Source organism: Phoenix dactylifera, chromosome 5 (genome assembly GCF_009389715.1).
Source record: "Phoenix dactylifera cultivar Barhee BC4 chromosome 5, palm_55x_up_171113_PBpolish2nd_filt_p, whole genome shotgun sequence".
In the NCBI taxonomy this organism is placed as follows: Eukaryota; Viridiplantae; Streptophyta; class Magnoliopsida; order Arecales; family Arecaceae; genus Phoenix; species Phoenix dactylifera.
Window position 1 is genome coordinate 7955275 of NC_052396.1, and position 72089 is coordinate 8027363.

The 72089-nt window shown below is 37.3% G+C and overlaps 4 protein-coding genes and 1 long non-coding RNA gene across 16 annotated transcripts; 3 read left to right on the forward strand and 2 right to left on the reverse strand.

Moving 5' to 3' along the window:
* Positions 1-9055: 9055 nt before the first annotated feature.
* On the reverse strand, positions 9056-19784 carry LOC103710351 (ubiquitin carboxyl-terminal hydrolase 2-like). Of its 2 annotated transcripts, none has more exons than XM_008796027.4 (6): positions 19650-19784; positions 18119-18166; positions 13446-13492; positions 10434-10480; positions 10237-10339; positions 9056-10152 (listed from the first exon to the last, which is right to left on the reverse strand). In XM_008796027.4, the coding sequence occupies exons 2-6, from the start codon at positions 18147-18149 to the stop codon at positions 9376-9378; spliced, it is 1005 nt and encodes a 334-aa protein (XP_008794249.1). In that variant the 5' UTR covers positions 18150-18166; positions 19650-19784; the 3' UTR covers positions 9056-9375. The 2 variants fall into 2 exon arrangements, with proteins under 2 accessions (XP_008794249.1, XP_008794248.1); XM_008796026.3 differs by having other exon boundaries at positions 18119-18169.
* Positions 19785-22799: 3015 nt separating this feature from the next.
* Positions 22800-23828, forward strand: LOC103710352 (cyclin-dependent kinases regulatory subunit 1). Of its 2 annotated transcripts, none has more exons than XM_008796029.4 (4): positions 22800-22911; positions 23031-23110; positions 23237-23297; positions 23439-23828. In XM_008796029.4, the coding sequence occupies exons 2-4, from the start codon at positions 23058-23060 to the stop codon at positions 23601-23603; spliced, it is 279 nt and encodes a 92-aa protein (XP_008794251.1). In that variant the 5' UTR covers positions 22800-22911; positions 23031-23057; the 3' UTR covers positions 23604-23828. The 2 variants fall into 2 exon arrangements, with proteins under 2 accessions (XP_008794251.1, XP_008794250.1); XM_008796028.3 differs by having other exon boundaries at positions 22805-22935.
* A 308-nt stretch (positions 23829-24136) lies between these two features.
* Positions 24137-25514, forward strand: LOC120110849. The gene is made up of 2 exons (XR_005511968.1): positions 24137-24497; positions 25048-25514. It is a non-coding gene; the product is annotated as an uncharacterized LOC120110849 (long non-coding RNA).
* Positions 25515-28288: 2774 nt separating this feature from the next.
* On the forward strand, positions 28289-35967 carry LOC103710353 (uncharacterized protein SYNPCC7002_A1590-like). Of its 4 annotated transcripts, XM_026805902.2 has the most exons (7): positions 28289-28543; positions 28639-28829; positions 28953-28998; positions 32498-32580; positions 32665-32781; positions 35629-35653; positions 35742-35967. In XM_026805902.2, the coding sequence occupies exons 1-7, from the start codon at positions 28360-28362 to the stop codon at positions 35747-35749; spliced, it is 654 nt and encodes a 217-aa protein (XP_026661703.1). In that variant the 5' UTR covers positions 28289-28359; the 3' UTR covers positions 35750-35967. The 4 variants fall into 4 exon arrangements, with proteins under 4 accessions (XP_026661703.1, XP_017699097.1, XP_026661704.1 ...); XM_017843608.3 differs by having other exon boundaries at positions 35629-35809; XM_026805903.2 differs by lacking the exons at positions 35629-35653; positions 35742-35967 and adding an exon at positions 35555-35625 and having other exon boundaries at positions 28290-28543.
* A 4585-nt stretch (positions 35968-40552) lies between these two features.
* LOC103710354 (silicon efflux transporter LSI2-like) lies at positions 40553-48088 on the reverse strand. 7 transcript variants are annotated; one of them, XM_039126704.1, is made up of 6 exons: positions 47922-48088; positions 47570-47793; positions 47361-47460; positions 45900-47216; positions 45494-45683; positions 40553-41115 (listed from the first exon to the last, which is right to left on the reverse strand). In XM_039126704.1, exons 4-6 carry the CDS (start codon positions 47070-47072, stop codon positions 40847-40849), a joined length of 1632 nt encoding a protein of 543 aa, XP_038982632.1. In that variant the 5' UTR covers positions 47073-47216; positions 47361-47460; positions 47570-47793; positions 47922-48088; the 3' UTR covers positions 40553-40846. The 7 variants fall into 7 exon arrangements, with proteins under 7 accessions (XP_038982632.1, XP_038982628.1, XP_026661706.2 ...); XM_039126700.1 differs by having other exon boundaries at positions 47318-47460; positions 47922-48087; XM_026805905.2 differs by having other exon boundaries at positions 45900-47460; positions 47570-47771.
* Between the last annotated feature and the right edge of the window lie 24001 nt (positions 48089-72089).

The window sequence follows — 72089 nt, forward strand, 5'->3', positions numbered from 1 at the left end:
ATTTATATTTGTTGCATTATCAAAAGCTCACAACACTTGTAATCCCTTTTAATGGAATGTATCAATTATTTTCTTCTTCGAACATCACATCTACCATTCTGTTAAGCATCTTTACTAGAACATATGATAGGAACATCATTGGTGGGTTGTGGTCCGTCAATCTGACATGCTCGTTCCTGTCCCATTTTTGAGGTGCTTATCTTTTGATTTTAAAAGTCCATATTAGGTGTTTCAACATATATTTGAGAATTGGGCTTGGAGGAAGCATGGCCGAAATTGGGTTAGGGCGGGATGTGAAACCAAGCCACTAGTACCAAGAACTGGTGACTTTACCAACTATGCCTGATGGCATCCTCTAGGTGTTTCAGCATGTTATAATCCAAATATTTGTGTTAATCATTGAGATTAAAAATCCAATATATAGAACAAGTAAATTGAAACCCTCAGTCTCTTCATGGAAGAGAGAACAAGTTGCATAATTCTTAACGGCATGTAGAAAGAAAAAAAAAGAAAAATGCAAGAAACAAGAAGGAAGGAAGGGAGTAGGGAATTGGGGGAAGAGAGAAGAGGGATAGACAGTTATTATATATGTAATCTGCTTATTAAAAATACTATAACTCTCTCCACAAGTGGCAGGTATGCCACCATATGCAGCAATATCAATTTTTTTAGACTTTAAATATAAGACCTGGCATAAAAAAAATACACCTAAATTATAACTACAATAAAGATCAACATTCTAATTAGCTACTAATCTTTAAGGCTCCCTAAGCAAGTGGGTAGATATCAAAGCAGCAGAGCTCGAAACATTTACTGAGCAAGTCAAACCCTCAATGGCAAACAGAAACTACAACTAGCCATTAATCATTAATATCGCCAAGAAGATTTCTAATACGGGTACCAGACCTCATATGATTTTTTGCAAAAATAGTACAATACCGGGTACCGACACAGTACAGAACTCTATCACGTACCAAGACATTATGTACCAATGCAAGAAACCAACCTAAACAATATAGTACCATTTGTACCGTCACACCCTGGTGTAACTGATAGGTTTCTGGCATTGGTACACAGTGTCTCGGTACGCCGAACCTTACTACACTGAACCGTGTACCGACACTGTATAGGATGGTATCGGTACAGGTTTCAATACCGAGACAGCGAACCTTGCTTGAAACCTTGCCCATCAACCTATCAATAGGTATTGAAGCAACAAAGCTTAAGATGTTTCAAGCAAGAATGCGCCAACAAGTTGATCTTTTGATTTCATGTATGGTATTATCTACACGATGCTCTCCAACCTCTTCAATATCCAATGAGTTTACTTCAATATATTGCATCCTTTCAAGATATATTGCATCCAACAACTTGCTTACCGATATATAATCTATTTATTTGATTAGAAAAATTGTTTTAATTAAAAATGTTGAGGCACATGATTCCACACTACATTATGTAACATGACATTCAACTTCTACACCGAGAACTTTTATGTTTTGTCTCTTCTCCAGATTTATTACATTTCAACCAATACAAGCACAAGGACCGTCGTATATACTCAATCAAATGATGAACATGCCCAATATACCAATAAGCACTTGTTTGTATAGAAGATACAAAAATTAAGCACTTTATAGATATGGAAAAATACACAATACAGCATCAAGATTTAGCTTTCTAGGTGAATTAATGAAGAAAATGGCAGTTGTTCCAGTGCAAACAAGAAGTCAAGATGTGCAACTATGAAGTCAGTCATTTTTCTTTCAATTACTACTCTTTAGTGATCATCAAATAAAGCTCTATAGTCTATAGTCCTATTTGTGTTTTACATGATTTAACCAGAAATCAATTGGTTTGACACCAACATCTTGATTTCTGTTAAAGAAAAGTACATTCTTTATCTAAAATATGTTTAAATGTTTTTCTACACATGGCATCTTCATCTGAAGAAAATACATTCACCAGAATATTTCAATTTTTCTATACCTTTCTGTATACCATGGCATTGTCCACATACAGAAGGAACTCAATTTGTTATTTGTAGCTTTAACTTCTTGTAATACTTTTGGTCAGAAAATTAGAATAGGCATTTCATCACCTAAATTTCCATTGCATCAAGGACCACTCCTAAATTAAACCCTAAAATAGAGAGTAGAGGTTGAAAATAAAGATGAGAGATGCAGATAACCCACATGAGAGAGAAAATATTTTAATCAATAATCAATACTAGAATTACAAAGTTGGTCAATCTGTGCAGATTACAATAAGAGCAAATAAGTTTGGACCTTTCTGATCTAATAAATAACTAGCAGAGGACCATAAAAAGACAACTCACAACCAAAACCCCACTTTTTCATTCAACAACTATTCCTTAACCAACTTAAAGCTGAACTCCTTATATTAAATGTTCTACCGAACTTTTGACTAAGCAATACTATTCCACACACTATCAACCCTTTGCTATCTGAAAATATAAATGTAGAAAAGAACTAAAAGTCTCCAAAAAAAAAAATCCAATTGACATCAACTCAATTACAAGTAAAGTGTTCATAAAAAACAAGCATTTTCTTAGACTTATTAGGCCTTCCAAATTTCAGGTATAAAATGGCTTCAAGAATCATAATGCGAGAAATATTTTTCCCTGACTTAGAACTGTTGCATACCATGAATTCTAGTGGCTCAATTTAGATAACTGCTCAATTTGTGCAAACAAGTAGCATTGATTTCTTGAGGAGATACCATTCTTGTTTTACCCCTTACCAACTAGCATTGATTTCTCGAGGAGATACAATTCTTGTTTTATCCCTTGCCAATCCTTTATTTTCCGACTTAAACAATTCTTTTACTGTAGAATTTCTGGTAAATACTTGGAACAAAGAGATAAGTTGAATCAATTCCCCCTTAGAGCCAGCACACTGCACTGTAGGAGAGTGAAGAAAGCACCAAATTTTATCCTCTCCTCAAGATTCCGACTAGCATCTAGATCTGTTTGCAGCACAAATAATATTCCCCTTCAATTTCTACGAAAATCCACCGCACCGTATCGATCTCTAAACACCATCTCCAACATTATCGACAACACATTCGTTATAACAACAGTAACAACGGATGATTCAGGAATAGAATCGAGCTCCAATAAAAGATTTCCATCTAGAAAACTTTAAAGATTTCAAGATCCTCCGGAACAGAATATGATCACTAACGGAAACCTCGAAGCACAGTTCAAATCCAGCCAAGAAGAGAGGATCAGGGTTCGCCTCACCTGGGGATGGGGTTTCCGGGCGAAGCCGGGGTCGGACGGGCGGGGCTTCAGGAGAGGAGACGGCGGAGATGTCGAGACATTCCATGGCGGAAGGCTGTCTCGTACGCAGACACAGAGAGAGATCACCCCATCTGTGGGGGTTTGGCGAAGGTTCTGTATTTATACAGAGTCTCGCCTTCGCAGGAGGGAGTACAGCCGAGAAGCCGCGCAAACTAGAAGCCTTTCAGGTTTCTGATTGGAAAACCATTTAAAAAAAGGCAGCAAATTTTAACCATGCAACCGCACCCAGCTTAGATCTCAAAGCCCTCCAAATCTCTACCAACCATCATAAAAATTGAATGGTTAAGTTTTAAAATAAAATATTAATTTTATTATTATTTTGAAAATATCCGATAATTATTTGTTATTTTCAAAATAAATTAATTTTATTAGATCAAATAAATTAATTTGAATCTTCACTTAGTAAAGATAAGATAAGTTAAAGCCAGTAAAAATGGCATAGTAAACTAGTCTTTGAACAAGCAATTCTATTTTAATTAGCTATATATATTTTCACATATAATATTTTTACATTGATGAATGCTTAATATAAGCTGACACTTTTATGACCTCGTATCAATATTTTTTTCATGAGTGCTTTAAAAGTCAAGCCCTTAGCTTTGAGAAACAGCTTTACTTCACACTCACATAAGTAGATTATCGAAAGTGCCCGTAACTAAAGCACTTCAACAAATTTCTGTTATAGGTTTATTAAGAGTACCTTCTCTTTATACATTACTGATACGAAGCACTTTCACCTTAGAATAGTACTAAAATCAAATTATAGTGCTTGCAATTACTCTTATGATGTACTTTGTCTCATTGAACTCAGACTTGACGTTGTATCAAGCATTGAGATGAGATTTCCTCATCGGTGATGTTGAAATATAGGCCCGACACCCATCCCTTTTGATATTTTAAACACCAAATCTCTAACAAGTCCCTTTATTAATGGATCTACCAAATTTTGACTTTATCTTACAAAGTCAACAATGATTACTTCATTTGTAATTAATTATCCTACATAGTTATGTCTTAGTCTAACATGTCTCGACTTTTTATTATATACTTCGTTATATGCTCTTGATAGCATGGCCTCACTCTCACAACGTATTGATATAGCTAGCAATGGTTTAGGCCATAATGGAATCTCGTATAAGAGATAATTCAACCATTCTGCTTCTTTGCTTACTGAAGCATGATCTTTCTTATTTATAATCAAACTAGCATCCTTCTAAAATAGAAGGATATCGGCTGTAATTAATGGTATAATCCATACTTCTTTAAATACTTTAAAATTCTACATATAACATGCCACTGTGTATTACTTAAATTACTTGTATATCTATTTAACTTTCCAATAGCAAAAGCAATGTCAAGCCTAGGACAAGTCATAGCATTCATTAAGCATCCAATAACTCTTGCATATTCTAATGTGCAACATGCTTACCAATATTTGGAAGTAATTGAAGATTAGAATCAAAAAGGTACAAATGGAGGATCACACTCTATATAATTAAATTTCTTTAGTACTTTTTCTATGCAATGAGATTTGAGATAAAATTAAACTATCATTATCTCTAAAAATTCTTATTCCTAATATAACTTCAACTATACCTGTATCTTTTATAGCAAAACTACAAGATGACAAACTTTTACTATTTTCTCAACTTGTTCTAAATCAGCGCTAAAAGTTAGTGTATCATCTACATACAAATAAATAATAACACCTTTTCCATTAATAAAAATTTACTATATGCACATTTATCAAATTTATTTATTTTATAGCCATTACCAAACATAATTTAATCAATTTTTTTATACCATTTCTAAGGAGCTTGTTTTAATCCATATAAACACTTAACAAGTTTGCACACTTCATGTGCTTATCCACAAACTACAAATCCCTCGTGTTCTTCCGTATATACTTCTTCTTTTAATTCACTATTTAAAAATACAGTTTTATATCCATTTAATGAATGACCAATTGATAAATGATGCACGTACAGTTAGTAATTTAATAGCTATGATCCTAGCTATTAGTGTATATGTATCAAAATAATTAATTTTTTATTTTTGTGTGAAGTCTTTAGACACCAACCTACCTTTGAATTTATCGGTGGTTTCATCTACTTTTATTTTCTTCTTGAAAATCCATTTACAACTTATTGGTTTAAAACCTGATGGGAGCTTAAGTAATTTTTAAGTATTATTATCCATAATAGAATCCATTTCTTCATTAATAGCTTCTTTCCAAAAGAAAGCATCTTGATATTTCAATGCCCCTTCATAAGTTGCAGGGTCTGCTTTTGTATTAAAACAATAGGGTATATGCTTACCAAAAGATTCTCTATCCCTTCCACTAGGAACATAAAGAAATCTGATCAAAAGGTTGGTGCCTTTCTAACTCTTTTACTTCTTCTAGGTTCATGGTTTTCCTTTGTCATTCTCTTCTAGAAGATGATTTTGTTCTAAAATAGGTTCTTTAGGTCTAGGATGTGAATTAAATCTATTTTCATCGAATATGACATCCCTTGACTCAATCGCAGTATTGCCAATGAATTGTAGGTTCTATTACCATGAACCTATATGCTTTACTGTTTTGTGCATATCCTAAAAATATGCATTCAATCTCTTTTTCCTCTCAACTTTCTTTTTTTGGGTTTATAAACTCTTATAATAGCTCTACATCCCCGAACTCTTAAGTAGTTTAGGTTAGACTTACTTTTCTTTCATAGTTCATATGGGTTGTATTGCTCAATAAAAAAACTTTGTTTAGTATACGACAAATTGTAATCAAAGCTTCACCCTAAAAACCTTGACTTAAATTAGAATTAGAAAGCATTGCATTAACCATTTCTATGAGCACCCTATTTTTTTATTCTGCCACACCATTCTGTTATGGTGTGTAAGGTGCAAAAGTTTCATGAACAATTTCAATAAATTCAAAATAACTAGGGTCATAGTTCTATCAATTTAAAAAATTTTAATAGAAGTTTCACCATCCAATTCTACTTCAGACTTTGTAAATTTTAAATTTTTCCGGCACTTCATTTTTAGAATGCAACAAAGAAACAACTATACCTAGAATAATCATCTATAAATGCTATAATATATTTCTTTCCTCCTATGGTTGTTGTATTATGCAAGTCGCATACATCGCTATGTACTAGTTCAAGCAATTTTGTACATCTTTCTACTTTAGGAAAAACATTTCTAGTAATCTTAGTAAGCATGCTTGTTTTACATTTATCAATATTTTTGTTAAAGTATGGAAATAAATCTAGTTTAACCATATCATGCATTCTTCTAAGAATGACATGAACTAAATGATTGTGCCATAAATAAGAAGAATAAACAATATAACACAAGAAACTTTATTTTTATTAATATTAAGCTTGAACATGTCCTCATACATATAGCCTTTCTCCATAAAGATTCCACAATTGGAAAGATTAAATTTTCTTGCCTCAAACACTAATTTGAGTCCAAATTTATTAAGAACACTATCACATACAAGATTTTTCCTAACTTCTAGTATATAATACACATCATTGAGAGTAATATTTTTCTAGATGTAAATTCAAGTTGTACGATTCCTTTTTCCTCGACATGTATAGTGAACTATAAAGAACACTTTCGCCTTTTACTAGTTCATATTTCTTGAACAGATTCTTATCCTTGCATATGCGACTGGTTGTGCCAGAACAAATCCACCAAGCTCCATCATCTTCAAGAGCATTGATTTCTGATATCGTTGCATCAAAGTTTACTTTTGTTGCCGGTACACCCTTCTTTTTCGGAAGACGACATTGTGCCTCATAGTGTCCAAGTTTTCCACAATAAAAGCATTCACCTTTCTTCTTCTTTTTGTTTTTGTGAGTAGTAGTAGATTAATAAGCTCTTTTAGGTTTGCTTAACTAATTTTCCTCCACCACGTGGACTTTGGTAAGATGAGCATTTTGCTCCGTTTTCATCTTGTTTACGGTATTCCTCCTCAATACGAAGATGGTTGACGAAATCCTCAAAAGAGATATCCTCTTTCTTATGCTTTGGACTTCTTTTAAAGTCTTTCCATGATGGAGGAAGTTTGTCAATAATAGAGGACACCATTATGATTTCATCCATACGTTTGCTATGCAACTTATAACCATTAAAAATGCTCTCTATCTCATATAATTGTTCCATAACAAATCTATCATCAACCATCTTATAATTATTAAATTTGCTAACAAGGAACATCTTGCTGGTTGCATCATTTGACATGTATCTTCATTCAAGCTTCTCCCATAATTCTTTTGCAGTAGCCACTTTCTAGTAAGCATCAAAGAGCACATTCAATATTTCATTCAGGTAGTCATCATTATCCCACTTCTGTCTGGTACGAGTTTCTACTACAATTTTGTCCTTATATAGCCTTAGTGCGTTGAGGGCATAAACAACTTTGAGATTTGTAAGGAGGAAGTGTATCTTTTTTTGCCACCTCAAAATTTCCTCCATCAAAACATTCCAATTTGAGGAAGTTTGCAGCTATCTCTCAAAGTGTAACAAACATCATTTGTTGCAACATAAAATAAAGCCTTAAGATTGTTGGAACAAAAAGGGGAGAAAAATGGAAAACTCAAAAAGAAGGATGGCTTCAAAATGTGTAGCACGGCCACTTTTCTTAAGGCTTTATTTTCCCCCACCAATCAAATATGCAAGAGGAATATGCGATAAGCCTTTAGGATACAATGAAGCCTAATGTTAGCTCACATTCTACACTAACAGGTCAAACCAATGAACATTCATCAGTGTCTAGAGAATGAAGTTAATTTGATAGAGTTGTGTTATAGTGTGTTGTATTCTGATACGGAAAGTTTAATTAGCTATTTATAGTGTGGTTATTGTTTTTATGATAGACGCTTTCTTTTCTCAACAGACATAAAATACACGTTTTTTTCAAAAAAATATACATGAGGATTTTGAATTTAAAATTGTAAACGGATTTATTTGACAAGCCAACCGGCCACCTATTTGAGTTCTAAAATAAAACATTAATCTTCTATTATTTTCAAAATACCCAACAATGACAAGAGGTGGGACCATCCCAACTACAATTCCAGAATAAACAAGGGCAATTTAAGTGACAAAATCAATGTATATTTTCAACAAACCTCTCGCCCTCATCCAATTCATCAAAGTACTGCACGGGAAGACTATTCTGTGCACGTAAAGGATTCATTACCCTCATGGCTCAAGGGGGCTGATATCACTAGAGGGACTAGTAAATTCATTGCCCTCATGGCTAAAGGGAGTTGGTACGCTAGAGAATTACTGCAAATCATGGAAAATGGTTGATCATTAGTTTCCAGTATGGTGGCCCAAACAGCCGTAACCATTGCCCGAGAGCACTTTCATATTCATTGGCAATGGCTGATTTATAAAGTAGAACATTGGCCGTCCTCCTAATTTGCTCCATATTTGGCAGGGCCGCCAGAACTAAAACTTGGTTTCACACCACTACCATGCCCTAGATCAAGGCTATTTCACTGAAAAAAATCAACTTCGACAGTGAGTCCTTTCCCAAAAAAAAAATAATAAATCTGCACATAATAATAACCTTTATGGCCTACCTGATAGTAAGCTATTCTTTATTTGTGATTCATTATAGGAAGAAAATGTACAAGTTGCGAAGCACACATGACAACCTTTGCATTTATGAGCATGTAAAATATTTTGAAATGTACTTCTTGTATATGAGGCTCCAAATGAAAGAATTTCCATATCAAACAATGGTCATTGTAACGGTTTTGGCGGGGTTCCATTAGGTAGTATACATTAATACCAGTTTCAGAAGCTCCTGGAATCAACTTGGAATGGCTTAACCAAGTTCATAGACCACAATTTGCCATGAACACAAAGTGATTTAGTTCTCTGAGTAGATAAATAAATGTTCGAACATGAATATCCTGCAATCTCGAACCTTTACCATAAGACTGCACAACAAAAAAAAAGGAGACACTGGTACAACTTTCCTAGCAACCATTAGTAACACTTTGTCATCTGGAGAATCCCACATCGCAAAATGTTCATCTAGGACTACATGAGTTTTGCTTCGCCTTCTCAATCAGAGGTTTCAATTGTTTCTTCTCTGCAAGAAGCTTCAGAAAGTTGAATAAGAACGGAATGTAATTGTGTTTCCTCCGTATGTTTTCTGTTTTCCATTTCTTGAACTTCTCCTCCTCCATTAGTATCTTCTCGGTTGCATTTTCTATCCCAGAGGCCACCTCCGCAAGTGCTTTATTTATTGCCTCGACAGCAGGGTTTTGCTTGTTACCTGTAATCATATGATCATTCAATTGCTGCAGAAGATGCTCCCTCTTCTTCTGGAGCTCCTTAAGTTCAGCTGTATACAACTCCTTCCTATTCTTTATAATCGCCATAAGATTGAATCTTATCTCATTTTGAGAGTATCGATCAATCCGTTCCTGTATCACTGGTTGCACCATCCGTAGCCAATCCATGTCTCCTTCTCCACCAGGGCATTGCCCAAGGCTGATAGGGCCTTCCTTCAGCCCATCAAGCTCATACAGAACTCCATCCACAGGTATGTAACTTATGAAATGGTAGACATCATCGTCTTTCCCTGCAGCTTTCTGCTCTTCAGGGACAAAAGGCTCAGGCCTTGCAAAGCTGTTGTGTGCTGCTCGAATAGCTTCACTGTTGTTGATAGCCAGGCCTTTGAGTTCTGGTGGAAAATTCTTGGTGAATTCTTTTAACACCGACAGTTCTGGGCCAATATCGATGTCTGGACAGTTCATCAGAATAGAAAGGATTGCTTGAGTTGCACAAGCATTGTTAATAACCTGAAGGCAGACTAAATCAGCCAAATAACACACGGGCGTAATTAGCAGATAGCCAAATGGCAACTAATGATTAATGCTGCTAACCTGGCTGGCGAAAAATAGATTTGGGTTTGGATCCTTTATTACGACCCGATCATCTTTTTCGCCAGGTCGCCATTTGAAAAGGAATATCAGCCCATAGACCGGCCTGCAAGAAATTACAGCAATTCAACCAACTGTATTGAGAGAACAAATAAAATTATAATAAACAGAAATAACATGGCACTGGAACAATTACAAACCGTAGATTGTTCAGAAAGTCAAGGTCCAGTGAATACAATTCCTCCACCTAATAGTCGAAAAAGAAATAAATCAATAAATAAATACAGGAATCAAGTTTTAGTATAATATAAAATCAGCAAACAGATTGCAGCCATCAAAGTTGTGAAGTTCGTAAGGGATCAGGAAGCGTCCATAGCAAACATGTTGCAGTGATAAATCAAGTAATGGTCAAAACGAACACAAAGACAGCCACTAAAAGTTCAACAATTATGAACCTCAAGATAGAATCGCATCCTTGACAATTTTTACCTGAGTGTTTTACCAACTTATGTCTACCCATGGTTGAAAGCTCAATGACAAAAGAATTTCAAAATTAAGCTTCCAATGCAAAGCAAAATAAACCATGTTGAAAGAGTTGCAACAGCTATTGCCAAAAAACTAGACCCACCAAAATGCTCGAGGTTTTATAGTTAAAAAGGAGAAGGAAAAAAAAACTGAGGTTGAACACTATATAAAACATTTGACTCGAAGATAAATAAGAAAACAAGCAACAAACCATGTAAATGTTGATTTAGTTTATCATCTGTTTGATTAATCCAGGGATCCATGTATATGTTTCATGATTCATAGCCAAACTAGTTTTTTAAGGGAACAAAGCTCAGAAAATTGCTACTATGTATAACGTAAAGGCCGGGGGTGTGGCCAACGTGTCTCCACCTTGCTTTTTATACGCAACCTCCACTCACGCTGCAGACTTCAAATTACTTCCACATCTCCACCTCTGTGACTTTGATTCCACTTTTCCCATTCCAAAAATGCCCCTCCAGGCCCAATCTTTGTGTTACACGGAGCCACTTCTTTTCCCCTGACATTCAGTCTAAGCATGGGACTGTAGGTCCAAAACATGGGGCCTTTCAGATGCATGACGTGTAAGGTTCTAGCAAGGATAATGAGATGCTCTCTCAACATATTACATCTTTCAACATCCACCCTAACTCTTATCACTTTTTCATACAGATACCACTACCGCTGAACTCATTTTCTGCCTAAAACTGACATACTTAAAGACAACAAATAATCAATCATTGTTAACAATCATCACATTAGAAATTTTTAAAGAAAAAAAAAATATGTTAAGAAACAAAGCAGATCTTAAGGAATATAGCTACAGTTAGCAAATAAATGATTTGAAATCAGGAATCTGATATTTACTCTTGTGTTGATGGAATGGTGTATGTACTCAGTATGATTTCTAAGATAGACTTATAAACAAAATAATGTTAACTTTTCAGAGTATTGCAAACATTGGTTTGTAACCCTTATACTGGATTGCACGGCCTTGTAAGTTTTTCAGATACATTATTCTACTTGCAGTCTAAGATAGTTCTCCTCTCTGACACCGTCAAGCTTATGACATGGATAACAGATATGATTGATGAAGTGGAACAGCTTCAGAAGACTCAGAACCCGGCAGAAAAGAGGGCTAGCATTAAATCTCAAATCTCATAGTTGGAGTTATCTCTAGAAGTTCTTTAATCTTCAATAGAATAATAATTTTTGCATAACTTAAATAATTTCGATATCCTGATTCTTGTCCACAAACTACTAGACACATGTTTTTAGTTTGCCCTCTCTTCGAGGGCATTGCTTCCTTTCACTTGTTTGACATGATTTAGTTATGTCAAGGAGTTAACACATCTATTATTTATAGTTAAAATTATTTTCAAAAGCCACTTTCTCAACCTAGCAGGATCTCAGAGCACTTGCTACACCTGCAGGAACTTAATCTGCAATAACGATGGTAGGCTGGCCTTCCAGATTGAACCCATTTAGCCTGGCAGATTGTCCAAAGTTCCCTTTTCATCCTGTCAGTTGCCCAAAGTTTCATTGGCAAAGAATCAATAACTGTATTCAAAGTTAGTCACCAGTGTCAAATCAGAGTCGGTCTTAAAAGGTCCCAAACAGTAACCTATCATACTTGAATACAGAAAGTAAAGTTAATAGATGTGTCTAAATTCAAATACATATATACATATATAGCATGCAGGTTACCTGAGTGCCATTCCTAATAATTCAGAACCATTTTAAGAAAAGACATTTTCTAATTTACAATGCATTAAATGAGTAATGATAACAAAAGCAATGTCATAGTTAAATTACACAGATGCCCCTTGTCTCCTTAAAGCACATGGGAATTAAATATATTTAGGTAAACAGCCTTATAATTTGGAAGAGATTGTTTCAAAAAAATTTTAGCAGAATCATTCACACACTGAAATTATTCATTAGCACCCCAGCAACAAAACAGGCAAATCAAAGTTACCAGGTGCAAATTGTTCACCTTGTTATAACACCACATGCATTTTTAAAAATAATGATGATGATAATGATGACGACGACGACTCTATTTGTTATCCAAAGGAAAAAAGGGCACAGTGTACTCCATTTTATGCCATGCATCGAAACCTAGGTTTTTGAAATATCCACCAGTCATTTTTTTAGAACTTGCTGATAATCCTAACCATCCAGACCTGTATAAGATTAACAAATTCTGCACATTAAGATTGTAATATGGTTTCAAGTCAGCACAGTCAGGCAGTACTCCTAGGCTCTCACAATAAGTGATATCTACATTATTGGGGACTAAACAACAGGATTTTAATCAAACATTCAGCTAAAAATTGGCATCTCAAAGATCCCATTTGATCTTTAATTATTTTTATAAGGCTAAAAGGAACTTAAAAGCAGATGAAATAATGCTTGCCACCCACTCCATGCATTATAATCGAATAACTACTACCAGGGTCCATGCTTTTGGATTACTTACAAAACACCTGACAACAACTAACAACTATAACATCAGTAACAACTAAGGGAGCTCATTACCATGATGCAATCAGTTCTTGATGTTAATAACTAAATATGATGCAGAATATTTATTTCCGATCAAGCACTATTAGATAATCAAACACCAATTTTTTGAAATAATTTAAAACAAAAGCACCTAATACAGAGGGCAGTAATGAACTTGCCTGAACACCTTTTACTTGCATCTGTTGTATCAGTTCAGTAAAAACACCTGGAAAATGTAATAGACTTATTAGTTAAAACAAAATCATACGACCATTTGCTCGTAATTGAGATATTATGCAAAAGATTAACTAACAAGATTTCGAAATTGCAGCATTTTAATGGAATAGGTCGAAATGCATCTGGATTCACTATCATTTATTTTGTTACTTAGGTGACTGCAACTTTTTTTATTTTTAATCTCTCAAGAGCAGAACATCATGATATTCCTATCAAGCCACATGCTCGTCATACTACTCTCACAACAATACACGACTTTTCCATAAACTTGTGATGATGGAGTCTGCAAATTTGAAAGACCGAACTAACAACTCCCATAGTATTGTCAATAAAAATAAGGCTGCAACTGTATGCTACACAGTGAGCCAACCAAAGCTCATCGAAAATAACTATGATGAATTTGGGAAACAAGCAATTGCACCTATGGATGCCATACAACAGATTTACATCCTAGTACTTGAATTTTTTCTGTCATTGAATCATTCAAGTGAATAGAGAACCTATGCCTAGAGAACTATAAACTCCATTGATGTTAATCCTTTAACTGTTTCAGTATAGTTTCATCCAAACATCTTGAAAAGTCAGGACACCTGAGCAAGATTAATTTCATATTCTAAACCTCTTTTCTTCATAAGTGGTTGCCAACTTGGTGATATTGATCATCCACCATCAGCAAACGCAACCAGTAAAATTAAGAAACAGAGGCAAAGAAAGAGACAGAACTAGAAAAAGTATAACATTGTCAGACTTGGTTGTCTTTGCATTGTAGTTTAATAACCATAAGCCTCTTGACTATGTAGAGGTTGAATGGGAGCCTGCAACATTGTGGGGTCCAGATCTTGGGATATAAAGAGGATCAGGATCCAGTCACATAAAAGGAGATTCTCAGAGAAGGAATTCAGGTGAAACTATGAAGAACGAGATGAAGGATGACTAAACCAGTGTAAGCATATGGTCGCACTAATTGAGAACAAGTGGTAGCGAATCGAGATCAAATGGGCACATGTAACAAAGTGAGGAGGTTGTGGCATGGATGTGCTTAGCTTGGCATCAAAGGGCTAGGAAAGAAGCAGGGGCGACCAAAGATAATTTAAATATAAGTTGAGATAAAGTCCCAATAAAAGATCTGTTAGTTGTGGACCTTGTGGTTGCACTAAAAATGCATTCTATTTAGGGCACTAGTTCATTATCATTGCCAGTAAAAATGCGTTCCATATATTAATTTTAGTTCTGCTATATTTCAGATCCACAACCTGCCAAGCTTTTCCGCCATAATTCTAGTTTGGCAACCTATCGGGACCTTATCTAATTAACACCATAACATTTTCAAATAACATAAACCATGAAACCTCCTAGATACCAATAGTTGAGTTGTTTGTTACAAGCCCAAAAGAGTATGAGCTTAATACAAGTCATTGGTGTGGGTCCATTGAATAAGAATTTTGCTTTCCTGGCTTCAGCTAATATTTACACTTCTGACAGTTACTTTTTACTTGGTGTTAGCAAGTCATTATACCTTCTTAAAACCTTTTTCCCACTTCATGCCCACCAAATTGCCTCTTGCAGAACTCTACCATGCACTTCCCAAGATAATGACGTGGCTCTCCTGTCATTCTGCATCTCACCTATCATATATATAAGAATTTAATCTTACTATGTCTTTTGCATCATTCCTTACTATTAAAATTGTTCAAAGTCCCAAGTATCATTTACTTTTGCCATATATACGAGGAAGAGTGTTTTTAAGATCAAGTTCTCAAATTTACTTTTCCACCATCAAATTTCTCAACATGTATATTCTTTGTCTTTATTGTCTCCATGAACTCTTCAAATCATCTTAAAAAGATATGCCATCTAATACCATGTGGCAATTGGATCAATTCTCAAGTTCTAATTCTTCTCCTTATTTTTTTTCTCTAGAGAATGTTACATTGTTCCCACCTCATTATAAAGCATGTTACAATTTCATTTCTCTTTTTCAAGATCTAGCATGCATATTCATTTATATTATGCAATGTTGTGCAGGATGACATTCTATTGGCATCACCGTATATTCTTTACATGATATATCTATTTTGGATTTGAACATATTATATTTCTAACATGCTCTATCCACTCTTCAAAGTAAAACTATTTTCTCATTTCTCTTCTCACAAAATGCATTTTAATCTCCTGTTATAAGTCAATTGCTGGAAACTTACACACATACCCTCTGCTATTCTTTTCCCATTTTGATAATGATCAAACCCTGCCCTATCCTTACTTACTGCTCCCTAAAGAACCAAAGAAGTCACAGCCTACAGATATCCTTTCTCCTTTTAGACTGCCTTGCAATGGCCCATCCATTTCCTTCTTGAATTACTTGTGCACATGGTACATAAGCATTGCATTAACAATTTCCATGCCTAACAGCAATGGGCTATTAGTCTAATTATTTTTCCTGTTTATAACTATACATTTGGCCTTTTTGCATCTTTAACTAATGTCTCATATTACGCTTCCAGCCATATAAAGTTGTAGCTATCACCAATATCCTTAAGATTCCCTCCCATTTGCTTTCTTATAAGCGTGCAAGTAATCTCCTTTTCACCATTTCATATTCACTTCCTCAATCTAAACTCATACATTCCAAGTCTTCTTCTGCATACATATTATTTTGACCTGTGGTACTTCATTTCATTTGTAGCCTCGTACCTCTTTCATAACTCCAATCAAGCACCAGGACAACACATTGTTTATTAGGTATCCTAAATCTAGCCATCTGTTGCATGTTTATTTCCATTATCAGTTGCAGATGCATGCCATCATTTGCCAGGGACAATCTATACACTCCTCCACTTCTCATATGTACTGGTATAAGTAATTGAAGCACTACATGGGGGTGCACAAGTCAGTCGTGCTGATTTTGCAACACAATCAAATTAAACTGCTACACAATGCTTAAGGAACTCCCAAACACTAACAAAAATCAAAGTAGGATATATTTCATAGTTTGACAACCTTATTTCAAGATTCGCCTTTTACTTGCACTTTGGGACCGACAATGATTGTGACTATGAACTTTCTAATATATAATAAAGACATCAGCTACCATCTTATCAAGGTTATATTTATGTCTACCATTTTTATGGAAGCATGTTTTTGAGATTACTTTTAATCAAATGTCAACCTTAGTCAAAAGCATTTATTATCGTATCCATAAACATGAGACACTATGATATGGTTTAAAGATTCCCCCAAATTACATTTTACGTATTAATTAAAAGAAACCTATTTCACTTGAATATCTTTTATATTATTGCCTAATTCAATCCTATAGTCATAGATTCAATGAGGAATGACTGATCTTATGATTGTACATTTATTTCAGGTCATTTGGGAGTTAAAAGAAATTATTAAGATCCCAAACCTCTAAATGTGTTATACAATATTGTGTTGGATTGATCGACATGCATTGACCAAATGCATTGCAACGCACAACAGGGCTTCCAAACCCTCCTCCCAGCTCACCGTTAAGATAAAAACCAAGGTTACTGGATGAGAATCTTGAAAATAGATATACCAGGCTAATATCACACAATATGTAACCATACAATAGAATAATGAAAACATTGGCCTTCAAGATTAGTCTGAACTATTCGGAAACATCTTTCAGAATATGAATCCTTCACCAATAATTCATGGTTACATCGATTCTAAGCAAGCTTTCCAATCCATTTTTCTCAACTCCCATCCATATAATTTTAAATACTTTATATCCTAACGACGAGGCGAACTTCACTTTCCTTACCAAACCATCCTTAGATCTATAAGTCACATGCTTGTTCCGTCTTAGTTAGATGATAACTTGGTTATCTAATTGGTGAAGTCCCTGCACTTCCTTTAGAGAACTCATTCTTTACTCCATCTGTCCTAATTTTGCATCAATCCATCACCACATTCTTTTCTCTGCCACGATCATCTTAAGTTTGGATCTATTTTATTGCACAAATATATGAACAATGTAATATTATGGGCTATTTTGCCATCAGATAAAGTGTTCCCTTGAAGCTTCATGGCATACATCAATTGCTATTTTTCCATTTCATAAAGTTTTCCCTTGAAGCGTCATGGCATACACCAATCACATGACACCCTCAAGGCACCTCAACACTTCATCTATTTGATTCTAATTCTGTTATATAATTTTCATCTGGATAGTTCTACAGGATAACAAAAAAACAATCATACTATAGGATCTCCACACTAGAAAGTGGCTTTGACCCTGGCAACAATAGAGATGTATATTAACCTCATGACAAAATCAAGATTCCACCTGTCAACCTCAGAATTTTAACACTATTAGCTGACAAAAAAAAACTGTGCATTTTCTTGTTTTCATCAAATGGAACAAATTTGCCATGACAAACAGGGTTTTACTTAGGTTTTCATATGTAATATTTCTAAGTTGCAATTACTCTTGGAAAAATATTTGAGAAAAGAAATATTGCCAGAAGGAAAATAATAGCTCCAAATCTTAGAAAGAATTGCTGCTTGAATTCAAATTTACAAAATAATAAGAAGACTCAAAAATAAAACATCAATATCAAAAATAAAGTTGATATGTACAACCTACCAGGATCAGATTCAATAGTGCACCAAGACATGCTGAGAAATCTTTAAACTGCTGCAAAGAGGAAGTCATGAATCATGCTCAGTTATGGATCATAAAACGCAATAATAATAATGAACATCAAAGATTAGACTACATTTGGAAAGATAAATAGAAAAGAAGAGTGACAAATTGCCAAAGCTCACAAACAATAGCTAAAGAGAAAAACCGTGGTCATGCCACAATGAAGTTAGCATGGATAATCCAGCAAAGGGGTGAAACCAAATAATTTCAATTGGACGGCTCATACACCACTTGCAATTATCTACTATTCTTTTGCTAGCAAGGAGAGGCTAAGACCCTCCAAGTATAACAAGAAGACAAACACACATCACAGCCAAATATTTGCCAAAATTCTCAATAACAGAGGAAGATTCAAATCCCATTCTCATTAGCTCTTAATGATATTCCACAAACAGACAGCCGTTCTGCTGATCGATTTCCCCTTTCTGCTGGCATGGGAAGCTGTGAATGAATCACATGAGTTGACAATAGTGCTTATATTGAATATCATAGGGCTGTCCGATCCATGATTATCATGAGGCCCATGGATCCAAGACACAACAGCAACAAGAACCACCTTCACTCTAACTATTGGATACTCGAAAAGCCTACTTAGCAGTCTTTAGACCTTCCCAAGCTGCCCCAGAAAGTTCAACCAGTCGAACATAATTGACTGCAAAATGCCTAGAGCATGCCGCAAGAACTTGGCCAATATGACACATACTGATGGGGACAATCAAGAAAAGATGAGATTGCAAGATTAGAGAACCAGTAGCAAAACTTGCCACCAGTTTGTTTCGTGCTTTTGTGCAAAAATCTAACACTTCTTTCAAACTCATTGATGCACTAGTGGATCCTTTTATATTCCTTCATTCATATACATATTATGCAAGCTGAAACATGAGTCCCTACATTGGTTAACACTGGCGTCAACTTCAACTTTGTTTTAAGGAGTCATGGTAGAATGAGGAGCAGATTTGATCTTACAAGTTCATTTTTAAGTTCCATACAGTCATACCTTCAGAAAGCCATAGAGTATAATTTCTGAATCTGTTTTCCAAGTAGAATTGCATGCTTGGAGAAAGCACGTCAAAAAAAAATTCTTTGGAAGAGTACAACTTATTCAAAAAGGTTCTCTTTTAGAAACTTATTAAACCTTCAACATCTTCGATGGGATTAGAAAACAGGCATCTTCAGTTTGTTTTCTAATCACCATTGATCATTTTCTTCGTTAAATTGTTCTTTATGTTTCTTCATCAAACCTTAGACTGAATTATTTTTTTCCCCGAAGAGTTTTATTCGCTGCAATGATTCTACTAGATTAGCTGAATTAACAAAACCCCTTCAAGTGCAAGAAGTAAATGATCTTATCAAAAATAACTGAAGAAAACTTATTTATTGAATCCAAAATAAAAAAGCAAAAACATAAAAAAGAGGGGAAACGATATGGGGAAGGAAAAAAATAAGAGGGTAGGAAACCGCTAGCGCTTACCTGATCACTGACCGGTAGGGCGTCGAGTCCTCCACCTCCGGCGAAGTCCAGGACCGCCGGTCGACCGCTTCCTTCTCGCCCTTCTTTCCACCGCTTTAGGGCTCCTTATAGCGGAAGGAGGGGAGAGGAGAGAGATCAATTGGGAAAGGATGAGCCCATGGTGGTATAAATAACGGGTCGGACAGGAGATTGAGAACAAATTATCCGACCCAATTAGACCCGACCCGTGAACAAACCCACCCGCGCAAACCCTAATGAATTGTGACGGGCAGGAAATCCCATGATCCGTGAGACCGTGACAAAACTTACCCCGGTCCGTCCCAAAAGCGGGTTCGGATGCAGTCTGAAGGCCACTCGGCCCGACTGAATGACCTGATGGTAGGGTCGTGAAGGCATAGACCGCTGGATCTATTAAAAAAAAATTGTACGATTAAACTGAAACTCTTGTAGAAATTGAATTTGGCCATTTAACATATATCTTCTAAACAATTGAGGTCGGCCTACTTTAAAAAAAAATTCTATGAATATTGTGAAATAGGCCTTCTCTATTTGTTGGTTTGTATAGAATTATCCAAACAAACCCTGCATCGGTTTATTCCTACGAGAATCCATGTACGAACAAAAAAAATTAGGGCATTAATGACCAAACTGTAATGATGTTTCTAAATCAAAACCAAAATAAACAAAGAAAAAGCCTTGGTAAGGAGTAAAGTTATGTCACAAATTTGTGCAAAATTTACTAATATTATGCTTATGAATTATCTATATAAAAAAAGAGCTGAGCTTTATTTTTTATATAGAGGTAAGATCTCTGGATCACAGCTGCACATCCAGTAGCCTAGTTCTTCCTTGGAGGTATCCTTTTACTAAATATATATCAAAATAAAGATTAAAAAAAATTTGTACATGTCTAATAAGAAATTATTGAACTGCAGTCCATGCTTATTCTTAAAAAATTTTCATGATTTTTTGTATTATTCAAACATTTCTTTCTCCTTCCTTTCCCTATAAAATTTGCAATTTAGATTTTTTTGAATAACTTGAATTTTAATTCCTTAACAAGCACTTATCACTTTGTAATTTTTACTAAATGTTTAATAAATGCTCGTCACAAAAAAAAAATGTTCCTATTTCAGCTTCTGAAAAACAAGTTAAATCTGAACTTTTTGGAGAAAGCATGCCTATAAGGGGGCGTTTGGTATGGGGTGATTGTCCCGGGATCAAGAATGATGTGGATGGAGGTGATGAAATCACCGCGTTTGGAAGGATAATTTTAAATTATAGTAGAAATATATTATTATATTTTATATTTATATAATGAAAATATTTAATATATTACTATATTACTCCTATTTACCTTATTTTTCTAATCAAAATAATTATTAGTATTAAAAAATCCATTATAAGTATAAATAAAAATATTAATTCTATAATGAAAAATAACATATTTTTATAAGATTAATAATTTATAGGCGTAATAAATATATTTTTATAGAATATATTAATAATTAATATATTGATAAATATATTAATATTTTATTATAATATATTTTATATGATTAATAAATATATGATAAGGGCTACTAAAAGTAGAATATATGACAAAATTATGGAGCTATTATAGAAATTAGCATATTGACTTACATTTTTAATTCATGAGAATTAAAAATAAATAAAAAATTCATCTAAGATATATCAGGGGTATTTGTGGTATTATGTGGTCAGTGATTTTGGATTCCCGTACCATACCAAACAATTACTCATGGATACTCAGGAATTTTTAATCACTGGACCATGGCCTACCAACACATTGATCTTAGATCACTAGGGATCAATTCACTCCAGTATTCGGATCACCAGGGATTTTAGATCACCATGGTGATCCTATTGGGGTTACCAAACACCCCCTAAAAATATCACCAAGCACAAGCTAGTAATATACTTTGACCATTAGCATTTGCTTTTGTTACTGCACTCTTTTTTTCTGGGAGGTTTTCATCTTTCTCTGTTCATGTTCCATCACCAAATCCTAAGTGTTATAGTAAAAATCTCATTTAATCACCTCTTCTCCTTTTGCAATTCAAACAGAGAGGCCACGGCAGATTAAGAATAAAATCAATGTAAGCTCCTTGATTGAACACAAAATAACTTCTTTATTATGGTTAAAAAAATAAGCAAAATATTTAACTTTTCTTTTCTTTTCTTTTTATTACATTGTAATCAAAATTCGCCGCGGAAGCGCAGGTTATCTTGCTAGTTAGGTACAGTAAGAGTCTTGACAGATCCAAATCCAACTAGAAGAGGGGATTGGGGATAATGAATTTTTGAATCAAAGACTGCAATGTAGATTTTTGAACAACTTTCTCTTAATCTGTATAACCATCTTCCTTTCCCCTCCCACATTTTTATTATTAGGTTATTTTAATCATTACAAAGGATTAGATGAACTTTTTGATGTTAATGAAGTGCTCTATTAAATTGATTTACACCACAAAACATATCTCCAAAGTGTAAATCAAGCATCATCACACAGTTGAGAGCCAAAAAAAAAAAAAAATAGAGAAAAAAATCCTTTTCGGGTGCATTTTGTTGCTTTTAAAATGGTGCCTATCACTCTAAAAATAAATCCAATGATTGACTATGTTATGATGACATGTTTTTATTGTCGATCCCAGTATTCAATATGTGCAAAGAATACAACGAGAGACATGGAAAATTATGATTATGTCAATGCACATCCCAGCTGATTATTTCCGCAAGCGGATCTATTTGAGTTCATTTTCCCAATTGGACCCGCGCATAAACCCAAATTGACTTTAGGTCTAAAATATAGACCCAAATCGGAGCCATTAACAGGGAAATCTGAGTTTAGGTCCAGTATGGGTTCAAGTTCTTAGGGATGGATTAGGATATGGTTCTATGGTTCAACCAAGCCCATTCGATCTGAAGTTGGGTCACATTGTAGGCTTGTAGCAGACCCATCCACCAATTAATTGTTTACCGTTACCAGAGGACTAGAGGAGTCACCGTGTGTGGCAGGTACACTGTAACCTGGCTACTCCGCAGCGCGACTTCAAATTTCAAAATGCCGCTCGCTATATTTTTTTTTCCCAAAGCCGGCCGCCCACGGGACCCGTCAACGTCAAATCACAGCCCTTAAATATCCCATCCCTATTCACAGACCAGGAGCAAAAACAGAGCCCCACTCCCGTTAAACGGAGCGTCCGCCCTCTCCTTCTCGGGTCTCTGATACGCTTCTAGGGTTTGGGCATCTCCTTTCGTGCTCGTAATTCCATTTTTTTAATTTCCTATTCTGATTTTGATTGGAGTACGATGGATTCGATCTGATTTTTTGCTCTTTTTTTTCCTTAATTTTTTCAGAGAGATTTGATCGAGGAGAAGAGAGCAATGGGCCAGATCCAGTATTCGGAGAAGTACTTCGACGATACCTATGAATACAGGTCCCCTCTTTCCCCCGCTATCTCCTCCTTTATCTCTTCTTTCTAGTACCACTAAAACACTAGAGGTTCCAAAAGATCCATTTCTTTCTCGTAATCTTCTCGATGCATGTCGTTCTTTGATCGCAGGCACGTGGTTCTCCCTCCTGAAGTGGCGAAGTTGCTCCCCAAGAACCGCCTCCTGTCCGAGGTAATCCATATCCAATCTCCACCCCGATCGTAGGATTTCTTTTGTTTTTTGCCCTTTTTTCTCCGAAATCTATTGGCCACTTGGATCAAGTGGCACTGACCTTGCCCATGCTGGGTTTTATGGGTGGAATCGATTGATCAGAACGAGTGGCGAGCGATCGGGGTGCAGCAGAGCCGGGGTTGGGTGCACTACGCGATCCACCGCCCGGAGCCGCACATCATGCTCTTCCGGAGGCCCCTCAACTACCAGCAGCAGCAGGAGAACCAGGCCGCCGCCGCTGCCGCCGCCCAGATGATACACAAGTGAAGACCAAGTCGCCTCATCCCCTTTCCTTCCTCCGATCGCTCCTCCTTTTCCTTAGGGTTTACTCCTCATCCTACCCTCCATCTCATTTCTTCCCTTCTGCTGCTCTTCTTGTGTTTGTGGAAATGTTAATCTCTGTGACTGCCATAGCGGGCTGACTGTGACTACGGATGTCACTACATGGCTGTTTTCCCTCTAAAAAATGTCTCTTTTCCCTACTCTTTATTAGTCGGTGGACGTTACCTTTTTTTTTGTTTCTGGATGATAATGGTTTTTATCATGAAAAATAATCAATCAGGTGCCTCCTAAGAAATTGACGTGAAAAGGATTTCATGTGAAGAAAACTTCAAGAAATGCTACTATAATTGTTCCTTTTTCCTCGAAAAAGGAACAAGTTTTAATATTCCGGAAGTGTTTGATTTATGTCCTGAGTCACAAGAACCTAGCAGGAATTATGGGGAACCGGTTTAGGTCAATCTGCTCGCGAAGGCCAGGGCATCACAGGGATCTAACGGCTACTGTGAATTGGAGGGGGGGGGGGGGGGGGGCGGGGCGGGGAGCTTGTTGGGGTTGGGTCTGGTTTGGATTTGTACTCAATTATTTTTTTTCCCCAAGGAAGTGTATTTCTGTGACATGATTAGTCTCATATCAATTTTTTGGGATTGTGTTTGTAATCTTTGAACTCTAAATGTTACCGTCAGCCTGTTTGTCCTTTGATTCATTCCTTCCTATCACTTCACGTTGCACCTTTTTATTGGCAGGGAGATACCATGCCGTTGGTCGGCCGGCCCGAAAGGCTACAAGTACACCCACCATTGGCGGCAGCGTAGCACGCACCCGATTAGGTTTGGGCATTCATGCCACTGTGATGCAAGTACTGGTGTTTATGGGAAATGGGTAAATTTTCTTTTTCAGCCATGGTTCCTCTTCAATCAATCAAAACGTGTGAAGCCAGAAACTTACAAGTTTTGAGTGATAAGAGGTTGTATCTTTACCTCGTGAATCCCCCATTGGATCATCCACTGCATAAATCTACCAGTGGGCAATCCAATGGTGGATTCATGCGAAGTAAGGTGGTGAATACCAAAAGGACAACCCCAAACCACTTTACATTAAGATTTTTGATTTAGCCTGTAAGGCATCACTTTGGGCAACAATATCTTTAGAGATGTGCCGATAGAAGTAATGTTGTGTACGCAGAATTCTCAACATTGTTTGTCCAAGCACATCCCATTTGCGAAATGATACAGTTTCTGATGTCTCTTTTAGAGCTAATCATAGGTCGGGCTTGAGCATAAAAAATATCAAATTTTTAAAAGCTTGGCCTAAAGTCTGACTAAAAATGAATATAGTTTAGGTTTGAGGTCTAGGCTATGATCAGCTCTAGGCTTTTCATTATATGCAATGCCATGTATAATTGGATGTGATTGCTTGGTTTATCTATCAGACTATCAAGGTTGATGGCGGGTCACGGTAGCATCACTCCAGTCTCACAAAGTGAAGTGAATAAGAGTATTCTGGTTTCATGTGGTAGAAAGACTTTTCATTTCTGCAGGGGATGCTAATGAGCAAGATGAAAGAGTTCAAAAGGACAGGAACCAGCGAAGGGTCCGTGGTGAGAAAGAGCGTTATTGAGAGAAGCATTTGATGTAGATTTATAGGTGAGGGATCTAGTGCAAACTGAATCACCATTTTATTTGTATTCCTGACCATCCACATATACATATGTTGTTCCTACACCATGAAAATTCCATGCCTAGCCCTTTTAACAAATTGAGTCCACAAGAATGAGATCATGCTCAATTGGTAGCTAGTTGGTTTCTAAAAGTCCTGATGATAATCATCTATTTGTTCAGCAAGGTGTTCTTTAATATTCAGCAGATGAGAACTTGTCAGAGTTTTGGATTGTTCAAATTTCTATCACTAGGGTGGTGTCTATGGTATTTGGGTGACCTGTCAAGTTTGCTCATGACTCCAGCAGATGACAAATTTTGATATATTTCAAAGCATGTTACTATGATTTTTCTCCACTTTAAATTCTGTATCTGTTGTAAGTATGAGTTGCAAATTCAACGCTTATACCTAGATTGTAGAAGTTTGTACAACTAGAATTGTAGAGGATTTACATTCATGTAGATTGCGCCAACTAGAGGTTGTAGGGACGTCTCCTCGATCGCTAATTTAAATTACAACACAGTGATTAGTAAATCTTGCAAGTAAGTTATGACATTGATTGGCAAATTTAAATTACAATATGTGGGAATACCCTTGCCTGTTACCAACGTTACAATAGCTATTTTTTTATTCCCATAATTGACAATCCAAGCTATGAGTATAATTGGGTCGATCTTGATTAAGCTTGGACCTAATTAAGATTGGTTTGAAATTAAATTCAAGCTTGAAAAGCTTACTTCAAGATTGCATTAACATTTAATTGATTCAAAAACTTTTAAAATTGCTAATTAAAATCTTAATTTAATGGTCTGATATTTATTCACATAAATTATTTTTAAATATATTCAGACTTTATCAAGTTGAGTCTGGATTGAGTTGGATCAATTTTTGGCTCAACTTAAAACTAATTTTGAGCATAGTTTGCTAGTTCAAACTGGTTTGTTTAGCTTCAAGTGGATTGTTTGAACTTTTTTTTTTCTTTCTTTTTTAATGTATGTAACGACTGTTAGAGAATCAAAAGCCACATCGATCATGCTTATCGATCATGCTGAGAGGGATATTTAAGCCTTCCGATGCACAAGTTCCAATGACTGTTGTTTGTAGCACTCAGAAATATCCCAATTAACATATACATTAACATAAAATGACTCACAATTAACCATATCCATCGGTAATTAATCAAGCATAAAAATAAGAGAACTAGAGTATTTTTTTAAATTTCTGTATCTATTAACCTGTGCGACCAACAAGCATGGTTATTCAAGTTGTTGACATTTCATACTGTCCTCTAGGGCATAATTAAGTGGATTCCTTGTACCTAATGGGTCCGTAGCCATAGATTACGATAAAATTACATGACTCTGTGTGATCATGTTGATGATTATAGGTACTGTCAATGTCATAGCACCTTGGGTGAATCACATTATAGGAATGGAGGTTCTTCTGTTTCTGTTGGATAGCTCTGGTATATGCCATCCTATATATGCTGGTAGTAATCTTACTTTTAGCTGCATTCTAAAGAATACTGCATCCTGTAATGGTCACCTGGATATGCTATGATCATGGGATTTAGTTCTTTTAATTTGGTTTGGCAGTTGCATTCAGATCACTTAATTAGCTGTGATCTATAAGGTATATAAGGTACAAGCTCTGAGCTTCAAATAAGGTGTATGATGGTGATATGATTGTGCTTCAGCCTCATGAGAAGATATTTCTTTCCAAATCCAAGGAGGCTTCAGCTGATGTCAATCAGCAGTAGACAAAAAATCACATCTACACCCACACTGGAAGACAGTTTGGTTGACACCCACTTTTTATTTATTTGGCCTTACTGCTGCTTCATCACAACTCACGTCTTTCATTTGTGAATTTTTTATGTTAGTCGATTTTTTTTCTGCCTTTTTAACTAACTCTTAGCCTTTTTTTTTGTCTTCCCTCCTGCAAATTATGAATCTTCCTCTTTATCGGATAAATTTTCCACCATAAATAAGGAAGTAAAATTGCAAATTTTCATCTTATTACCTGCAGAATTAATCCACGCATGCAGCATCTAGTCTCTTTCTCTCCATATTACTTGGCTACTTGCTACTCCAACAATCCGCAGCCAGCAATATCTTCGTAAGATTTAATCCAAGGATGTCGAATTTTTTGCAGCTACTACCATAGAGAACCGTATAATTTTGGATAGATAGTATATCATTTGATTATAGAGAGGGATGACAATTAAACATAACAAGGTGTATGGCATCCACAGTGCGTTGTATATAGCATGCATTAGCTATCTATTTGATGGCTGTCCATCCTCGTAATTGGATAACGTGGCGGCTATCCAGGCATAGTAGCTCTCTGTTGTGCGAAGCTATCCTCGTAATTAGGTACTGCCACCTATTGGTTATCTTAACGTAAATTTTGATGAAGGCACTAGAATAGTGTCTTTGGGGGCATGGGTTTTGTAATCAGGAACCATGATGGCAGAGTTATTGCAGCTAGAGAGCATGACTGTAGTGGAGCGGAGCTACGGACAACCTGGAGTATTTTGTATACGAGATGGATGCTGATAGTCGACAGCCTATTTCTTGAGAGTGGCTCCTCCATGATGATTGACTGGAGAATGGATAGATACGGAATAATTACCCGTTGATACGGGACATCCGTAGATTGGTGCGGGAGTTGACCTCCTGCCAGATAGCGCATGTGCATTAGGAGGCGAATAATGTAACAGACTAAGTCGTCTCTTATGTTGTCCGGCATTTTGGAAAAGTTATTGGACAAGCTTAGCTTGCATCCCACGCCTATTGTAATTTTACTCACATTATACTTATATAAAATGAAATGCGGATTTGACTTAAAAAAAAAAAAAAAGAGCAGCATAATTCGTGGAGAATCTATGCCCTCATGCGAGCATCTGGTGGGCCCAGCTTTACGTCTTGGATCCAAAGATTCCTCCCGGCTGCGGTAACAGCTGTTCCCTTGCACAACAACCAGGACATAAAAAGACTCTCCATTTGACCCAAAAAAAAAAAAGACTCTCCTATAATTCTTCCCCTCTTATCCTCTCTCTTTCGCACCTCCTCTGCTCTTCTTAATGGCGCTCCACTCTCCTTCTCCGGTGCGCCTGACCCCTGCCCCTCATCCCTCCATTAAACGCCACCGGATCTCCCCCCGCCCCGGTCCCATGTTCGCCTCCGCCGTCTCCTCCGCCCCCAAAGCCCGCTTCGTCGCCAAGCGCTCCGAGTCCACCTCCGTCCAGCAGCTCCAGCGCCCTCTCGGTAATTAAGTCCTCTGTACCTTCCAGCTTCCTTCCTTTTTCCTTACACTCTTCTTCTCGGAAAGTAAAATAGAGAGAAAAAAAAACACTTCGCAGTGGAGTACATGAGCCTACCGGCGAGCCAGTACTCGGTGCTGGACGCGGAACGGATCGAACGCGTGGATGATAACACCTTCCGCTGCTACGTGTACCGCATCAAGTTCTTTGCCTTCGAGGTCTGTCCTGTTCTTGTTGTCCGGGTCGACGAGGAGCCAAATGGTTGCTGCATCAGGCTCTTGTCCTGCAAGGTAATTCAAATTTACCGTCTTCTTTCTCTTGTTTTTTTGCTCTCTCTCTCTCTCTCTCTCTCTCTCTCTCTCTCTCTCTCTCTCTCTGTGATTGTGGTTCTTATTGTTTTGCATGGGTGGCAGCTGGAGGGTTCGCCGCTTGTGGAAGCTCAGAATGAGAAATTCTCAGGTACGGTGACACCTCTTCTTGTTGAATATATTCTTTTCTTTCTTTAGTTTGGATCAGTTTTAGAATAAATTTATTTGTGAATGCCCGTGTTTGGATACCATGTGAATCAAGTTGCAATCTGGGTCATCATCAGATAGATGCCTCTGGGATACTTTTAGGATAAATGTCAGATACTTTTTTCAAGTATCCTATTTTTTGAGATTTAAAAAGGACTCTGCATTTAACGATTAATGTTGAGTTTTGGAGTTTGTGATGTCAATATTACTGTATGAAGGATGGATTATGGTCTATTGATTTAAATAATTGAATGATGGATTTTATAGACGTCAATGCTACCATATAAAGTAGAGACTATGTTAATTTGAAACCCTCTTTGCTTTGTACATGTGTATTATGTATTTATTTGTTGTTGTATCATACTTCTCAAGATTATATATCACTGTATCCATGTCATGTTGTATGAATATCCTTATCCATATCGTTGCTTCTTAGTTGTTATGCAATAGGATAAATATGAGAACATACAAAGTCTGCTTGCAGCAAGAAGCCTCAAATAGAGCTGCTACCATCAGAATAAACCATTTGATTGATAGTGTTAACCAAGTAAAAAATCTCTATGAGACTGAGCAGTGCGAGCCAATAACAGCATGAACTGGATGTCAAAGTCAGATGTTATTAAAGCAGGTTGATTGGCAAAGTCGACTATCATGATGACCTAGGCTGAATTCTTAATATGTTCAACCACATTTGATAGGCATGTCAAATCCCAATTATATAAAACATCAAACTTGATCCCATTGATTCTGAAACAGGATTATGGAAACATGATCATATATCATTGCAACTAATAAATATTCAATAATTGTGTTGTGAAGACAGCATGCATTTTACAATTAAATCAAGTTTTAAGATTCCATTCGAGTGTTCATGCCTCTTGTCCTATAATTAATTAAGATAATCTCTACAAAGTTGGAACTTCGTGGCATGCTATATGCAGACCTGCCTATTATTGCATAACAATTGGATGTGATTTAAAGTGAATCCAGGAAACACTTGGGCCTTCCTGGATTAGAATTTGGCTGATCACTCAATCCTTTGTTCGCAAGGATTGCTCAAATCCACTTCAGCTAAAGCCGAAAACAATTAAAATCACGGTACCGCAAGATGCATGTTGCATTTTGTTTCACTATTTATGGAGTTGCAGTGCAGTCAAAATTTTTTAGGCTTGTTAGATGCTTTAGAAAACCAAAATATCTTCATGTATCAGAATGTTGAAGTCCATATCTAATTTAGCTAGGAAGAAAGTCTGTGATAGTTAATTTTTCATTTTCTAGTTAAAATTTTCATTTTCTAGGGAGTAATGGAAGGAGTAACCAAGCTTGGAAGTTGAAGGGCCACATTAGAGAAGCTGATGAATTGGGGATTGGATGACCAATAGTTTAGTAGGTTGGGCTTGGATAGGTGGCCTAAATTGATAGGTTAATGTTTTTAGCTATAAATGAGATGCAATTGTGATTCTTTAGTTGGATCGCTGAGGATTTTATTGGTGATGATAATTCATGATAAGTTGGATAGTTGAGCATATATAGGTTTAGTATGCTGCATCAACATCCATATTGCTAAATAGACATGCACTTGTTGCATTGATTCAGCTGGTCAGCCAGCTGAGCTGCATTGCATCGTCTTGAGTCCAAGACAATCATGGGAGTTTCTTGATCTGATTAGAGAGAGAAGGAAGCATTCTTCCTATCTGCTCATTTAGAACCTTTCAAGAAAAATAATTAATAAAATAATGGAGTGGGGAAAGTAGGGCTCTAGACTCTTTTTGCATTTCATACGATATAGCTGATTTGCAACACCTCATTTTATACTAGTGGGGACCGAGTCCCTAGTTTGAGTTGGATTTTTTTTTATAGTTACAAGATAATTTTTTTACAAAATAGTAAGTTACTAGGATGAAAAAATATGTCAAATTAAAAATTAATTTTGATCTAGATCTGGAGTCCTGCATCAACTATTTTCTTTGCCATGTTGCCTAACTCCGTATTAGGAGATACATCCAGTTAAAGTTTTAAACGAAATGAAAATTTGTACTTTGATTGGCCTGTGTCGAAGCCCAAATATCATCAAACTCCTATTTCATCACGGTGCCACGAACCCCTTGGGGTAAGTCGCACCCTTGTAGATCTCACAGAAGCACTGAATTTCAAACAAAAAGCACTAAAGTTGGACGCCGTATGAGGAAGTTATGGCCTTCGGAAATTTTGATGCACAATTTTATCTCAAATGTGGTTGATCTTGCTTCCAAACCTTATTTAAAGTCTAGACCCTTCCTGAGGTGCCCAAGCTGATTCCCAAAGGGTCTAATGATCCTTTTTGTTGTGCCTCCTCTATACGTGCTGTGTCTTTTAGCTCTCACTTCATCTCTTGCTTTTAGGTTTTTTTATTAGTTTGTTGCACCTCCTCTATAAATGCTCTGTTGTTTAGCTCTCACTTCATCGATTGCTTTTTGGTTTTTTTATGGTTGTATTAGTTCTACTACAACTGTGAATATGTAAAAATATGATTTTACTTACTTTGGCTCATTTGGATAGAATAACTCATTATCTTGTTGAGGAAGATAATTATTTGTTTGCTTATTCACAGATAGTTTTTCTATAAATGTTTCTATATCATCATTTCTCTGAACTGCCATTATGTGGTAGGTGAAATCAGTTATCTCCTAATTTTTTTCTTTGCTTACTGCAGCTATAGTTTTAAAGAGACCCTTATAGTATATATATTATTTTAAGCTACATGCTGGAGTTCATGGTTATTGTTCCTTTTTTTATTGTGGGTTGTGCTGTAGTTGCTGCACATTTTCAAATTGGTCATTGACTTTATCATTATTGAAATACTTAAACTGGAAGTTTTATTTTGGTAAATTTCATATGGTTTCTTTATATCATCAATGTCTCTCTTGATCCAATTGAATATCTATGTTAGCCAAATTAGATTGAGAATATCTGCATGGTCATGCGACAAGATTGAAGAGAAGAAAAATGCAAAATATATCTAAGCATCAGAAAGGGTAAGCTTAAGTCTATTGGATGGGGACTGAAGCTTTCCAATCGAGAACTCTATCTACAATCCTATATCTTCCCAAGTTTAGTTGAAAAATCAGCAGTTTTTTGTGGCAACTTAGGGATTGTTACATAAATGATTTAGTAATATTAGAAGTTTCTGGTTGGGTTTAAGGGTGATATTTTGCTTTAACAGAGACTTAAACTATAAGATAATGTTGTTTAGTTGTCTACATATTAAAAGGAAGCCAGAAGTCATATGTTAGAAATAATTTGTTTTGGAAATATCTTACTGCCAATTTATGTGAATCTGAACATTTCTTTTTCGTGTTTGATTTATCATGTTCTGAATAAAGTTTATAAGCTTTAAATCTGAGTTGAACTATTCAATTCCTTTTCAGGACTCCTTTGACATTGATTTGGTATGGGAAATGCAGCTTCGATGGTGAATAGAGTTTCCTGCAATGGTGGTATGCGAAACTCGGGAATGCAGGGGATTACAACAGATACAACCATCGAGGTTTCCCAATCACTTTGACTTTTATCATTATCCATCATCGAGATTTATACTCTGAACTCGTGTTATAAATGTCTTGATACTCAGGTCTCTATTGAAATTCCTTTTGCATTTCGAGCTATACCAGTGGAAGTGATTGAATCCACTGGCACCCAGGTCCTTGAACAGTTGTTAAGAATAATGCTTCCACGATTTTTGAGGCAGGTCAGTTGAAGTTCTGTTAATTGTTTGTTGCACATCCTCATATGGTTCTTAAAAGAATGCAGCACAAGCCACTAACTGGAAGTTTGGCTTTACATATATTGTCTGAAGAAATGTGATGTCTGTCCAATAGTTTTCTACTCCTTTCATGCCATTGCTTCTAGCTCCAGTCACATCCAAGAATCACCATGGTTCTGCAAACAAATAAGAAAATGTGGGAAAAAATCAAAAAGGTCACAAACCAAGTGAAAAGAGGACTTCTGCATGCCTCTTCCTGAATTCGCTTACATCCATAAGATAAAGGGGCCAAAAGATTTTGCTTCATTGAAATAGGTGGATAAGTTTGGGCCTCTACAAGACTTTCCCTATTGGAAAATGTAACCCCTTCAGGTAGGAAAGCTACTTTTTTTTCGGTGAAAAAACCACTTGTTTTCTGAAGATCATAAAGCCTTTGTAAAGAACACAACATAGTAATTAATTAAGAAATGACATCAGGAAGTTACTGAAAAAACCAAGTAAAATACCTGCTGGAGACTGTAAGGATCAGCCGAAAGAGATTTTAGAAAGCACTCAAAGGCGTACCTATGAAGAGCCACTATGAAAAACAAAACAAGAGTTATGATGCCATTTTCCTTGTCATTTCCCATTCTGTTTAGAAAGTTTCATTCTTTTACCCTTCCTCAAAACCTCCCTTTTGAACACATCAAGGATTAATATCACACTGTATCAGTCTGTGCTCTATGACATATACCATGCCAGACAAGTAAGAACATGATACGGAGGTATGTTTCTCATTTGCCATATGTTACTTTTCAAAATGACATAATCCATCATTGTTATATGGATCTTACACCCCATTTGAATCAAAAATTGCCATCAGGGGTGCAGATAGGATCCTTGGATGGGATGAATTTGGATTGTGGGAACCACATTATGTACTATAAGATCTGGTTTGGGGATTGTACAATCCTTTGGATTGTAAGATCCAAATAAAGGTCATAGAGTTACATATTGAAACATTTCGATTGCCATCATCAAAGATCCATTCATCTCTTGACTTTTACAAATTCATCTCCACTCTTACAATAACCAATTGATCATTATTAGGCTCCCAAAACATAAACTCAGCTATCTCCTTGGAATTTTCAACTTTTAAGAGTAATGAAAAGATTTAGTTCTTTTGGAGCCAAGACATGGGGTTAATTTTTGCCTCTCTTCTACTGCTATTAAAAATCCAATTCCTTCTAAAATCTTCTAAGCCAAATGAGAATTGATGCATTTGGAGGAGCAAAACATGCTTTGTTGGTTATATTAAAAGTAAAATTAATTTGCTAGTAGGGGCAAGAAAACTTATTATCAAAGTGCTGCATTACATTTCAAATAGTAGATGATGAAGAAATTTTTGTTCAAGCAAAGGAGGCAATTTCATATCAGTTTTGATGATGATGGTGCTGGTGGTGATAGTGGGGAACATATCATGTATGGTTTTCTTTGTTTTGCAAGCCTATGCGCATGTATACATTTTCTGGGACAAATTTAGATACTATGTGAACATATATGGTGGCATATAGCTGTATTAAATAATTAAATATGGTTTTTTTTTTTTCTTGAGCAAATTCTTTGTGAGCTTATGTTTGTTGAAAAGTGAACTTCTTATGTCCTGACATGGTGATTTATTTTTATTATTCATTCGCATTAATGTTTAATCATGTTTCTTGTCATATAGTTTAACCCTTTCTAATTATTGCTTGAAGAAATTGGAAGAAATCTTAGAATCTCCGATCTGATCTGATCCGATCGAGCCCCATCTATGATTTACAATATGACCTTGATCTTCATGATATTGTGATCCACATTTGCACTTCTCAGTAAAATTAGAATAAAAAAAATACACACATTCCTTTCATAATATTAATAATAAATGATGAGCATTAATAGAATAGTCAATAAATGTCATAGTCTGAAATCTTCTGATCATGGTCTGTCTCTTCCTTTCTCACCAGATTACTGATATTAGGCAATGACTATGTGTAATATCTTTCTAACCCCTGTAAGGTAAATATCCTAGTTCTGCCCCTATCACACCCTCTTGCAATCATGGTGATGTTAGGACTGTGTTTCTGTGGTGAAAAGACACTCTTGTGCAACTCTTCTTTCCATTTGTGTACTGTTTATACACTGATGTAGATGGATATCAAAATCAAATGATTCTTCTTTACCACACCAAGACCTTCCTTTATCATTTTTTATCATTAGATTGCTCTATCTTTGCAAGGTTTCAATCGCATAATTACTCTACATCATGTCTTTCTAGTGATGTGATCTCGTTATAATTTGTTTCATTGATGATTTTAGGACATGATTACTTGCAGTAGTTACCAAGATGCACTGCTTTTAGATCTGCATACGATATCATTGGTGATTAAATAGATCTGACACTCATTGTTGGAAATTTTCCTATTAATGACCATTTGTGAAATTTGCCTGAATGTTAAACAATTATAACTGCAGCATATCGTTATTAAGAAAAAAAACACTATTACTAAATGAGATAGAGCTAGCTTCCCATCCATGTCACCTAGAACACAAATCACTAAATATGAAAGACTCAAAACTTGTCTATTTTCTTCATATTGTTCTGAATCTTTTGCGTGATATGGTATTCCTTTTTTGAGAAATCCTTTTGTTGTTATTTAAATTATATTCAGCCAAAACTGAACTTGTCTGACCTGGCAATTACTAAAGGTTAATTTATCTATATATTTGTTAAAATCAGTTTCTGCTGCCTTAGTAGCTCCTCAGTTGTAGTCGAACTATCTACTTCATATTTGATGGTTCTCAATATATCAGGTGTCTAAACTCTTAAGTGATACTGGTAACGAAGTTGCTGCAACATTTTTCCACCTCATTATCGTTTAAGTGTACTAGAAATCTAATGGCGATACTGAACTGTGTCCAATCAGCTTGTTAAGGACTACCAAGCTTGGGCTTCAGGCGACACCTCAAGGCGGCCTCTGGGAACAGGTGAACTTTGAAGCAGCTAAAAGAAAATGGTGGCAGAACCTCTTATCTATAGAATTAATTTGCTCTTGTTCGGTTATATTGTCTCTTTATGTAGTTAGTTATCTATGTATTTTAATGACCTCCAACTGAAATTGAAATAAAATGGAAGTACTCGGTTTTCTGGGCTTGGCTTTGGAGATGAGAATTTGCAGATTTTTTTTTTTTTTTTTTTTTTTGAGAAATGAGACTTTCCCGAAATCAGCAAATTAAAGTTACTACTGTGGATTTAGCTGTAATTATTTGTCTAGCCATGAACTGTACAATAAGATGACCCATACTTTTTAAGGGCTGGCATTTTAGTTCAATTTGTGCCCAGTCAGTTTGGAAGCTGTACTGTGATAACTCTAGCTAGAAGCTCAGCTCTGTTGTCAGTTGACATTCTGTTCAATTATTTTATGGACGATAACCTCAATGTTTGTTCAATGAATGCTTTCTGCAATGACAGGCATTATTATGCCTTGAAGCTAGCTTGATAAAGAGTTTGTACAGGCCGTAATATATCTTCAATTGCTTCCCTGGCAGTCAAGACAATCTGCAGTCCAATGACTTCGCCATTGCAAAACTAAATATAAGTGCCAGAGTACATCTGCTATATGTTAGGAGTATCTTTCTGGTGAATTAGAGTTCAATGAATTCCCACAGATCACACTAATTATTGCAATTTACGAAGACCCCCCTGTGCTACATTGTGGGGTTTTTCGTGTGCATGACACTTGACACCTCTAGCATTACTCATCATGGAACGTGGTAACATGTCTCATATAACAAGCAGGACCACCAAGTAAGGGCTGACTTTTCCTTGAAATATTTTGTCATAAAATTCTATGTTGTTGTGATTAAAACATAAATCCTACCAAACAATTAGGCTCAACTGCATATTATGTAAAGGGGACTGGGGGAGTTTGATATCATTGCAAAGTTGAAACACTTCTTGAATTTTTCTTCTAAGAAAATTAGAAATAAGGACATGATAGAAGAAGTCATGATCGATAGAACCTAATCTCTTCAAAGCCTGATCTTACATAGAAAGAAAGACATGAAATAAATTAGAAGGGTTGGAGAGGATGGATTGGAGAAGTACCAACTCCATACAATGGCAACCAGCTCCTCCATCTAGCCGATCTCTGCAATTACCACTCAATAACTAGCTCCCATTCTATCCCACAAAGCTCCTTATCAATTAGAGGTATTTGAGTGGTGGCGATTGCAGTTGATAGTTCATCAAAGTCACCATCCTCTGACCCTCCTTTGGTGAAGTGGATCGGTGTTCGCTATACTTGAAATTGTCAGTGTTAGCGGTAAGAATTCTCGTATATATTCACCTAGATAGATAATATGTATTTTGTAACACATGTTGATGATTGTGTATTTTGCATCATTTGCCGCCTAATTGTTGATTGATTTCTAATATGAATATATAAATATCTATTTCTTTATTGTATAGACGCATCAAATATTGGCGATTTTGGTTGCTTAGGACATGATTTTGATTGTTTGGAATATAATGCTGGTTGTTTTGAATTTGGCAAGAAATATAATATGAAATTATATTTTCTATAGCATAGATGAAATTGAAAAATTTGATTACTAAGTAAAAGGATTTGGATTAGCTATGTTATGGATTGCTAATCACGGGCTGAATCGTGACATTTTGGTTTGATGTCACGGTCGACGCGTAGGTTTTATGGATTGTTGGTCATGGGCCCAATTATGGCACTTTAATTTGTCCCCACAAGCTGAAGCATGGATATTATAGTCTGCAACCACGGGCCGAAGCGTGGATATTATGATTTGCTGCTGCAGGCTGAAACATGAGATTGTGGTTTGCTGGTCATGGGCCAAAGCATGACGAAAAGATAATTATTGATTAGAAATCTGGATAGTAATGTAAAATAAGATATATGAAACCACTTTAAACAAAAGTTTTAAATTAATGATATATCTGATATATTTTCTTGAATGAGATGTATGCTTGATGACCTACATTTGTGTGTGCATATTTATATGAATTTTTTTGAGCTATGCTGAATAGTTGGTATGAGGTTTTATAATTTTTTCCTGCATTTTGATATGTTTTACGGCTAATCTTTATTTTAAATTTACTTTATCTATATTGGTGTGAGTGTGGGGGAATTTTTACTGGGTTGTAAAGTTCACACCATTTACTCTTTTTCTTTCAGAGTCGTAGGATACATAGTCTCGATTGGGTTGGGCATGGAGTTCGAGTTATGGATTTATTAGCTAGCTAGTTTATTTTCTTATACAAATGAATATTGAAAAATTTTGTCATTGAATAAGTCGGATCATTTGATCATAGTGGATTTATTTAGCTGGATTATTTGGCTATTATCAGTTGATATAAATTTTTAGAGTTAATTGAAAAATCTGTTCATCTTAGGCCTTGTATGATCTTTAAGATACTACTCTATAGTTCATGCGGCCATATCATATGACCGATCCGGATGAGGGTCTGAGGCGTGACAATATTGATCCTTAATAAAAGCATTTTAAACATCCCTTTCTAAATCAGCAACTGCTTGCTTTCATCTATTGACAAACAGCTCTGCCAAGATTCTGGAAGGCCTATTAAGAAAACAGATGGACCTGTAGTCCTCTGACACAAGAAGCATCCTCCTTGGAGATAAGAACAAGGGTGGCATATCTTAGTCTGCACCAACCTTCTAAACTCATATGCAGGCCGGCACAAGTTTCCTTTCACCAACTCCCAATATCTCTAATATAAAAGGAGAAGGCTGCCAATCAACCACAATGTGCCCTAAACATCTCTTGAAACAACTGCAGGAGATGGAAACAGAAAAGTTTCTTGAATCAACTTTGGATCAGTTACCTACTAGCCATTCAGTTCTATCATCCGAGTCAGATTTTGCCTTTGTCTTCCATTAGCAACCATATGGAAAAAGGAAGTATTTTTGTCACCCTCCTTCAACCACAATTCTCGGGATCTTTAGCTCCACATGACCTCTTCAACCTTGCCAATGGCATCAACTGTATCTAACAAAGTTTTTCTTTCTAACATTCACCCCACCAACGCATTCCTGTGCTATATCCTGAGTTTAGCGAATACTCTTCAAATTTTGAGCTAGTATCGATCCTAGCCACCGAACCACCGTCTACCTGACCTCTTCAACTACCTATCACAACCTCATCAAGATCCTTCCTGAGGGTCCACATTTTCTCAAATCCAAACAGCCTATTCTCTACATCTTAGAAATCCGCAATTAAAATATTCCATGCAGTAAACACCTTAGTCATTCTTCATGTTCCAGATGACATTTCCCTCTGAGCACCAGTACTGACTTTGGAGAAATTCTGAAACTATAGATTCTATATTGTGAATGTAACTGATATAGTTAGGAAGCATCCATGCAATTGCCCTGCTCAAGGCTACCATGGTTGAGGCCTGTGGATGCAACAACACCCATACAACATACCTGTTTACACTACATCCTGACATATAATGGGAGCCTAAAGGCACCATGTAGCATTCAAAGAGACTGGATAATAATGAGGAACTGGTTTCAGCAATTAGAAGTAGGCTAAAAGGGTCGAATTTGATATGGCAAAACAAATGTGGAAGTCATTAACCGGGAGATAGCTGGAGATCAGCTAAGATGGTGACACATAATCAGACATGAGGGTCGAAGGATAATGGTAGGCCGATTAAGTCTCGACTAGGTACCATGCAAGATAGATCGAAACATGCTTAAAAGGAGTTAGTTGAACTACGTCAAGTTATTGCCTTAGGCTTAGGCTGAGTTCCACAGGTAGCGGGCACAGCCTGATTATAAGTATGGCTGATTATAGTAGAAGACAAGTGTCCAAAAGTTAAGAAGAATAGGTATAAATATGAAAAGATACTCTTGAGAAGGGACCCTTCATCCACCAATTGAATCAATTACTAGTTTTCTTTTATCAATTTACCTTTCAATTTATCCTTAGCATTTTTGATTCCTAGTTCATAGTTTGTCACTCATAGGTCTTAGTCATTGCTTCCTAAAGCAACACCCCAGTAGAGAAGATCCTTGAAGGTAAAGATAATAAGATCAACTGCTATCTATCCCTTTTCTGATTCAGACACTAGTGGCACATCCGTATCTAGCCAGGTCTAATGGCCTGCTCTCCTTCTCATCCCCATGGAGAGAAGAAAGGAGAAAAGAGCAACACTACCACTAATGGATTAGCTAGCTTCAAATGGCAGTAGGCTATCTACTAGCAGTAATTCTCCTAGAGGAGGAACTTGGTGCATGTTACTTTCCCTAGATACATTGTTGAAGGGGGGAAATTATTTTAGGAATATAGGAGTTCCATTGGGCAAGAGTTTGAAAAATATTAAGACTATAATAAAGTACATGCTCTGCAACTTTCTCTAAATATATAACAGAATTTTGGTCTATATATATAAATGTTATGAAGATTTTGGATATACATCTAGAATTGAGGGACAATAAGATCCCCAAACAACATTGCATGGATCGATTCTATGCAAGACTCTCTTTTTTCCTTCTCTACTCTTCCTTTCAGGATTAGCATACCTTGAAACATAAATTCCCCTATACTTTGTTTGCTCCTTCCTCAACACTTACTGTGGACTGTCTTCTTTGAAGCTCCGCCACCAATAATAGACCTGGAATAGATTGTTGGCTCCATCCCTGTAAACTTAGATACTGCACGAGCTAATTTGGGCTAAATGATCACCAAAAAAAGCTGAAATAATTTATCCTATTGAGGCTATCCAAACTCCTTTTGTTGTACACATAAAAGAAATCACCAGCTCGTAGGATTTATTTCCCCACTATTGATTTGTACATTGTAGCAAAAGTAATGGCTCATCATCAAAAGAAACGCACAGCTCTAGTACAACAGGCTTCCCCATTATTCACTCATGACAATGTAACAATAGAAATCGCTAAATGCTGCATATGTTGAACCTCTGTAACTCTATGTTACAAAAACTTGTTCTCTGAATGGCTCTCAATCGGACTTTTCAGTAACTCATGATAAGGAGCAAGCCGATTGCAGTGACAATGAGGGTTGATGGGACCCCAAAGCGTAGGTGGCTGAAGAAAGAGAGGTTGTAGCCAAAAGGCTGGGCACGCCTGGCCTGTTCACAGACAATAAGATTCGCAGCAGAACCCAACAAAGAGAGGTTTCCGGCCACCGTGCTAACCCATGCAAGTATAAGCCAAGCCTTGGTCTCCTCATCAGGCGATGTAAGTTTTGCTGATGCTGCCACCCTTGCTCCAAGAAGAAGCACTGGAACAAGCAGAAGAGGAGCACTATTGAAAACCATGCATGGAGAAGTAAAAAATCTACATGCATTTTGGATTATGCTTTATCATTGCATCACCAAATATCACAAAAAATGCATCTTCTTCAATCGATTCCTTAAACATGATATTGTCACAAAGGCATGTTATTATATCTTTTGTGTTTTGGAGCAGCACTCATTTTTGTGCCATTGATCAAGAAATTCTTCACCATGCACTACAGCCATATAATTCAAAGAAGGTGTTGGAGGAAAGACAATATTTGAAAAGTTCGGACTTTATTTTTAAGAGTTAACGCATAAGGAGGAGGGTGTAAGATCTTTTAAGAGTTATTTTGGGCAACCTTGATGAATCTTCATATCTTTGAAGATCTTTATACCATGAAATCTAGCAAGTTGATCACAAGATCAAAGCACGCTTCTTTCCAAAAGAATAATGAGGTCTAATTGGTATTTTATATATCTAAAGGTCATTGTCATCCATAGATTGAAGATGCTAAGCAATGAGTTACAGCTTCCAATTCCACACAGTTATCATGATACAGAATAACGTTACATTGACTTTAAAATGTTAAATATGCGTGTGTAACACATTATATCTACATTCACTAGCAAAATACATCAAAATTCATTTATCTTTGAGGAATTACATGATGCTAACTCAAAGTCATTGTCGGGGGAACAAGAAATAGCTGGCATCATTTACATGCACGTGCGAGCATGCGCGAGTGAGTGAGTGAGTGAGAGAGAGAGAGAGAGAGAGGAGTGTGGAGACTAACCATGTATAGCTAATATTACTTGGGAGGACAATCTAGACTTTGGACATTCTCATACTCATATGAAGGATCATTAGTAAGTTCAGGGAATACTGCCCCAATATCCCCATTGTCAACATTCTTCAACAAGGCAGGTATTACATGCGGTTAGATCAATCATATACTAACCTAAACCATTGTTGAACAAATTTTGTAAAGGTGAATTTGTTAAAGCTTCCCTAGATCAATGTTTTTGAACAATTCTGGTGAAACAGAAAACTCCAATCCACTTGATTGTATGCCTTCTGAAAGTCTATCTTACAGAGGATGCCTGGTTGACCTTGAATTTTCAGTAATTCAGTGTTTCCTGCACGATCACGAAGCTATCATGAATCTGTCTACCTCTGATAAAGGCAAACTGGTGCTCTCCTGCAGGTTGGGGCAAGAGGAGTATTTTTTTTTTCCACCCATTCATAAGGGAGACTGGTCGAAGTCCTAGACAATTTTTGCTATCATTTGTTATTCTTGCCTTTCCTATATTTGTTTAAATAAGCAAACATCATAAAAGCTTATGAAGGGTTAAGCATGTCAGAAGATCAGGAGCAAGGTACTATCCTCCAATACGCTGATGTTACGATGATTTTTTGCAGAGCAACTATTAGTAATAAAGATTGTTCTTGGGTTTTAACATGATTTCTGCACTTGCCATCTCCAAGAGTGCTATGGTGATCCTTGGTAGAAACCCAGACCAACATCTGACGACTGCTCGGACCCTTCAGTGCTAGATCATCAACTTACCTATTACCTATCTGGAATGACATTTGGTAGATTGACAGCTAAACAAGGAATGGAGGTTTCTTATCAGGAAACTAGACATGTGGAAAGCAAATCTCTATCCTTTGCTGGTAGATGGACCATGCTTAATGCAGTGACCTAAATGTTTCCCACCTATTATATCTATTTTCATGATTTCAAATGGTTATTAAGAAGATTGACAGTTTGTATAGAGGTTTTTCCTAGAAGGGAACTTAATGTGCAAGGTCAGATAAACTATGATAAACTGTACACTAAGGTGAAGCTTATCAAGAAAGGCATGCAGGTCTCCAGTACTTGCATCCTTTGTAATAACACTGGAGAGACAGATGATCACCTTTTCCTCCATTACCGTTTTACCAAGGAAGTTTGATTTTTGTTCTTGCAAAAGTTAACATTACTCATGACAAGCTACTTTAAAATCCATGTGGACAATTTGGAGGAAGAAGCATATAGCCAGACATCGGATACTTGCATGAGATCACCTTAATATGGCAATTTGCTGTCATATGAAATGAAAGAAATCATAGAATTTTCATGCAGAAATGTTGTTGTCTGGAGGATGTTCCTAGGAAATCTGAAGTGATGCTTCTCTCCTGGTCCAGCCTAGGGAATAGGAAAATTCTCAAAGTTTCTCTATGTTTCTTCCCTAAATTTGTAATTAGAAGTAGGCTTTGTTCTGTTGGCCTTCAGGAGCTTCTCCCAATCAGATTCTGTTCTCTGTTTCTAGCTTGTAATTTTGATATCTAACAAATCCAAGTGGGTTTTACCCTCTTTCTTTAGTTTCAAAAAGGAAATAAGAAAACAAATATTTTAAAATGCTTATATTTTTTTTAATTTTGTTATTTCATTCATAATTTTGTTTATCCGAACTTTTGATGAATTTGTCAGACTTTTTCAGAATTCCGAATATTTACCTTTAGCCAGATTATTTCAGAATGACAAACATATGAATATGCTGACTTGCTGTAGTGGCCTGCTGCTAAGTAAGAGCTAGTTCACATGCCAAAGGATTGAAAAATTCTATACTGTTTGTCAAAAAAGACATCCATAGATTTTATAGTTGCTACTTAGCATTGTATGACAAGCTTGAAATCACTACCTGTTCGGTGACTTCATAATTAGATATCATAAGCACAGTATAACTATGATCAGCTTTCCAACTTTCATGTACTTGGGGTTAGTCCTGTGAACTTTACCTCTTTATTGGAGTTGGTTTTGTGAATCTGGATTCTCCATTCACTCCTAGATAAAACCATGTCCTTTGCCGCAATGTGCGTCTTGATGCAAGGAGGAACAGTTCCTACCATACCATGTTATATGGCACAAATTGTTATTAGCCTCATGCTATGTGATACAACCACCATATATCATGTATTGGTTGTTACTACAGTCTAATGCATTCTATAATATCAAGGTTCGCCAAACTGGAATGTACCGGCCGGCGACCGGTTTGGCCTGGATTCTAATGCCAACTTCACTTAAGGTTTGCAAAATGAAAAAAAGGGTCCGATGGACTCCTATTTTGAACATTCGGAAGGCAGAGCCCCTCCTTTGGCCCTCCAGCGGCCTCATAGCTCTCTGGTGGCCCTCCCTCCCCCCTTCTCTAACTTTTCCTTTCTTTCCTTCTCCCTCTCCCTCTCCTTCACCGGTTTCTTGTTTTGAATGCTCGAACCATCTCGGTCCGCCACCAGCACGGCTCGGTATGCCACGAACTGGACGGTTTAGGACGGTTCAAGATGGTTCCGCATTCCTTAGTCAAAATTACCTATATTCATCTACAACCACAAACTTCTACTAAAACATGTTGATCATACCTTTATGAGACATCTTATAACTTCAAGAAGAAAGGTGCAAGTGATTTTTGACTGCCTTGTCTTGACTGAAATTAAAAATTATAATATCTTGGTTTCTCTTTTTCTATGTAGCAAATGACAGGGGTCTATAACACTCAATCATGTCTTCACTTTTCCTTTTCATATTGATGATTTCATGGAGCCATCAGCACTGAGGATGCAGCCTAAAACATGACTATCAGTTAGAGAATTCCTAACGAGGTAATATCCATCATCTTCATCATACATTCACACAGTCCTCACTAAATGATAATCTTTCTGATCTTTTTCTATAAGTTAGTAGAAAAATTGAAATTCATAACATTATAGAGCCTTCCATCCTCAGAAAGATTCGACCTTAATCCATCCAATTTGAAGGCTATCTATTCGTCCATACTTTTAAGTCGTTTGACAAAACCTAACTACCCCTGGTTCCAGATTCTCCACTTTTTTCCTTCTCCTTATGTTTTAACTTGAAGCTTGAGATAGTTTTGTATCTTAGTGCTCACCTATTTTGTACTACTAAGTCCATATGATATCACCGTCTACATATTGACTTAAAAATTTGTTGCTCCACATAGCCACCCTGCCTTGTACTTTTGTTCCCTCATCACCTCACCAAGGACTATTTAGGACAGAGAATGGAAAACAAAAAACCTAGAAAAATGATACAAATTATAAAAGATGACTCTGAAAACTCAATTAAAAGAAGAACTAGGCTTTTGATAACATTGAAGAATATCAAGAGCCAACATAATCCATTTAGGCTTTTGATGCATTTGTCTTTTATCATATAGTAACAAAATAAAGGGAACACAAGCAAGGTAAACACATGTTCCAGTATAAGTAACACAATTAAAAAAAGCAGTTCATAAACACCTGAGAAGGCTGATCAAACTGTTGCCCAGTCAAACTTTCTGATCACCAAAAATCCTTATGTGATTGAGCTGAGGAGGACTTACCAGTGGGCACGTTGGAGGCAACATTTGAGAGGATAAGAATCACCAGAGTGAGCAGTGCAACACCATGAGCACTGTCAATACGAGCATGTGGTTCAACAAATTCCCATAGAGCACTAGGTATGCCAGTTTTGTTAAATCCATCAACAGTTATGAACATCCCACAAAAGAATATCAACAAGGAGTATGAAACCTGCTTATCACAAAAGGAATAGATGATCAGTTCAGCAATTGAGCTATTCACAAGGAAACACCACTACATCGATAGTTGACGAAAAAGATTTCGACTTCTTCAATATTAGAATCATGTTCATGAAGCAGAGCATGCTGTAACAGCAGCATCCTCCTTCATCTTCCCAGGATAAAATTTGTTGCAGGAGATTAAAACATGGGCAAACGCATAAATTACCTTCTCCAGGCAAGGGCGCGCATCCTTGAAATCGAGTACCACAAGAGCAAGAGCAGCAGTAATTGCACTCCATGACATGTTAAGCCCCATCAAAAGAGCAATAAGCATTCCAACAGTCACAATATAGACACCTGTCTTCCACCAGAGTCTCTTCCATGTCTTGATTGAGCCCTCCTCATCTGAAGATTGGACTGAAGCATCTCCTCTTGGACTACTTCTCAGATTGTTAATACCTCTCACTACACTCCTTGAGATCACAGCTTCATCCCTACTCACAGAAATTCCAGCACCCTCTGCCACTTCCCTTGATGCATTTGAGGTTCTCATGGACTCAATTCCACCACTCCAGGCAGCGGGCATGTCGATATCGACGCTATTAGCCCTACTTCTAAGACCGAGAGCGCGCACAGGATCGACCGCTGAACCAAGCTCCTGAGAATTCATGGAAGTAACATGCGACATTGTCGCCGGTGAAAACCGGTGCAAATTCACATCATCATCCACCACCACATCTCCTGCCACCGACGCCACTTCTTCATCCTTCTCTAGAGACAATATCTTCCAAAAGTAGGCCATCAGGATGGCGGCATTCACAAGTATTCCAGCGATCATTGCCGGAAGGACCCCTAACAGGAACCGTTCAAAGGAGATTCCACTCTGAACAGCTATGACTAGATTTTGTGGGTTACCAATCGGAGTTGCCGCAGATCCAATGTTTGCACTGGAAGCAAGGGCTAGAAGAAAAGGTTGCGGTGGAAGATTGTTCTGCCTCGCAACCTTTAGTATGAACTCAGTGAGGACGACGCAGCAGGTGTCATTGGTGAAAAGAGCACTTGCTATGGCTGAGATGAGACAAATTCGAAAGAGCAAATCTTTGCCACCTCTACTCTTCCATGAGAGCAATTTGCCCAGATACTTGAACATGTCAGCTCTTTCAAGGAAGACGCTGACGACCATGGTTCCAAAGAGGAGGCCAAGAATTGGAAGATCGATCGCGTCATAAGCTTCATCGGGCGATATAACTCGGAAGATGACCATGAGGATGGCACCAAGGAGAGAGCCTGCAGTCCTCCCAATTGGTAGGAAGGGAACTGCAGGGAAAACAGCTAAGACCCAGAAAATTCCGAAGGCCACGGAGCCTAAGACTACTTTTACAGCACCTCCCAAGGCCATTTCTATGATTCCAGAAGGCTAACCTCCTCCAAATCTATAGCAACAGACTGAAAGCAATTTCTGCAACTTCTAGTGATAAAAAAAAGAAAGCAACAACTTCAGCACACCCTCTACGTGCGACAGAAGACCAGGTGCTTTCATGACCTTAAGATCAAAACAAAATCTTTGATTCAGGAAATCCTGGTTTGGCACACCAACAAAAGGAAGAATAGATAACAAAGAAAGTTCAAAATTCTAGCAGTTACTTCATGAAAGTGGAACCCCCATCATTATGCTCAAAACAATTACCACCCACAAACAAGAGAAGGTGATGACAGGTAGAGAGCTATCAAAGGGGAAGTCTCAAAGATCATGAAGAGCTCCAGCGGCTACTTCCATTTCCATCTTCCTGCAAAATGGAGAAGCCAGAACTCCTTCAGTTGAAGAACAGAGGTAAAAATAATAAATTTAGAAAGAAAAAAAAAACGAGTCCTGCAACATAAAGAAAAATGCCATACAGAAGCATAAAAACCGATACCAACACAATAGCTTGCATGCACATTATCTCCAATCAAAGAACATGAGCTTCCTTTATAACAAATCCAGGAATCCAGAAACTCAAAATCAACAACAGTAAGAGGTCCCTCGAGGGAACAAAGATGCCCCCCAGTTAAATCAAAGCAGAGCAACAGCTTTGTTGCAGCTCTAGTGTCCACATCCCTGTAAAATGACCCCTAAGCCTCTTCAAATGGAAAAAAAAAGAGAAAATGGAAGAAAGAAGATGAGAAGCAATGATCCAAAAATTTCGGAATTTAGTAATGGAACGTATGTTAACGGAAAGGAAGATAGTCGTCATGTACTGGGGGGAACCTCAATCTAATCAGCTGCCATAAGAGGAAACTGTACGCTGCAGAGCCATCAAGCATGTAACGTTGCTGACTTGCTGTGTGGGATAACTGAACTCAAGAGCTTGCCTTCCTCTCTTTGGCTCCATGTATTTAGCTCCGAAGTTGGACTATTCCACTCACAGCCATGTGAGCTTACCCCCCGCTGGCTGTTCCGTACAATAGTATCTTTGTTTGATCTCTCTTTTTGATTGGTCCTTGTTTGATCTCTTAGTCCATGCACATTGCACAGTAGAGAAAGAAGATAATCTTATATCTTAATATATCATATGTATGAACTTTATTTTTTTGGGAATTTTTTTTGTTTATTATTAGACTAGCAGTTGGGCATGCAAATCCAAGATAAGAAAGGAGAGAGAGCAAGTGATAAAGTCCAATATGAAAAGAGAGCGAACGGTAGGGTCCCATTCAAAATTAGAGAAAAAGATAGAATCTACTTTATTTACGAGTTTTATGAAAGAAGTCAGTAAAAAAAATAGAAAAAAGTGCATGTGAGATAGTTAGCATATTTTTAAATAAATGGGATGGACGTAAAAATTGTTAGATTTGATTGATTTATGTACAAAAAGTTATTTTATATGCTTTTGTTTTTTATGATCGCATATTTTTAAATAAACTATTTTATCATCTTGATTGATTTATATATAGAAAAATAATTTTATATATTTACTAGTGATCCCGCATGATTGATTTATATGCCAAAAGTAATTTTATAGGCTTTGATTTTCTGTAATAATTTTAAATTTTAACATATATATATATATATATATATATATAGAATTATATAGGAAAGAAATTTGATAAAATATCTCATATTTCAATGTCATATTTAACATCAGCTAGTATCATTTACTAGTAAATCAATCATCTCGATTTCTATATAAAAAATAATTTTTGTCCACTTTCCTTTCTATGATCCCACTTTTTTAAATAAACTTTTCTATCATCTTGTTTGAAGCAAAAAGGTGGTGTGTGTGTATATATATATATATATATATATATATATATATATATATATATATATATGAATTTCATCTATTTTAACATATCTTTCAAATGTTATTAGAGAATTATTAAATTTTAATCTTCTGTAGTTGCATAGAATTATTGAGGAAACAAATCCGATAAAATCCATCTCATGTTCATACATCACATTTAACATCTATTAGTATCTTTCTACCAACTATTCAAACATTTTGATTTATACTAAAAGATAGCTTTTAATCTGCTTTCCTTTTCTATGTTCCTACTTTTTTAACTGAACCTTTCTGTCATCTTGCTAAAGAGAATAGGTGATGTTTCTGTATCAAAAAAAAGAAAAGGTGATGTTGGCAACTGAATAATACTTTGTTGATTATTTAATAGAGATAAATTAAGAATAAGATAATAAAGCTGATATTTAATAAAATATATATTTATATTCGAGTCATGAATAATGGTATTTAGTTGGTATCTTTTCAGATGTCCATTGCATGTTAGTTACTAGTTTCTAAAATTATATATAAATTATTTCTAAAAGTTATAGTCCAATGTTGGTGACTCAGTCCAAAATTGCTTTTCATTTTCATTGCTTTCATGCTTTTGCTTTGGTTGGAAGAACACCATTATGAGAGCCCACAAACCTTCATACTAGTGCATTCTGATGGTTTTTCGCTTAAGTAGATACTATGCTGCACCTAAACCCTAACTACTTCAATGAAGAACACCAAGTATGGAAATGAGATTTTTCACTTGAACAGGATAGCATCCATGTATCGCACATGACTGATGATCATTGCACCTTGAGTCCACTCATAGCTGACTTGCATCATCTGCCATGTTCAAATCAAGCTGTCTATTGATGGCATCCTACTATTCCAATTTGTAGCAGACTTTAACAAAACTACCCATGCTAACCTGCCCTGCTTCAACTAAGTATCTGCACTGATCCATGACATATTAATTATCTGACCAAAATCCTCAATATTCCCTGTTGGGATTCAAAGGAGTATCTTCAGTTCAGTGAGGAAGGATGCCACCTAAGACTATTGTCTCCTTAGCAGATAAAGAGCATCATTGAAACTTAGCTCCATTAGAAGAACATCTTCCTTCCAATAATTATAGTGATTATAGTAAGCGTAAGCTCTCCAAGTTGGACCACATCTAGCAGGTCCTTCTGATTTTGGTACTTGAATCTTGGGAGGTACCAAAATATTGCAAAAGTGGATAACTGCTTGGTATAAAATTTCATTGACTCCGAATGAAGAAAATTACTTGAAGTGCAGAGAAGTGGAATTCATTTTTTTTTGTGCCAAAAACCTATAATCATGGTTCTCCTCATGGTCAAGATATCGAGACCTATCAGTAATTTGGCATAATTAAGCACTCATACAAAGGGTATAATATAAACTGGCTCCCATTATCTTGATGTATTTTTTGATGAAGTCATTATCATGATGTAAAGTGATGTATTTGGACAATTAGACAATGCAATTCAGTATATTGTCTTTTTTTTTTCCTGTTTCTTTGTTTCTTATGTTGTAATATGATTTTTCATCACTAAACCCTAATGTGAATGTGCTTGAGCAATAGTCATATTTCTTTTCCTATGTAAGTCAATATCGTAAAATCTCTATCATTGATTCATTATTTTCAAGTAAAGCAACGGTGATATCATAATATCTCTATCATCCATTCATTATTTTCAATTAAAGCAACGGGTCTACCCATCAGCTTGACTCCATAGAAATTATGAATGATGAACAAATATCTCTGTCATTATATGTCAAATCATATAATGGGATATCTTGATCAGCTCGAAATTTCCTTGGCCCTTTGTGTCGACAAGGATCAACATATACTTTAATTGACTGCGGTATTCTTTTAATAACAATGACTAAACTCAGTTTTGCTATTTCAATTTATATTTCAGCATCCATTTGTTGTATATCAACCGAGAAATCCAAATACCTTGCTTATTATAAAGTTTCTTTAACTGCTCATATTGATCAATATTATTTTACTTCATGACCCACAATATTCATGGAGATATTAGGTCTGCAGTAGAATTTTTTGCTTATTATTCATAGAGATGCCTACTTAACTTGGCCTAGGTGAAGGAGGTGGTTTAAATCCTTCAAGGAACTTATTAACAACAGTTTTTTTTTCTTTGAAAAAAAAATAAAAAGAAAAATTGAAAGACTTCCTTCGTTTCTATGCCAAACACCTTTATATATGCTTCGAAAGTGATTATATCCATCCATTGAGAGTGATCAACAGCCTCAGTTACCACCTCCCTTCTTTGAACTTTTTGCATGCACCTTCTCAGGGTGGGGCACCCAAAGGCTAACATGATTGCGGTTTTCACTTCTTCTTTTCCTGCAGTGAAAACTTTGCCTTCCTTTTTTGTTTGTTTTTGTTTCTTAGCAGGAACACCATGAACAACAACTCATGTGGGAAAATGAGGATGCGTTCTCAAACGAAGACCACCAAAAATTTCGGCAAGGGATCAAAACTAGACCACCCACCCAAACATATATACCAAAAGACATTAAACAGTGATAAAGATACGATTTGCGTGGGTGCAAGCTGATCATTAGTCTTTCTCAACAGACCAATTATTTCAACATGACAAATGAACCTATCTTTTGTAAGATTGCGTAACATCCTTAACAAAGCTAATTACTTTATATTCTTTTACAATCAAGATTTGATAAGAATTACGTATACGAAGCGTTTCATGAATATTGTCACCCAAAAATATAAAAGAACTTCTCTTAATTCTATTATTTCACATTGTATTCTTCTTCAGCTTTTATCCTACTCGGAATCTTTTCACTATGGGCACCGATCGAGTCGCCATCAGCAATCCTAATTTGAAAGAATATGAAGAACATTCGCACATCAACAGTCAAATCTAGCTGTCCCCTAAAACAATGGCTACTTCCAAGAGAAAGGAAGGACAATCTCCTCAACTGGCTCCATTTAGCTGAACATCTTCTGCATCACGTTTACCGAAAGCACCTTCCATAATTACTGCGTCTCTGACCTTCCAATAGAGCTATATTTCAGTTCTCATTGGCCTCCACTCATTTAAACCAATAAACAGAAACCAACTTCACCAACTTGTTCCTCCCAAACATTCCAAGGCTCATTCTTCTATGTACATTCAAAAACAAAAAAAGTTCATTATTCCATCCTCATCTCCACCTATTTATGACTTTCCCCACCAAGAGTGGGAAGCATCCATTGATCTTGCGTTTCTGCACACCACTCCTTGCATTAGACCCATCACATTTTTGAGTTCTTAACGCATCAATCATTATCACTAGAAGAACCATACTTGAATGTCTTTGGAAACTTGGCATCAAAAATTAGGAAGGATCTAAGAAGCATTATCTCAGAGAAAATGCAGGAAACCAAGTCCAGTTATCAATCTGAAAGGATGACTAGAATAAAAGCATATGGGGCTGGGAGATGAAGAAGGCTTTTCCGTTTCTTGTGTTTGGAAGGGTAAGAGTGTGGACCCCTTGATGCTGCGTTGGCTGTTCTTTAGGCCAGCCTGCCACCTTCATTCCATTCAACGCAATTACAAAGTTGGCTGTCCACTTGCCAGAATAAGTTAAATGGAGAGGGGGGTGTAATAAGTTAAATGGTCCAACTTTGTCCTGTAATCTTTTTTTGTGGATGAAGTAATACCATAGATGATTGGATGATATTTTACGTATAAATGAAGGAAAATTTAATAATTAATGCCGAAAAGGATTTTTTTTGCCTTAATATTTTATGAATCTCTGGAGCTACTATGAAATGTATCTTTTTCGAATAATCAACTCATTGGGTTTTCTTAAAAAAACGAAAAAAAAGAAAAACCTATTAGTTTGGCAGCTATACAACAGTGGGCAGTCCATTCCTCACCAAAACTAGTTCAAATCTGATGATAATAATCCACAATTGCATGAAGTTGTTTCTCAACTAGGCCTCAACTGCACAGGGTCTTGGACTAAGCTAAACCATGCCCATCCGTGCCAAACTGCTTGAACGAGCCTGAACAACTTGTGTATGATATGAACTGCTCAAATCAAGCATCAAACCACAGCTTATACTGTGAGGCCCAATAGTCCCACATCGGAAAGACTCGTTCAGAGCTTGGGCATATGAGGCGGGTGTCTCGAAAGCCTGCAGACGCGTTTTGGGAGGAAAACAAAACCGGGAATGGGGTGAAGGACGCTTGCGTGAAGTCCCAAAACCGGACAATATCTGGCAGGGGAGCTCCATGCACTACAGTAAAAGAAGAAAAAGCCGACGCTTAACTGCCGACGCTAGGAGAAAGCGTCGGCAAATTTTGCTCCTACGCCCAATTTTTCCGACGCTTTTTAGGAGCGTCGGTAATTTGAAGCAGTGAACGACGCTTAAAAGCGTCGTCGTGGACCTAAAACTAAACAACGCTTTAATGCGTCCTTTTGTCCTAAGACGACGCGTATAAGCGTGGTTAATTGAAACGCTAATACGACGCTTATAAGCATCGCCGAAGCTCGCTTTAAACCCAGCAGCCGACCCCGAGCCCGCATACTTGCCCTAGCTACTCCCGAGCACCCTCATCTTCCTCCTCTCTGGCGCTGCCTTAGCCCCTATCTTCCTCCTCTCCGGTGCTGCCTTAGCCCCCATCTTCCTTCTCTCCGGCGCAGACCGTCCGACTCCTACCTCCTCTCCTCCTCCCTCCTCTCCGGCGTCAACTGACCGACCCCAACCCGCTCCGTCCGAGGCAGTTTTCTCCTCCTCCCTCCTCTCCCACCGTCTCGCTTGTTCTCCTCCTCCTCTTCTTCGGGTGTTCGTGGGTTTTTTCCTTCTTTAATTTGTTCTTTTGCCCTCAAGCCTTGATCGAGCTTCACCTCCGCCCGAGGATCTTCCCCTCCTCCCTCCTCTCCGGCGTCGACCGACCGACCCCAAGTCCCGATCGATTCAGGCCCGCCTCCGCCCGAGGATTTTTGCCTTCAACATATTATATTCCAGGTTTATAGATATTTCTAATTTTACTGTAGATGCCTCTGATTTCAGCTTCCAGCTTCCATTATTGATTTATTATTGATTATATATTATTTTTAATCCATTCCAGCTTCCATTATTGATTTATTTCTCAAACAAAATCAATTATTTATTTACTGATTTCTTTTTTTAATAAAAAATAGGCCGAACAGAAGGAAATGAGGATCAAATGATTGTTTGGATCTGATATTAAGAGTTAAAAATAACCCTACTAGAAAAAACCAGACACATGTAGATGCTAAATCACATTAATTAGGTTCAAACCACAAATAAAACTTATGTGAAAATATATTAAAAATATCATTTTATTAAGTGGATTTCAAGGGTTCACGAAACCACAGCATGAGCCAGCATGACTTTAGTCCAGTAGTCTGCATCCCTCCGCTCAAGCGAGAGGTTTAGGGTTCAAACCTCTGTGGTGGCATTACCAATGTATTCTCAAAAAATGAGGCCATAGCATGATGTGTTTCTACAATACGGTATGATAAATGTCAATACTTCACCATTCTAGCTTACCCACTCAACAAGGCTCTCATCACCCAAAGGCTGTGATGAGTCAACAGGTTTTCGTCCGGTGATAAGCTCAAGGAGCACAACCCCAAAAGAATAAACATCAGATTTCTCAGTCCACTTGCCAGTCGATGCATACTCTGGAGCCAAATACCTGCAAGGACAAGATAAGTTCAATTTGTCTTAAGCCAAAAGCATCATAAAATTCAAATGAAACCTTTATGGAATATTTTTTATAAAGATTAGCGCCTCAATTTCAAACTTAAGAGGGATATTATCTGCCATGCTTTGGCATGGCTTCACCTTCCATATTTACCAACTGAGTTATAAGATCGTGATAAAATTATTTGAATAGCTTCAGTAGCTGGGCAACCCTTGTTCCCAGATGAATGAACATAGAATATAAGCAAGACTGGTTTTGCCCAGGTTGTGTTTAGAGTAATATTGTCACGCCCCCGCCTCTGCGAGGCACGTGAGGCACCTAGTGCCCACGTGGGGGCCATATGAGGGGGGAACACGGGGCTCCCCTACCAGATATTGTTCGGTTCTGGGCTTCATGCAAGCGTCCTTCACCCCTCCCCGGTTTTGTTTTCCACCCAAAATGCATCTGCAGGATATGGAGACACCCGCCTCATATGCCCAGGCTCTGCAACGAGTCTTTCCAATGTGGGACTATTGGGCCTCATACTCTTCCCATCATTGGACAAGAGCCGTCCTCGGCTCGTTCCAGAGCCTGGGCATATGAGGCGGGTGACTCCAAATCCTGCAGACGCGTTTTGGGTGGAAAACAAAATCGGGTAGGGGTGAAGGACGCTTGCGTGAAGCTCCGGAACCGGACAATATCTAGCAGGGGAGCCTCGCGGTCCCTCCTCATGTGGCACCCACGTAGGCACTGGGTGCCTCACGTGCTCCATGCAGGTGGGGGCATGATAGATATTACTAAGTAAAAGGATTTATCCTGAGACCAATGTTAAACTACACCATTACAGTCTAATCCTAAGTCACTTTGTCTTCTTTTATAGCCATCCACTACAAAGACTCTTAGGTTGAGAATGCTCTAACCTAGGGAGGAGAAGTACACAATACAACTCCTGCGAACCATAAAAGAGGTGTCTTGGCAACCAACTATTGGTTGGCGATCATGCAATTTCGGTGAGTAGGGCCCAAGTTGGAGTCAAGTCCTGTAACCTCACAATATGATCTATTGATTTGCCACACTTACATTCTTGCCGAAGCTCACACTCCTTCAAACAAAGAGAAAGAGAGTAAACTGTACAGATTCAGCACTCTAAATTTGGAGAAATCGCAACCATCTATACTTTCTTTCAAAGGCATTGCATGTGCCACTAACTAGTTTATCTATAAAGCTTTATGGATACAATTCATTGAACGAGTAAATAGTTGCTCCATATCATCTTCCCCTTTCATGATCTTGCACATCTATAACTAATGCACTTAAAAATCTAAATTTATTATATGTTTCAATAGCCATTGTTGCATTGGCCTTGTATCATTAATCATATAATATCAAAACTACCTATAATATATTATAGGTAGTTTTGATATTATATTATAACTAATGCACTAGTTTACCTGATTCTTTTGGTATTATGATGTATGATAGAACTCTTTGTTAATGATCTTTTTACTCAATCAATGATGCGCTATACTTTGATATAGATTCATAAATTGTGATGACCATGAAATTATAAATGCCAACATATCAAGAGAGACAGCTACACTAACAATCTTATATTAAATATATTTTTTAATGAGGAATAATGACGTGGCTACTCCATCATCAATCTTTTTTTTTTTTTTTGAACCAACGGTTTACGCAGCTCTTGAATAAATATATCCACCTGCATCAGCCATCAACAAGTCCTGAAATTGACCAAGTACCATAAAGGACTTCTGTGTCTCAGATCTACGATGATCAGCAACAAAGGATGCTTCTTTTAGCCTCTGAAGACATGTTTAGCTTCAAACAAGCTCTGGTCCAAAACATAACAAATGCGGAATAAGCACACGATTTTTCCAAAACTGGCCTTCTATTTAAGTTTGAAGGATGCAAATCACCCTAAATTAATTGTTTCATTGAGCATCAATTAAGGTAGGTAACTAGGAATAAAAGGTTGGTGGAGGCCACCTGCAATTCTAATTTGGTAAGGCTGTATTATTATGAGGTTACAGTAAGTGTCACATGCTTTTCTTCATGCAATTTATATGTAGGCCATCCTTCTAATTTTGTTTATCTTTTTTATATGAACTGCAGTTCAATCGGTATTCTAATAGAATAGACAAAAGTTAGATAAACAAGTTGAGATCCAGTGCCGAATATTTGGATAGAGTTCAGAATTTCATTAAGTTTGCTTTTGAGAAATCTAATATAAACGGAAAGATTTTATGTCCATGTCAAAAATGTGTAAACGGTTCTGCTCTTGATCCAAAAATTGTTGAAGAACATTTGGTATGGAATGGTTTTCTAAAGGGTTATACTGAATGGGTACTCCATGGAGAGTTCGTACCTTCATGTAACTAACCCTCCTATCTAGAAGACATTTTATTTAATTTGAATAGATGGATAAGGGATAGTGAGGACGAGACGGGGATCCACTCAAGCAAAGGATGTGTGGAAGCTTCCTCCGGGTGAGAAGATCATCATCCAATACAACGAATTGGGGCAGCTCATCAATAGAGCTGGAAGTCTTTTATCAAGCTTTTTAGGATCAGTTGCACGCAAGGGTCAGCTGTGTCCGCTCAACTATACGAAGTGGAATGACATGCTTCCTTCGTATAAGGTTGAGCTTCTTAGACTCATACAGGTAATGAATTGAATTTATTCTTTTTAATTTGACACCTTCTGTATGTTAATTTGCTTACTACCATAATTTTACTTTTGAGGTTTAATATTATTATAACATTCTGTATCTTGTTGTAGGGTAAGTTCGTACTCCCTCCAGAGAGCCATTGAGGATGATAGTGTTATTTTGATGATTAACAAGTAATTATCTAGAGCATGCTATAAGTTAAATTGATACTTCATTTATAAGTTCATTACTCTCAGTACATTTGTTTAATTGAAAATATATATATGGTCTTGTTCATTTGGATGAATCTAACCTTGAGAATGCAGCAAAGTGTGGATTGAGTCGACCCATAGGTTGATTGGGTCGACCCCGGCACATCTAGGAATCATCTGGCACACTCCTGCAAAAACAGCACAAATGAACAGTGAGTTGGGTCGACCCAAGGTAAGCATGAGTCGACCCAACCTCCAAAGAACCTCAAAACGCAAAGGAAGAATGCTCACTGGATTCACTGAGAGGGTCGACCCACACAGTGGTTGAGTCGACCCAAGCTTGAGTCGACCCAAACTCTGAGAGGGTCGACCCAAAGGGCAAGACAGAAAGACAGACAGAAAACGGTTCTCTGGAATTACTGAGAGGGTCGACCCAAGAAGAATTTGAGTCGACCCAAGTGAACTTTGAGTCGACCCAAAGAATGGTTGGGTCGACCCATGGGAAGGAAGGCTGAAATTGAGGTTTCTGTGGTTACTGAGAGGGTCGACCCAAGAAATGGTTGAGTCGACCCAAGGCAAAGTTGGGTCGACCCAAGGACAGGTTGAGCCGACCCAAACACGGGCTGAACAGTAACGGCTAGTTCTGCAGATGTACTTTTTGTCCTTCCCAAGGCATGTAACGGCTAGTTTTTCAAATCTGACGAATGGGGCTTGTCCAAGGAAGGTTGAAAACTATTTAAAGGGGCACTATTCATCAGAATAAACAACTTTTGAGTGGGAAATCAAAGAATACACAAGAAACCAAAGAGCCCTAATCTCCTTCATCAAGAGCTTCATTCAAGAATCAAAGAAAGGGATTGAGCACATTCAAAGAGGCATCAAGAGCTCCTTCCCCCCTTGAAGAGTGAAGCTTCCTTGAAAAAGAAGAGCAAAGCGACTTCAAAGCGATAATTTCTTTCTAACTCTTCTTTATTGTTCATATTGTTTTATATGCTCATTTAGGAGTTTAAATCTTTTCTTTTCATTTGCTTAAACACTTTGTAAAGGTTCGTTGGTAAGCCCGCAAAACCAACAAAGGTTTTTGGTAAACCCGGAAAACCAAAGTTGTATAGGTTCGTTGGTGAGCCCGCAAAACCAACAAGGTTTTTGGTGAACCCGGAAAACCATAGTTGTAAAGGTTCGTTGGTGAGCCCGTAAAACCAACAAGGTTTTTGGATTGTGAGCCCGGAAAACAATCCAACTGTAATCCGCGAGATTATAGTGAAATTCCAAGGGTACGCTTGGGGAGTGGACGTAGGTGCTAAGGAGAGCACCGAACCACTATACATTGTTGTGTTTGGATTGTGCTTGTGCTTTCATTCTCTCTTGCTTTATCTTTTATTCTTGCATTAGTTAACTCACACAAATAACCTAAGAAAGCATCCACCTCACTTAATTACGAAAGTTTTAAAAGCACCAAAAGTTTAAAAGAAACCAATTCACCCCCCCTCTTGGATTGTCACCTTGGGCAACAAGTGGTATCAGAGCAAGGTGCTCCAATAGTGCTCATTGATCTAACAATCAAGAGTTAAAGATCATGGCAACCCAAGTGGGAGGTGCAATGAGTGAGGGGCAATCCACGAATAGACCACCTCTATTTAATGGCACAAACTATGCATATTGGAAAGCTAGAATGAGGATATTCATTCAAGCTTCAGATTATGAACTATGGCAAATAATCACTAGAGGACCTCACACACCCACACTCAATATAGAAGGCACTATCATACCCAAACCAGAAATGGATTGGAATGAAAATGATAGAAGACTAGCACAGTTAAATGCAAAAGCCATAAATATACTTTATTGCTCTTTAGATGTAAATGAATTCAATAGAATATCCACTTGCTCCACTGCCAAAGAAATTTGGGATAGACTTGAGGTCACACATGAAGGGACCAATCAAGTCAAGGAATCAAAGATAAACATATTAGTACATAAGTATGAATTGTTTAAAATGGATTCTACCGAGTCCATAACTGATATGTTTACTCGTTTTACTGATATTATAAATGGGCTTAAAAGTTTAGGAAAATCTTATTCTAATTCTGATTTGGTGCGAAAAATTCTCAGGTCTCTACCAAGGAATTGGGAGGCCAAGGTAACCGCCATACAAGAAGCAAAGGACCTCAAACACTGCAGCTAGAGGAGCTTCTAGGATCACTCATGACCCATGAGTTGACTATGAGGCAAAATTCTGAAGATGAGGTCAAGAGAAGAAAGCCTATAGCCCTAAAGACTACCACCCCTAGACAACAATCTGAATCAGAAGATTCAGATGATGATGAAGATATTGATGAAGAAGGGATGGCAGTTCTTGGGAGGAAATTCAGAAAATTCATGAGAGGTAAGAATAGATTCCATAAAAAGAAGCCCTTCTCTAAAGGTAACTCAAGCAAAGAGAAGGGTAAGGACAAAGAAAAGGGTAAGGACAAAGAAAAGGAGAAAGAAACCCCCATTTGCTATGAGTGTAACAAACCCGGGCATTATAAGATGGATTGCCCAGATTTGAAGTGGATGGCAAGAAAATTGAAAAAGAAGAATTTTATGGCTGATTGGAGTAAAAGTGAGGAATCAAGTTCAGAGGATGAAGATCATCAAGACACGGCCCAAATATGTCATATGGCCAATGACGATGAGGTAGATTCTGAACTTGACTGTGATTTTACTGTTGATGAATTACATGATGCATTTTTAGAACTCATGGAAGAACATAAGAAAGTAATTAATAAAAATAAAGCTCTAAAAGAAGAAAATCAATCTCTCATTAAAGATAAAATAAAACTATCTAATAACTATGAAACGTTAAGTAGGAAACTTGAAAATGAAACCAAGAATCTAATTGCTGAAAATATTAAGTTAAAAGAAGATGCTGAAAAGTATAAATCCTTGGTAGATAAATTTACTCTTAGTTCTACCAAATTGAATATGATACTTGATAGTCAAAGAGCTGTATATAATAAGGCTGGTTTAGGTTATAGAACAAATACAAAACAAAAATTCTTAAAGAATATCTTTGTAAAAGCTAAAAATGAAAATGTTACTTGTTATTGTTGCAATAAGATAGGACATAGAGCATATGAATGTAACTTTAGAAAGTCTAGTCAAAACAAATCAAGTAACAATCAAAAGATTAAATTCAAGAAAGTTTGGGTTCCAAAAGGAACATGGAGTACTAACCCTAAAGGACCCAACTTAGTTTGGGTACCTAAAGTTTCATCTTGATTTTGATTGCAGGTGTGTCTTGCAGCTGATAAAGTTGAAAAACGTTGGTATCTAGATAGCGGCTGTTCAAGACACATGACCGGTGACGAAGATCAATTTGTCACCTTGGAACCAAAGAAAGGTGGAGTAGTAACCTATGGAGACAATGGTAAAGGGTATATCATTGGAAAGGGTAAAATTTTCATTGCTCCATCTGTTTTTATAGAAAATGTTTTGTTAGTTAAAGGTTTGAAACATAATCTTCTTAGTATAAGTCAATTTTGTGATAAAGGATTTAAAGTTATATTTGAAGCATCTGTATGTATAATCACAAATCCTAAAGATAATAGCATTGTACTTGTAGGACAAAGGCAAAGAAATATTTACTTAATAGATCTTCATGAATTAGGCAAGAAAAATGGTTTATGCTTAATTACTAATGAAGAAAAGAAAAATGAAACTAGTTGGCTTTGGCATCGAAGACTAGGACATGCTAGTATGGAATTAATATCAAAACTAGTTAAGAAGGAATTAATAAAGGATGTGCCAAAATTGATTTTTGAAAAGGACAAAATATGTGGACCATGTTCATTAGGAAAACAAACTAGATCATCTTTTAAATCGAAAAATGTAGTATCAACAACTAGACCATTTGAACTCATACATATGGACTTATTTGGACCTACTAGAACTACAAGTCTAGGAGGAAAGAAATATGGACTAGTCATTGTTGATGATTTTTCAAGGTATACATGGGTTTCATTTTTGGCACATAAGAATGAAGCATTTTCAGAATTTTTGAAACTATACAATAAAATCATAAATAAAAAGAAACTCACATTGGTAGCAATTCGAAGTGATCATGGCACGAAATTTGAAAATCAACACTTCGAGGAATTTTGCACTAAAAATGAAATATCACATCAATTTTCAGCACCTAGAACGCCTCAACAAAATGGGGTTGTTGAAAGAAAAAATAGGACATTGGCAGAAATGGCACGCACAATGTTGTGCGAGTCAAATCTTCCAAAGTACTTTTGGGCTGAAGCTATAAACACTTCTTGCCATATTCTAAATCGAGTTTTAATACGACCTATAACTAAGAAAACTCCTTATGAACTTTGGAAGAATAAGAAATCCACTGCAAAATATTTTAAAGTGTTTGGATGTAGATGTTTTATCTTAAATAACGGCAAGGAGGACTTAAGTAAATTTGATGCCAAGTCAGATGAAGGTATCTTCTTAGGATACTCCACATCTAGCAAGGCATACAGAGTATTCAACAAAAGAACCTTAGTAGTGGAAGAGTCGGTCAATATTATATTTGATGAGTCTGATAGTGAGTCTGCTAGGAAAGAAAACTCTATTGATGATGATACAGGAATTATCGATTTTGAGAAGTTAAAAATTGATGACGTACCAAATCAAGATAAGGGAGATGATTGCGTGCCACCACAACCCCAAGACGTGCCAAAAGAATGGAGGTATGCACATGGACATCCTAAAGACTTAATTATTGGTGATCCATCTCAAGGGGTAAGAACTCGATCCTCTCTTAGAAATTTAAATGATTATCTTGCTTTCGTTTCACAATTAGAACCTAAAACTTATGAAGAAGCTGAAAAAGATACTAACTGGATAAATGCCATGCAAGAGGAATTAAATCAATTTAAAAGAAGTAATGTATGGACATTAACTGAAAGACCAAAGCATAATTCAGTAATTGGAACAAAATGGGTATTTAGAAATAAACTAGATGAAAATGGAGTAGTTATAAGAAATAAGGCCAGACTCGTAGCTAAAGGATACAATCAGGAAGAGGGAATAGATTATGATGAGACATTTGCTCCTGTAGCTAGATTAGAAGCTATTAGATTACTTCTAGCATTTGCATGTTTTATGGATTTTAAATTATATCAAATGGATGTGAAGAGTGCATTCTTAAATGGTATTATTGAGGAGGAAGTATATGTAGAACAACCTCCAGGATTTGAAAATCATGAATTGCCAAATCATGTGTTTAAACTACATAAGGCATTATATGGATTAAAGCAAGCACCTAGGGCATGGTATGATCGACTAAGTAAATTTCTGCTTGAAAATGATTTTTGTAGAGGAAATGTAGATAAAACTTTATTTATCAAAAGAAAGGACAAAAATCTATTAGTGGTACAAATATATGTAGATGACATAATCTTTGGTGCCACTAATGATACTCTATGCAAAGAATTTGCTGATTTAATGCATGGAGAATTTGAGATGAGTTTGATGGGAGAACTAAGTTTCTTTTTAGGATTACAAATCAAACAAACCAAAGAAGGCATTTTCATTCATCAAACTAAGTATACAAAGAAAATACTGAAGAAGTTTGGGAATGAAAATCATAAGGGAATTGGCACTCCAATGAATCCTACTAGTAAGCTAGACAAAGATGAAAAAGGAAAAAGTGTTGATATTAAGCTTTATAGAGGACTAATTGGATCCTTGCTCTATCTTACTGCTAGTAGACCCGACATTGTATTTAGTGTAGGGATATGTGCTAGATACCAATCGGATCCTAAGGAGTCACATTTAAGTGCAGTTAAGAGAATCCTTAGATATTTAAGAGGAACTACCACCATTGGATTATGGTACTCGAGAGACTCATGTCTAGATTTGCTTGCATACTCAGATGCAGATTTTGCCGGATGCAAATTAGATAGAAAGAGCACAAGTGGCACATGTCAATTCTTAGGAAGCAATTTAGTATCATGGTTTAGTAAAAAGCAGAATTCAGTGGCACTATCCACAGCTGAAGCTGAATACATAGCTGCTGGTAGTTGTTGTGCCCAAGTATTATGGCTCAAGCAACAATTAGAGGACTATGGAGTTAAACTAGATAATATTCCTATTAAATGTGATAATACTAGTGCTATCAATCTCACTAAAAATCCAGTTCAGCACTCTAAGGCCAAACACATAGAAATAAGGTACCATTTCATTAAGGATCATGTGCAAAATGGAAATGTATGTATTGAGCATATATGCACAGAAAAACAATTGGCCGACATATTTACAAAACCATTGAGTGAAGATAGATTCTGTATGCTCAGGAGGGAATTAGGTATATGTGATCCTTTTATTGAATAAATATGAGAGGGAGCTAGTAGTCTCATGATACATTCCTCTAACTTCAAAAATCCCATGAAACATGAGTCAAACTTGTTATCTATAGATTTCTTACTCATGTATCATTGTTCCATAAAGAGCTTATAAGGATTGGAAGCAAGGAAAACCTTTTAGAAGCAAAAAGGGAGAGAAAACAAATTTCTGCACTTGGGTCGACCCAACCCAGAATATGGGTCGACCCAACGTTGAGTCGACCCAAGAAAATTCTTGAGTCGACCCAACGTCGGGACCCCACTGTTATAAGGGGGCCCGAGAGCTCATCTAGGGCACTGTTTGCCCTTTGTCTTCTTCCGAAAAGCCTAGTCCCCACTCTCCAATCTCCACTAAACTCTTCCAAACAGTAGATTTCCTAAAGATCTTGGAGAAATGGGACCCAAACGAGCCGTAGCCAAGAGATCCGAAAGAGTGACCCGAGTCCAACAAGAGGAAAGGCGCCCTACCGAGCCTTCTCCCGTGTCTCCACGACGTGAGGCACGTGCGGAGGTCCCTCCTCCTCCTTCCCCCTCAGTGATCCTTGCAAGATTTGCGGGGAGGCCGGTTACTACCGGGAGAAGGATCCATTCGGAGTTTTTCAACCAAGAAGGATTTAGGATTTGGGAATGGATCCAAAGACAAGGTTGGGAGTATCTTTGCTCCCTTGATGTGGTGGTTTACCCCGGGTTGGTCCAAGAGTTCTACGCCTTCCTCAAGACTGGTATGGGAGGGCTTATTTCAGATGTTAGAGGGTTTCGGATCCGTGTATCCGAGGAGAGCTTGAGTGAGCTACTACGCCTACCCTGCACAGGAGCTACTCCGGAGAGGCCAGAAGACAAAATGGGAGCCTTACGATTGATCATGGAAAATGAGAACTTCGACTTCTCTCAGAAGGTAATAGCTAGTTCTCTTTCCGCCGAAATGAGATTATTGCTCAACATGATCAATAGAATTTTATTTCCAAAGACCGGGAGATTCGATCTCATCTCAGAGCGAGATCTTGCAGTTATGGAGTGTATAATTCGGGGGATTCCCCTAAATCTTCCGGCCATGATATTGAGGCAGATGAGGAAGGTAATATGCAACAACAGGGTATCACTACCTTATGGTATGATACTTACATTGATCTTCCGTCAGCATGGGTTATCTCTCGAGGAGGAGGCATTCAAGAATCTGCATCCCACAGACACGTACACTGCACGGACACTCATACGCATGGGATATGCGAAAGTAAACGGGCAGTGGATTCACACCGGTGCAGGCATTCAGGGTGAGGCACCAGAGGGAGAGGCACCAGAGGATGAGGATGAGGAGCCTATGGATCATCCTACTGCACCCTCAGAGGCTGGACCATCGTCATCTGCTCCTCCGACAGATACGGATGACTTCTGGAGCAGGATGACAGAGCTCATGACAGCCCAGGCGAGGACTATTACTGACGGGCTCACGAGCCGATTAGACGCCCGGTTGGATGTCATGTCTGCTGATATCAGTGATCTGAGGCAGCAGATTGGAGCACTCCGGAGAGAGAGGGAGACACATGGACCATCTGTGCCACAGGCTGCTGAGTCAGAGATATCGGCACAGAGTCATCCAGCTCGACGTGCTCCACGCCAGACTCAGTCTCACCAGGCTCGACCTCCCCTCGCCACGTATGCTAGGAGGATGAGGACTAGATCCCAGCCATTAGATTCCCCCTAGGCTGATCTTAGTATCTATGTTTAGAGCCTAGGCTAGAAATCTAGTTCTCATATGTATCTTGCTTTTTCCTTATATCTTTAAATCTTGATTGAGGAACATTGTACTTATCTTTATTTTGGGCATTAATGTATGAAAATGTTCCTATTTTGATCAATGAAGTCTGAAGTTTGTTCTTTATTGCATCTTTTCCCATATATATGTTTTTGATGATAACAAAAAGGGGGAGAAGAGAAGGAAAGAGTATATAAAGGAAAGAGTATATAAAGGAGAAGAGAAGGAAAGAGTGGAGAAGAGAAGGAAAGAGTATATAAAGGAAACGAGAAGAAAAGAGTATATAAAGGGGGAGAAGAAAAGATAGAGTATTCACTTCGAGAAAAGAAAGAGTATTTCATTTGACAAGTTAAGAAAGAGTATTGATTTTGGGAGAAGCAAAGATAGTGTTTAAAGAAAAGAATATTAATTTTGTGAGAAAGAGTGAGTAAAGAAGTTATGAAAAGAAAAGAGAAATAAATGGGCAAACAAATTGACAATCATATAAGAAAGCTTATATATCTAAGGGGGAGCAATTTGTAACAATGAAAACCATCAAATCAAAAAATTTCTATCATAATTCAGAATTTGGCACATATAAATTCAAAATTTGGCACGCTCCTCTCTCACCCCGATACATAAGCTGAAACTCATATTTTATCTCAAATTTTTGAAGTTTCATTGCTAATGAATTATAAATGAAAGGGGGAGCCATTCAAAAAGTCAAATTGGCAAATTTTGAATAATATAGGGGGAGATTTCACAAGTATATATGAAAAGCTGAAATTCTGAAATTCAATCCCTTTTATAAACTGATTTTAAAGACAAGTATCAATAGGCTTATACTCTTTATTTTGTAATCATCAAAAAGGGGGAGATTGAGGATGATAGTGTTATTTTGATGATTAACAAGTAATTATCTAGAGCATGCTATAAGTTAAATTGATACTTCATTTATAAGTTCATTACTCTCAGTACATTTGTTTAATTGAAAATATATATATGGTCTTGTTCATTTGGATGAATCTAACCTTGAGAATGCAGCAAAGTGTGGATTGAGTCGACCCATAGGTTGATTGGGTCGACCCCGGCACATCTAGGAATCATCTGGCACACTCCTGCAAAAACAGCACAAATGAACAGTGAGTTGGGTCGACCCAAGGTAAGCATGAGTCGACCCAACCTCCAAAGAACCTCAAAACGCAAAGGAAGAATGCTCACTGGATTCACTGAGAGGGTCGACCCACACAGTGGTTGAGTCGACCCAAGCTTGAGTCGACCCAAACTCTGAGAGGGTCGACCCAAAGGGCAAGACAGAAAGACAGACAGAAAACGGTTCTCTGGAATTACTGAGAGGGTCGACCCAAGAAGAATTTGAGTCGACCCAAGTGAACTTTGAGTCGACCCAAAGAATGGTTGGGTCGACCCATGGGAAGGAAGGCTGAAATTGAGGTTTCTGTGGTTACTGAGAGGGTCGACCCAAGAAATGGTTGAGTCGACCCAAGGCAAAGTTGGGTCGACCCAAGGACAGGTTGAGCCGACCCAAACACGGGCTGAACAGTAACGGCTAGTTCTGCAGATGTACTTTTTGTCCTTCTCAAGGCATGTAACGGCTAGTTTTTCAAATCTGACGAATGGGGCTTGTCCAAGGAAGGTTGAAAACTATTTAAAGGGGCACTATTCATCAGAATAAACAACTTTTGAGTGGGAAATCAAAGAATACACAAGAAAACCAAAGAGCCCTAATCTCCTTCATCAAGAGCTTCATTCAAGAATCAAAGAAAGGGATTGAGCACATTCAAAGAGGCATCAAGAGCTCCTTCCCCCCTTGAAGAGTGAAGCTTCCTTGAAAAAGAAGAGCAAAGCGACTTCAAAGCGATAATTTCTTTCTAACTCTTCTTTATTGTTCATATTGTTTTATATGCTCATTTAGGAGTTTAAATCTTTTCTTTTCATTTGCTTAAACACTTTGTAAAGGTTCGTTGGTAAGCCCGCAAAACCAACAAAGGTTTTTGGTAAACCCGAAAAATCAAAGTTGTATAGGTTCGTTGGTGAGCCCGCAAAACCAACAAGGTTTTTGGTGAACCCGAAAAACCATAGTTGTAAAGGTTCGTTGGTGAGCCCGTAAAACCAACAAGGTTTTTGGATTGTGAGCCCGGAAAACAATCCAACTGTAATCCGCGAGATTATAGTGAAATCCCAAGGGTACGCTTGGGGAGTGGACGTAGGTGCTAAGGAGAGCACCGAACCACTATACATTGTTGTGTTTGGATTGTGCTTGTGCTTTCATTCTCTCTTGCTTTATCTTTTATTCTTGCATTAGTTAACTCACACAAATAACCTAAGAAAGCATCCACCTCACTTAATTACGAAAGTTTTAAAAGCACCAAAAGTTTAAAAGAAACCAATTCACCCCCCCCCCCCTCTTGGATTGTCACCTTGGGCAACAGCCATGATTGGGTTGCTAAAGTTCCTCAACCGCAAATGGAAAGAATATAAAGCAAAATTGAAGACGGACCTCAAGCGTGAGGGTATGACAGAGGAGGAGGTTGCTCGTGTGACTCTTCCTAATGTATACCCTCAGCAGTGGAGGGAGCTTGTTCACTACTGGTTTTCTGAAAAAGGATAAGTCACGCATATTGTTTCAATAGCTTATATTATCTTTATTATTAATATAGATTGCAAATATATACATTGAATTATATTATAATGTGTGCTTTTATTTTGGCAGACATATTCTAATATTGGTAGAGCTGCACGAGCATCTCAAGCAGTTCCTTATACTTCAGGCTCGAAGAGTTATGCGAGACGTAGAAATGAATTCGTAAGTTCTTTTGAAACTATTTGAAACTCTACTAACATATAGCACGTATCATGATATATAGTTTGCCAATATACTTTCCGTATGTATAGAAAGTAGAGCATGAAAGGAAGCCTGGTGAGGTAGAGTTTTATAAGATGACCCACACTCACCGAGATGGCAGCTTTGTCCGGACGAGTCGAGAGATATAATTGTATGTATTCATTTTTTATTTGATCACAGTTTTTTTATTAATTTTACTTCTTTTAAAATATTAATGTGATTGTTTTTTTTAGAGAGATATAGGAAAGAGCTACAAATCTTATTTCAGAGCGCGTCGAGGAGTCATCATCATCCGATGCGGCCAGTCGCATCGAGGCTCAGGTCTATGCTGAATTGATGGGCTCAGAATGTTATGGTCGCATGAGGGGTTACGGTGTCGGAGTTACCCCTACTTAGCTATCTACAGTGAGCCGATATACCCAAGATGCCAGACAAGGTACTAGCACTGCAGAGGTTTGTAGTTTGAAGACAGAGATGGCACAGATAAAATAGTCATATGAGATAAGGATAGAGGAGATGAGGCAAAATCATATGACTGATATGGCGGAGTTGAAGCAAAGCCAAGAGTTGAAGATACAATCTTTGCAGGATCAGCTTGACTATATTTCATCCTTTTTGCAGAGATTTGCTCCTCCGGTACATAACTAAATCTATTTGAATATTTTATGTAATTATAATGTATTCTTGTATGAGCATGATGACTTTCGTATTTTTAGTTTCTAAAATATTTTTTTTCTTGTAGGTTGATAATACTTCATCTACTCGTAGAGATGATGATGTCGTCGACCCTTGATACATATCGTAGATTGTGTACTTAGAAATTTGAGATGTATGTTTTTAGAATATTTTTGAAGTACAATGTAATCAAATATGATAATATGAATGTAATCAAAGCTCTTGTTTGTGACGTGTATTTTGTTATATATGTGATTTAGTGTATTTGTTTTGTTAGAATTTAATATATATAGAGTATTAAAAATTACTTTTAAAAAAAAAATTAAAAAAATAATTCTATTGCCGACGCTTTTAAGCGTCGGAAAAAGCAAGTGGCATGAAAACTGGCACGCCTTTAATGACGCTTTATGGCGTCGACCTAGTCCGATAGTAACCAACGTCGGTCCAAGTTCGCCGACGCTTTTATGCGTCAGTTACCTAGATGATGAACGACGCTTTCTTGACGCGTCGGCCTAAACCGAGCCCACGCCCACCTGCCCGACGTCTTACCCATGCTTTGGGGGGCGTGGGCAGGAAATCTACTGATGCTTAAAAGCATCGGTAAAGACCAAACAAAGCGCCGAGAGATATCCTTTCTTTTGTAGTGGTAGTTCCTCCTCATGTAGTCCCCACATTGGCACTGGGTGCCTCATGTGCCCCGCAGAGGCGGGGTGTGACATATACAATGCCAAAACAATTCTAATTGAGAGCCTAAACCACACAAGTACATGTCGAACCGGGCTAAATCCTACCCTTAGCATTTTTCGTGTGCCTCCTGACCTTGAAAATGTGAGGCTACATATCACCAACCATATAGTTTTGAATGGCGAAGTACTTCCAACATGAGAGTTATATCAACTTTCAAGTAGCTGCCCTGGTCCATCTGTGTGGGATATATGTAGTAATAATACAACATTTTTCTCTATGCAATGCACATTAGACTATTATCCCAGTGGTAGAGGACTCAAAGTTACAGAAGATAGGAGAAGCACTAGTGTCGGGTGTGCAGTTGGAATATTGGATGCATGAGGATGGTTCTTTAAGGTTCGGTAATAGAATATGTGTGCCAAAGGTTTTAGAATTGAAGAAGAAGATTCTTGATAAGGCTCATAATTCAGCTTATATGTGCACCTAGGAAGTACTAAAATATACCGAAAATTGAAAAAAAAAATTTGGGTGGACATACATGAACCGGGATATAGCTCGATATGTCACTCACTATTTGGTGTGTTAGCAAGTGAAAGCTGAGCATCAGAGACTCATTGGACCACTGCAGTCTCTTCTCATTCCCTAGCGGAAGTGAGAGCATGTCACTATGGATTTTGTTACTAGCTTGCCTAAGACCCCTTAGGGTAATGATCCTGTATGGATGATTGTTGACCGGCTGACCAAGTCGGCACACTTCTTACCATTAAGGATTGGTTTTTCTTTAGAGAAATTGGTAGGCTTATATGTAGAGCAAATTATGAGGTCGTACGAGGTTCCAATTACTATTGTGTCCAATAGAGACGGTTGATTTGTGTCACAATTCTAAAAGAGCCTTCACAAAGCCCTTGGCACCAGATTAAACTTTACTACGACCTTTCATCAGCAAACAAATGGACAATCAGAGCGAACCAATCATATCTTAGAAGATATGCTGAGGGCTTGTGTCATAAATTTGGGTGGTTCATGGGATAGTCACTTATCATTGGTTGAGTTTGCCTACAACAATAGCTATCATGTCAGTATTCAAGTGGCTCCTTTTGAGGCATTGTATAGCAAGAAGTGTCGATCTCCGATTTGTTGGGATGACGTGGGAGTGAGAAAACTATTGGATCTAGAGATAATACAGCAAACTATTGATAAGATTTAAGTAATTAGAGAACGACTTCGCACAGCTCAGAACAGATAAAAGAGTTATGCTGATAATAGAAGAAGAGAGCTGAAATTTTAGATTGGTGATCATGTTTTCTTGAAGGTATCCCTACTAAAGGTGTGATGAGTTCGGGGTTTGCAGTAAACTTTCTAGGTATGTTGGTCTATTTGAGATCTTGGATAGGGTCAGAGAGGTGGCGTATCGATTGGCATTACCACTAGCTTTGTCGGCTATGCATAATATATTTTATATTTCAATGCTGAGGAAATATGTTTCAGACTCGAGTCATGTTAGCATATGAGCTGTTGGATCTTCATGAGGATTTGACCTACGAAGAGTTTTCGATATGAATTGTGGACCAAAAGGATCAACTATTATGGCATCAAACTATTCTTATATCAAGGTACAATAAAATAATCATTGAGAAAGAGATGCTACTTGAGAGTTCGAAGAAGAGATGAAGGTCAAACATCTGCAGCTTTTTAAAATTTTACGTATATTAATTTTGAGGACGAAATTATTTTAACGGAGGAGGAATGTAATGACCCGTAGCGGCCCATAGGCCTGTGGGCCGGCCTAAAGGGGACCAGGCCCAACTCCTCACATGTGTTGCACGTAACGGAGATGGGGAGGAAGTCTCCGACTGGGAGTCTTCTTCCTTCAGAGGTTCAGAGCGATCCAAACAGGGATTTTCGACTATTTAAGGTTCACCTCCTTTGATTTCCACCATCAGAATCGCTGAGAATCATCGCTGATTCCAAGCCTTCTTCTTCGAGTCTCCTCCTTGATTCCTCACCAGAAAGAGCCGCCAGAGGCTTCATTGGACCAAGGTAAGAATTCTTCATCCTCTTCTCCTTCTTCTCTGTCGTCTTAGCCTTCAACTCATTTCATTTTGGGTTAGCAATCATTGAGAATTTCATCTGAAATAGGGTACCCTTATTTCAATCTTCTTCCACTGAGCATAGTCGTTGTTGGCTGCCGGTTTGGCCGAGGCTGCGGTCATCTGTGGCTGTCGTCGAGTGGGGGC

Bases quoted from the DNA above. Each gene is read 5' to 3' on its own strand.
- LOC103710351 (XM_008796027.4), bottom strand. From the start codon at position 18,149: ATGTCTTGGTGCACTATTGAATCTGATCCTG. The intron at 10,340-10,433 runs GTTTGTAATTGT...AATTTCTTGCAG, and splicing joins GACTTTCTGAACAATCTACG to GCCGGTCTATGGGCTGATAT. The intron at 10,153-10,236 runs GTTAGCAGCATT...GTCTGCCTTCAG, and splicing joins ATCTATTTTTCGCCAGCCAG to GTTATTAACAATGCTTGTGC.
- LOC103710352 (XM_008796029.4), top strand. From the start codon at position 23,058: ATGGGCCAGATCCAGTATTCGGAGAAGTACTTCGACGATACCTATGAA. The intron at 23,111-23,236 runs GTCCCCTCTTTC...CTTTGATCGCAG, and splicing joins GACGATACCTATGAATACAG to GCACGTGGTTCTCCCTCCTG. The intron at 23,298-23,438 runs GTAATCCATATC...TCGATTGATCAG, and splicing joins AGAACCGCCTCCTGTCCGAG to AACGAGTGGCGAGCGATCGG.
- LOC103710354 (XM_039126705.1), bottom strand. From the start codon at position 47,072: ATGGCCTTGGGAGGTGCTGTAAAAGTAGTCTTAGGCTCCGTGGCCTTC. The intron at 45,684-45,899 runs GTAATTTATGCG...TGTGATAAGCAG, and splicing joins CGCGCCCTTGCCTGGAGAAG to GTTTCATACTCCTTGTTGAT. The intron at 41,116-45,493 runs GTAAGTCCTCCT...TGCTTGTTCCAG, and splicing joins TGCCTCCAACGTGCCCACTG to TGCTTCTTCTTGGAGCAAGG.
- LOC103710353 (XM_008796030.4), top strand. From the start codon at position 28,360: ATGGCGCTCCACTCTCCTTCTCCGGTGCGCCTGACCCCTGCCCCTCAT. The intron at 28,544-28,638 runs GTAATTAAGTCC...AACACTTCGCAG, and splicing joins GCAGCTCCAGCGCCCTCTCG to TGGAGTACATGAGCCTACCG. The intron at 32,581-32,664 runs GTTTCCCAATCA...CTTGATACTCAG, and splicing joins CAACAGATACAACCATCGAG to GTCTCTATTGAAATTCCTTT.